The following is a 71,138-nucleotide window of genomic DNA, read 5'->3' on the forward strand; positions in this document are numbered from 1 at the left end:
TAGGCGCCACGACTAAAATAAACGCCATACCGTCGAAAAGGCCCTCCATGCCTGCCATTGTCTTTCCTTCCTGCTTGCTTTGGGGAGGCGTCCCACCTCCCCCACCCCCCAAGTGGTTTAAAGCAGAGTGAAAATAAGTGGAGATTGCGTTCACACGGCTGGCTTCGCCCCTAATGAGTCCGGATTCAAACCGTATTTCTAACGCACCCTTCTCGCTCCTTCTACCATCAGCTTTATTTTCCCTCTCCCTCCCCAGCCCCACAAAAATCCAATCCCCGGGACGTTTTAATGAAGTAATTCATTGCTGAGTCAATGCAGACATTTATATATTCTTTTAGCTCAAGTGGTTAAGCGCCGGTTGCTTCGCGGTGATGATAAAACCACCGGAATACACGAGGTAGTGGGGCAGGTTTTAATTTATATGCAAATCAATGGGTCCGTTTGGAGGGAGGGAAACTCTCTGCTCTCCCCCTCCCCCTTCACTATTTTTTGTATTGGCACCGTTGGAATCAAGATGAGCGAAGTGGAAACAAAATCTGAGGCAGGCCAAATAAAAGGGGTTGGGGGACGAATCGAGAAGCCAGCGAATCAATAAGGTAGGAGGGGAGTTGTTCACACACTCACAAGAATATAATTGGGGAGAAATTTGAAAATAATAATTCAGGACTGATTATCACTGCTCAGCAAAGCCTTCTGAAGAGGATTAATTAGGTGTTCACCTGTTTTCAGGGCCAGCGATGGAGAAACTGGAGTCTGGACACTGGGTTATTTTTCTCGTTATTGGTGTCCCCACCCACACCCTTCCCACAAAGACTCACGAGTAAGACATCTCAACTAAAATGGAATAATTACCAGATGAATGGACCTCTTTCTATTATTATCCCCAATGTCAGCTCTCTCATTAGACTAGGTGGATGGGAATCATATCTTCGTCGTCGTCGTCATCCATCAAGGCTTGCCGAAAATTGTAAACGTGCTGCCTGATCTTAAGACTAATGTTTACTCAGAAGTAAGTCCCCTAGAATCCATTGGATCTGACTCTCTCTAAAACGCACTTAGGACTGCAAGATTTGCAGTACAGTCCTTAGCATGTTTTCTCGGTAAATAACCAAGCTTACTCCTTTGTAAGTGCGTTTAGGGTTGCATTCCCAGGCCCGCATAACTTTCGATTGACTTTGCGCGTTCTTATGAGGAACAGGAAACTCTCTTGCCTTCTAAGATAGAACAACAACTTTTCCCAGTTCGTTCCCAAACTAAAAACTGTTTGGTACACTCGTTTTCCTGAAAGTGATTGACTTAACATAGAATTAATTTCTAGGTTAGAGATTTAGACTGCAATCCTAACCCCATTTACCTGGGAGTAAGTCCCATTGAATACAGTAGGACTTACTTTTCGGTATACTTGTTAGGACTGTGCAATCCTATGCTCCCTCACTCAGAAGTAGTTCCTATTAGGTTATTTACTTCTGGGTAAGAAAGTATAGGATTGCAGCCTTAGGTTGCAATGCCATAAATATGTATTTAGGGAAAGTGCCATTGAACTTAAACAAATTTACTTCTGTCTAAACGTCTGTAAGATATGGCTGTTTGTTTGCAATCCCAATCATCACTGAAAGTCAGTCCAACTGAAATGAATTGGAATTACTTCCGAGGAAACACGGTTAGGATCAAAGTGTTAGGCTCCCAGAATATGGGTGCATAGTGATCCAGGAGAAATTTGCATTAACTCCAACAGGTTGTGTCTGTCCTCCAAGAAAATAATGTCCTGAATCAGATCAACAAATCACAATAAACTTTGCACCCGTTTATTTGCGAGAGCCAGGGGTGTAATTCTTATTTAGCCTGTTTTGATTCACAACTGTAAAACCTCTGGAGAAATGAGGAGCTCTTTCAATAACTGCCACAGCCGATTAAAGATTGAGTTAGTCTATCTGAGTTGCAACCAGACGATTAAACAAAACTGCAGCCGGGTCTCTTAATACACATGCTATTTAAAGAAACCAGCTATTTGGTTTAGCTTTGTTGTTTTTGCTAAATGAGACAGATAAACAATGAGTTGAAAATTCTGGTGAACACATTGCCTTCATCAAGAGGTGCGCCTAAGGTGGTCACAACGAAGTCTTCAGCTTGTGAAGGGAGGGAAACCCTGCCATTCAGTCAGTTCCTCGGCTAGAATCCTGCCTCTTCTCATCTCTCCATTCATGGAAATCAATGCCTAGAGGAACCTGCCTAACTGACGACCGATGGAAGGATCGCAGGCCAGACTTGGAGGAGCCGAATCATGCTCTTCTCCATTAATCGAATGAATCTATTACTTGGCTGAGGTTTTCAGAATGATCTAAAGTGCGGGGGGGGCGACAAAATAATATTTTTAAAAAAAATCTTTGCATTTGGGGAGGGAAAATGTATTGTTATCCGGCAAAGTCATTGCTTCAGACAAAGATTAAAATAAAAGGTAAACTTCTAGGAACCCAAGTAGTGAAAACTAGTCAAGCCAAATATTTTGTTTACGTCTGCCCATCTGTTTAAAGTTGCTGGTGTTGCTGTCTGGGAGGAAAACTGGAATCTAAACAGGCGAAAGGGCCTTTACCTAGCTTAGGATTCTATTTCATTTATTGAGAGAAGGAGAAAGTGTGCTGTGGGGGGAGGCGGGGAGAAGGGAGAGAGAGAAATTGAAATCCGTGTATTAAAGCAGCTCCATCGTTTCCAGACACCCTAGAACCCCTGTTCCGCGGCAGCATGTCTAATGTATTCCCCCGTGGTTCTGGGCATTAATTAGTTGTTTAATAGGAGTATGACTAAAAATGTAAAAGAAGGATTAGGAGCGTGAAACGTATGTCCAGATCCTTCCACACACTCGAGGAGGGAATGAAAATCACTCTGTATCTTATGTTTCTCTACAAGCCATTTGCATTTCCCACCAGCTGCTCACTTCAGCTGCACCGGCGATGGAAGTGCCCGGCTTCGAGTCGTGATCCGGGGCCGAAGCCCCCCCAGTATTGACGGCGGGCGGGGGGCGGAGGCGGCAGCAAGGGAGGAAGAGCGGGTCGTCGGGCAGAGGAGTGCGGAGTAGCAGCAGCAACTGCACGCTGGCTGGCTGGCCCGCAAAGCTCAGACAGAGAGGGAGAGGGAGAGAGAAAGGGGTTGGGGGAGGGAGGTCTGTGGCAGATCCTAATTTAAAGTCTCTGGAACAGGCAAGTGGTGAGGAACAGGAGAGGCTCTTTGCATGTGTCTCTCTGGACGGAGGCGCGCGGGGCGGGGGGGACGAGCCTCCCTCGCATTCTTCAGACGGGTTCAAAGCAAAAGCAGCCACAACACAGCGGATCTGTTTACCTTTGTTATTTTACCCGGTACTGTCCATACATTAATTAGGTACACGGAAGCATGAATTTATTTCAGGAGACGAAGGGGTGTCTGGAAGCTGCTGACGGCCAAACAAAAGGATTTCTGACCCCCTCCACACACATACACAAATAGAGTTTAAGGTTAACCCTGCTGGATTATTTTTTTTCCGCCATGGGACGGGGGTTGTCCTGGCTTTCTTTAATGAGCTAGGAAAACTCGATTAAATGTACTGTAACCTGTTTCGCTCGTCAGTAGGATGGAAAGAAAGAGCTATTGCCTTGGACCGTTTTCGCACACTTCTATGGTGTTTTGTCTTCCTGCTAGAAATGCGTGTCTGTCCGCCCCGTCCAACATTACGCACATAATCTCACACACCCAGAGATTTCCGGCGCAAAATAAGATGTGGGTAGAGCCACGATCGCCCCTTCTCCAAGTAGACCGCCTTCGCTTGACGTAGTCCCACCCTAGGACGTTTTGCGTTGACGTTTTCACTTTTTGGCAATGTTGTAAATAAGCGGCGATGGAAGAACCGTGATTCTACCAACGCGATTATTAGCGAGTTTACAACCCAATCGTGCCCTGGTGTACTTTGAAACCTCTGATTTCAATGCGATATATTCTCAAGGAAGTGTGCCGAGGATTGTAGACAAGTTATAGGAATGTGTTCATCCTCAACAAAATTAGAGAGAGAAAATTATATTAGAGCCTGATCCATACTACAGTACCAGTACTCAAAAGTAAATCACGTGTCCCTGGGACGCTTTAACGGCAGAAGCGACCAAAATGACGTCCACTTATTTGCATCACCAATTTGGTTAAATTTTCCACCACTTCCCAAGTAACGTAATGGCAATGGCAATAACGTCTAGCCTAAAACAGCTTGTTTTCTTTGTGCGTACGTAACATTTGTTTGTTTAGTATAGATTTTAGTTTTACTAATTTCTGAAATGCAGAAAATGCAATAAAATAGAATTAAGCTGTTAATGATAGGAAACTAAAACTCCTTTTTACAATGGAAAGGCTGGTGGTTTTTTGTTTTGTTTTTTACAGTTGAACTAATTTTATTGTGAGTAATAAATACAAGTAACATTTTTAAAAACGGCAACCCAGTTTTGGCAGTGTTTGTATCTAGTATGTGCAGTTTAACTTTTGTCAAGAATATCCGCCATCGTCTTCCATCGAGCTTTCCTAGTGTTTCTGTTTAACACATGCAAAATATTAATGAGCAAGGTAATAAATCGACTTGATAAACTTTTTTGGGGGGATGAACATATGCACTCTTAGTAGGGAAGAAGATGGAGTCATCGACCTTCCCTCGGACATAAATCCTACTGAGCTCAAAAAGGCTTACTCCGGAGTCGTGAGTAGGCCACAGATCCACTCCTGCAGACGCGACTCCAAACGCTGCTGAGCTTTGAAGCATCGCATCTTCCGCCTTCCACTCCTCTCTCTCTCTCTCTCTCTTTCCTCCCCACCCCACCCCCAAACGTAACCTCGTCATTTTAAAAAATGAGTTATCAGTGACCCCACGTGAACTTGATGGGTGCCCATACAGCAAAGGAAATTCTACACTTAAATGCGCATCTGGGGCTTGTACGTCGCAATCCATTCCTTTAAAAGTGGCCAGAAACTCTTCTCTTTCCCCTCCCTCAACTTTCCCAGCTGCGAACTGTAACGTGGACATGTTTTGTTTTTTCCCCTTCCCGCTCCCTCTTTTTAGCTAGAAATGACTTTGAACTCTTGCGAGCGTCCTCGGCGGAGTGACCCGGCCTCTCTTCGCGCTGGCTCGCAGCCCCACGCAGCCGTGCATTTCCTTCCCACTTTCCTTGCGCCGCTTCCTTTCCCTTTCGGGTCTTGATCTTTACCTTCTCCTTGGCCTCTTTTGTTCCTTTCACTACCAACTTTCCCTCTGGGGATCCACACACACACTCTTTCCCTTTCGCCTTGCTACGGCTCGGTCTCCTTTCGCCTCCTTGTCAAAGAAATCCCGGCCACTTGCGCGTAACAGGGCAACGTGTTTGGGCAGTGGGGGGACATAAACCTTTCAAGATCTTTACATCGCTCCCCGAAACCTTCCTGGAAAGCGCCTCTCCCACTTTCATGCACCCCCCGCGCTCCTAACGCAGCTCCTTCGCCTTTCTGCTTTCCCTTTGTGGTGGGCTGTCGGGGGTGGGGGGTTGGCTTTGTCACGTCCATATTCCTGGGACCATCGGTTTCTCCCTCGACCCAGAGATCTCATCTCCTTTTGTTTCTTAGGCCATCCACCACCTCGATTCCACCTAGCGCTATTTCAGTGTCTACCTGGATTTCGGGGAATGTAGGCTAGGATCGGGGCCTTTCCTTGCACAGGGCGCTTCCACGAGGCTTACTCTCTCAAGGCAGCGCGGAGAGCATCGCCGCCTCGGTCTACTGATGGTTTGACTCCCTGCTCTCCGCCCAGCCTTCAGGTCGATCCGTCTGTCCATCTATCCATCCTCCTCCTTCTCTCTCTCTCTCTCTCTCTCTCTCTCTCTCTCTCTCTCTCTCTCTCAGGTCTTCTCCCAACTGCGCCCCCTGCACTTCGCTCCCCCCCCCGCCCCGTCGTCTCTCTGCTCCGCAGCGGAGTTGAGTTTGGTGGAATCTCTGCTGACGTCACGCGGCTCCCTGGCCAGGCAGAGGGAGGCGAGAGGAGCCCGAGGAGAGGCGAAGAAAGGCAGAGAGACACAGGCAGCGTGTCCGCCCCGGGAAAGCACAGCGGTCCCGCAGCGAAGCCGCCAGGAGCCTGCCTTCCTGCCAGCCAGCCTGCTTGCCAGCCTGCCTGCCTGCCGTCGAGCCGCGGCCAACAGCTCCCTCCCGCCGTGGCCCCCTCGACGGAACGCCGCGCGCCTGCCGGCCAGCCTTCCTTTCTCCTTGGGGATCCTTGCCTTGCTCCGGCTTCCTCGCCGTCCCAGGCTGGCCGTAGTGCTGCTGCTGCTGCTGCTGCGCTTGCTGGAGGAGGCGGAGGAGGCGTCTGTGGGCGACTCGAGTCGTCCACCAACTCTCATCTCGAGCCTGGGATTTGCTAAAAGCTTCGGCCCAGAAGACGAAGACGAAGAAGGCGGCGGCGATCAGGGAGGGCGAAGGGGGAAAAAACAGAGAGCGACGCTCGCTTGCAAAGGGAGCCGGTAAGCAGAGCCAGGGAGGCCCGTCGCTGCCTTTGGCCCGGCGGTGTGAGATAATGTGAATCGGCCAATTGGTTCCACTTCGCCAGTCTCGCCCCGAAGGGTGATTTGTGGCGTTTGGGGGGCGAGCGGAGGGGGCCGTCTGGGCTGGCCGCAGACCTTGGGGTGTGTGTGTGTTTGCAGTTATAAATGCGGTGTGTGGGCTGGGGGGCTTTGGGGAGGGTTGGCTGTGGGCTTGCCAAAAGCAGTGCCCCCCACCCCACCCCTTTTCGCGCGCTCGCAGTTTAAACCAAGGACTCCAGCTTAAACCAGACGTCTTGGGGGACCGGCCTCCTGCCCCCAGGGGGATGTTGAAAGAAAAGAGGAGGCGAAGGACCTGCTGCAGGCCTTTCTGATTTGGGGCCGTTTGTAGACCCAATTGGCTACCTTTCCTTTCGCGAGCCGTCGGTTTGGAAAGGCTGGGCTCTCGCTAGGCTTGGAAGAGTCAGCCAACGCTGATCGCCAAGGAAAGACAATAAATTACCCTTGTCTTCTAATTGGCGTAACAACAGTAAACATAATAGTCATCTCCATCAGTACCACTATGATGAGGGGTGCTGCAGCTACTCCCACGACTATTTGCACCAGAAAGCTACTAACGCGCTACCAGTTAAGTATTCCAGCTGCAGGTTACTAGTTAGAATATATTAGGATTTAACACAAACACCCACCGGGCTACCTCCAAAGGTTCGTGGCCAGTTTCACTCCCTACGCCTAAAGGTTAATTCACTGCTTCTTCAAATGCAAAATGAATCATTTTTCTTTACACCCACACACCCTCCCTATTCCCCCCCTCTTTCTTTTTAAAAGGCATCAGAAAAAGAAGTTTAATAAATTAACAAAGGGGTTGCACTGGCAAGAAGAAAGTGCTGCTTTCCTAGGAAATTTGCCTAGTTTTGCAAAAGTTTCTTCTCAGCGCGCGCCTAAGTAAACGGTATTCCTCTGCAGGGAAACGTCATATATGTTGCAGTTTCTCTCTGTGTGTCGGTCTGTCTCGCATTTAAGGTTTGCAGATCCTTAAAGTAACGGAAATAAATACAGGCGATGCCTTATGCATATGCCGCTTGTATATTTTTGTTCTCCTTTTGGTCCGGGCCTTGTTTCAGTTACAAAATAAGGCCCGATTTAGCTTTTTTTTTTTTTTTTTAAAAAGAGTTTAAAGTGACTTATGTGTGTACAAAATCGGTCAGGGTTCTGCTTCTGTCTGCAGTCAGCCACCAATTCAATTTCCTCACTTCCTAGAAAGACAGAAAAGAAGCCCCTCCAAATTCTGGTTTCTAATCTGCCATCAATAATATTTTATTTTATTTTTCTCTAGGTAATTATCATTTAATTGTATGCCTCGCTGCATGTTGCTGATAAAAATATCTGAGAACAGCTTAAAGACGCGAATTTTGCTAAACCATTTTTAAAAGTATGGGGGAGGGTATCTTTCTTATTATTTAATTGTGATTCGCGTTGCTTGCTTGTAAAATAGTTAACAGCGTCTTAAATAGTGCAAATTTTGCCACACGCCTAAAATAGTATTTTAAATCATAATAATACAACAAAATTAAATAAGGGACGAGCAAAAGTGGGTTAAAGATCGGAATTGCAAATGAACAAGAATCTAGTTTTCGTTCTGATCACCCTATTACCCTCCCCCAAATAATTTTGTAATAAGCCGCATTCATTTAATCAATGGGATTCCTTCCACGTAAATCAGTTTAGCATAGGAAGCTAATATTAGTAATATGGCGGAAAGCTTGTGGAGTTACTCGTGAAAAGTTCCTACAGATCCCATGTAATCGGCCTGAATTACTCACCTCCCCCCGTTTTTGTGATGTAGATATATGGAGAAACAAATTGTTATGTAGTTATGGATATAATTAGGACCTGGGTCTTTCAGAATCGATTTAACGTGACAATTTATTTACAGCGCTAAATTGTGCCCCCCACCTCCGCAACACACACTGCAATCTGACAATCGGTGGTGACTCCCCCCCCCCAATAAATGTGCTTAGGTTTGTGCTGCAAAACTGTTTATTTCTTAAGAGCCCTGGAAACCCTGTAATAAAATAAATATTAATATACATATGAATGGCAGAAGGATTTTTTAAAAAGTGTGGATAATTATAACTGTTGACATTCCAGGTGGTTATATGTCTGTCTTTGCAGGATATAATCTTGTCCAGATTTTGGAAGAAGGTTGGAGGGGGGGGAGGAGACTTAAAAACATAGAAAAATAAATTGCGCGTCTCAGGTGGTTAGATAAATTAGCCATCAAGGTAGGCGTTGAAACAGGGCGACCAAATTTGTCATGCGAGGCTTGTCTTGACAGAACCGGTTTAAGGATCATCAGAGAGGAATTAGGGGGGTTTCTTAATTGCCTTCCTTAACAATTTCACCACAGCTCACATACTAGGCCTCTTTATTGGAAAGGGCGTTTCATACACTCAGCGAGCCATCCTCTTTCGGCTCCCTGGAGCTGGGAATATAAATGGCTCGGCCCTATTAGAATTCTGAGAGTTGTCTCAAGAAATAAACATTCACTGACCTTTCGGGTGCCCCGATCCTCTGCATATTTACCTGGAATGATGTCTCATTTATTTCAGTGGGACCCACTTGGGTATTAAGCTTAGGATCTGGCCCTTAGTTGAAAAGAAGGCCCATCGGCTTCGAAATAAGGCTGCGATCCTAAATCCACGTGCAGCCTGATCCTGAGCGCCTGGTCAGAAGTAAGTCCCAGGGAACTGAGTGAGACTTCTCCCTTAAGTAAGAACCCACGGATTGCACCCTTCAATTGGGGGGGGGGGGAAATAAGTTGCATTGCAACTGGAAGCGTTTGCAAATAAACGCGCTGAGGATATGGGTGATGCTATTAGGATATTCGATTATGGATCGTATTCGCAATCTTCAAAAAAAAATATGCTGTCGATGGCGGTTTCCCCCTCTAAAATTTTAACCCGCTTCTTAGTCATATTTATTTATCCGATCCAGATTTCTAAAGGAGGATAAGCACAGGCTAATAGAGGAGCACCACTGAAATGGGGGAGGGGGGTTTCAAAGGGGGAAATTACCCAAACGATGATGACATGCAAATTTTTCACCCAAATTATCATAAGTAAACATCTGAAGCCTGGACTAATAAAATCCCATCTGTGTTACTTCATATCGAGTTAGTAGAGAGCGCTGATAATGATTTTTGTAATATCTCCCGAACAGACATCTCAATCAGGCACTAATCCTGAGATTTTCCCCACCTTTAAAGAAGGGGGGGCCCTCAGAATTACTAAAACCCGCAGCTTCCAAATGTGGCACCCCAGAGCTCTTCCGAAGGAGGCCTCCTGAGGGTGCCCTCCGTGTAAACCAAGCGGGGTGGGAGCCCTGGCTAGGCGGTGGTCTGCGATGGGGGACTCTCTTTTCCTCTCGCTCCGCGGGTCATCAGCCAATTCCCCTGAAGGTGTTTAGAACGGTCTTCGAAATCCCTTCTACAAGAATTGGACCGGGAGGTTCTGTATACCTACCTGGGTGAAATGAGTCAGCGAGCTTATCCTGGTCAATTTCTCCATGGCTACAGAGGGCCCAAACTCACGATGTATTGCACAAGCTCCGTCTCTGATCGGGGTGAACTCAGCCCTCATTTTAAGGGAATCTCCTTCTTAAATTCGGGGGCACCAAAATTTCCGCAGAATGAAAGTCCCTGGACTGCCCGGCCCAGTTATTCACGAGAATGTCTTCTTTCTTTTTGATTTTGTGTATTTTTCTCTCACTGGGGGGCAGGAGGTAAATATGCACACACACACACACCCCAATGTCCCTGAAAATAAACCCGGCCACTTTGCATCCCGGCTATTTTTCTAGATTAGTTCTATAGTGAGAGCGACAGATATCCAAATTCCTTCTCCTCCTTTACTTAAATGGTGGCAACTTTTTAAAAGTCGGACAAAAGAGGAAAGACCGCGCAGGCTTTAATTTTCAATTCAGGGAAGCAGCTGGTTGCATTATTTGAATGGGTTTAGGCACGCCTAGCTCAGCATAGGATCGGGCTGCGCCTCATTAATTAGCTGCCAGCCCGATCCTAGCCCTGCATTTACTGGGAATTAAGTCGCGGGAAGTTTAGTACGACTTGCTCCCAGGTAAGTGTGCAACCTTATGCGCCCGATCCTCCTATTTTCTCCTCGATGTGTAGGAAGTGTCTGGGATAGGAGCACCGGAAGTGCATCCTATTGAGTTTCACTCGGTCCTACTTCTGCAACAAAGAATTAAAGGGTCAGGATTCTACATCACCAGGGTAGGCCAGTCCCATTGACAGCAGCGCGTCGCTTCAAATTTGGCTAGTGAAGGTCCCCTTGGTAGGTTAGTGAAACTGAACGAAGCTTTTTATAGAGGAAGAAGGATAAATTCCATTCAAAGACATTTTCATTAGACAAGCTGAGCAAAGCTATTTTCTCTCTCTGTCATCCCAGCAAGGCACAGAGTGGGTAGCGCCTGACTACAGCCACAGGTTGTTGTTTTTTTACAAACCTAAGGGAAGTCCAATCCCAACACCCCTCCCCACAATAATAATTCTTTCAAGTGTTTCTGAATTGAGACGGTTATGTCAAGTGAGAAATATCCCTAGAGGCGATGGGCATTACTCAGATTCCACGCGTCAAATGATGCACATTAATTTACATTAGTTTTGCATTGGTGAGGATGAGGATAATTGTGTATTACTATTACTACTACTATTTTCTGCCTTGTATCTTCCGTAGTGGGTCTTTACAACACCAAAACTGAGACACGAGGAAGGGGGAAAGTTGAATGTCCAGGTACCACATTAATTTTCTCCAAAACCAAAAAGCCCGAACCGCACTACTCAGTCAAGCCGACCTCTTTGAATTCCAGGAGATGTGGTTCAATCGATTTTAAACAAACAAACAAACAAACCTCGATTTTCCTGGACTGGGAGTCGGGACTAAAAAAAAATCGCGTAGGGATCTCCGCCCTCCCCTTCCTCTTGCCTTTAAATGCCCAAAGAGGAACGGAACCAGCAACACAAGCCTAACCATACTCCCCTCTCCGCCCACGAACTTAAGTCCCACCGAATGTGTTTAGGATTGCAGGCACCTCCCTCCAACCAAACATCTGCCGTCCCCCACTTTTCACCTCCTTTCTTCTCCAGACCGGGGGAAAAAAACCGATGGTAAACTAGGCAACTGTTACTTGTTTTGTTTTTCTTTCCTTTGCTTAAGACACCTTTTAAGAGGCGCTCGGCGTCCTCCGTTCGCCCAGCCGAGCTGTCAGGTTGGTGGCTTCATTCTGTGTGTCTTCTTAACGCCCATATGCATCTAATGTTTTGCAGATAACGGGTTATGGAGTCCAACTGTCGTAAACTTGTATCGGCTTGCGTTCAGTTAGGTAAGAGAGATATTTCCCATCGATTTACACTTCGCAAGAATGATGTCGACGTGCGGTGTGCATTTGTTTTGATTTGTGGGTGGGTTGTGTTTTTTAAAGTCTGTTAAAGCACCTGGGTGATGGGCGCGCGGGTGTATGCATAATATCTATCTGTCCTGGCAAAGAGGACCACCCCCAGTGGCCACTTCCATCCCCATCCCATTTGCAGCCCGATCCCTAATCCAGTTGAGGGGGTGTCCTGTGGCCTTTTGGCTGTTTGCTGGAGCCCAGCTCCCATCAGCCAAAGGCCAGGGGAGATAAAAGTTAACCGATTTCCGAAGAGCCAAAGGTTGCGTAATTTATTTATTTATTTTTATCACAGTATTGCAATGCTTCTGTGTTGAGAGTAGGAATCGAGGGGTGAAGATTCACTGAAGGGATCGGGACTAGCCTGGCTTTCAGTCTTCGAACTCCGGCTTAGCTGGACTGTGGTTCCAGCGCCCTTCAGTTTCCTATCCTGGCACCTCGATTCGAGGCGTCCTGCTAGATCCAGTGTTTTGATCTCTGCTGCAGAGCTCTGTGTAAAGTCCAGGGTGCCCATTGGCCTGGCTAAGGCAGGCTGCTGGGGTGGCTGCTCCGGGTCCAAAGCAGAGAAAGCGGAGGAGCGGGGAGTCCCAGGGTTGGGTTGGGGGGTATGAGACGGGACGGCCCTTTCCACAAACGTGTCCTAAGCGTGCTTGCTTTCCAAACGCACTTTCCCTAACTCGCTGTCTCTCTCTCTTTGTCCCCCTTCCGTCGCTCTCTCTGCCTGCTTGCCTGGCCTTTCCTTCTCCCGATCCACGACCCTCTTTTTCTTTCTCTTTCTCTTCCTCCCTCTCCCTCTCTCTCAGGGGTACAACCTTCTGCTGTTGAATGTCTTTTCTCCAAAGACTCTGATATTAAAAAAGGAGAATTCAATGATTCTCCAGAGAGCAGGAAGGAAGCTTCTAGCAGCAAACTGTTCGGAAGGCAACACCCCAGCGCCAATGGTGAGTCTGCCCACCCCTTTCTGGTCAGCCTCGCACTTGAATCTAGTCTCCCCTATCCCCTCCCCCTCCATATTCCCATCGGTGTCTCCTAGGAAAGGCTGATAGGTGCGATCTTGTATCACTGCGCCCAGTCGAACGAGATTCAAGTTGCAACTACAATGTATAGCGTATTGTGTGTGGGCCAGGAAAGCGGTGCGCGGGTGGGGCGGGGCACTTCTATTGCTTCTGCCTTTTAAAGCTTTCTTTAGCAGCTGTTGGATTCTACGCGGCCGCCCTGGTGATGTTTGTGCGCCTCCCTGGCCCAATCTCCCCTCTTTCTCTTTTAATCGCCAGCGCTGTGCCTCGACCTAAAGGAAGTGCAACAGCGCCCTCTGCTGCTCAGGTCCATGGGAACTGCGGGCAGCGCGGTCTGTGTGCGGGGGGTGTGTGGGGGGAGCGGGTAAATTCTGGACGAAAAGGCTTGTTTGCCAAAGTTAATTTGGTTCGGGATTTTCCGCGTGAAGGGTGTAACAATTGTACTGAGCTTGTCTCTATGGTCCCGAGGTGTTCTCAGTAACCATCAATCCTCTCCCGAAGCAGGGGGCGATTCCCCCAACCCCAAACAGCAGCCGCCTCAACCAAACTCCCATACAAACTTTCACTAAATTCAAGGCAGGGGCGTCTTCGCCTTAGACGTGTGGTGTTTGCAAAAGAGCAACATGGCAACGTCAGAGAGCTGGGAAGGGCCGGAGGCATCCGCGAAGGCGCAGTCAGGTACCCTTCGCTTGCTGCCTGACATCATTAGAAAAGCTGGCATGTTCCTTTCCGGAACAGGAATCGAGGCAGCTCAATCCTTCTGAATGTTTACGTGGAATATATATATATGGAACAAATCCCACCCCACTTAAAAGAATGAGCACCCACCCACCCAAAAAAGACCACAAGCATAACTAGTAGCTTCTCAGTTAAGAACCAAAGACCTGAATGGGTTAAATAAAATGTTTTTGACGTTAAAAAAGCCATCATAGGCTCCAGGCCTACAGATGAGGTGCCACCACTGGAGAGGCCCCATACAAAATGCTTACAAAATAATAGACCTTAGCTCACCACAACTCTCTGACACAAAGTGAGCTCTGCTTGATTTTACTTGGAGCTGCTTAGAGCGTACGAGTTACACAGTATCTCCCAGGCTAGAAAACAAAGACATTGCGGTGCCATGATTTCTGCCTTATATGATGCCAACCTAATTTTGCTGGCATAAGATATAGTAATCTAAATTAATATTAAAGGAGAAGAGACTGTGTTAAGAATGTAACTTCTGTGATAAACAGTGGCATGAAGTAACATAGACTCTCTCTCTAACGCACACCCACTCAATGGTCAATTGTTTTCAGTCGACATCCACTGATTTCCTAGACTCCGATTGGATACCAGTTCTTTTTACATAGAAAACTGAAAGCCTTGTATAATTTTAAAAGCTGGGGGGGGGAGAGGTTAGTTTTAAACTTTCCTCTTGATGACCGGTAGGTATATCCCGTCAGAAACACGCATTTTTCCACAATTTAAAATAAAATACAAAACAGAATCCTTGATATGTCTACTCAGAAGTAAATCCTATTGACTTCATTGGGGCTTATTCCGAGGTAAGTGGCATAGAGTGGCCGCATTGCTTTAAGCTCTGTGTAATAGATCAAGATACGCTGATACTACCAGGCTTACTATACCATACATACCACACCCAGTTCTTATACCAACATTACAAAAGCATCGCATTTTCTGCAGTGAGGGGTGGGGTGGGAGAGAGCTACTTTAGAGTAAGGATTCGATGCTTTACATCCTACTATTGAAATCAAGGTGTTAAAATCCCGGTTTTGATCGTGATTGAAAGATAAGACAAAGGCCCTCCTAGTGCACTTTTACTTGGAAGCAGGTCGGTTTTATCTGGTGGTGAAAGACCCATCAATGAGTGAAAAGTCATTTCTTCAATTCAAGTAACAGGTGATTACAGTGGTACCTCAGGTTAAGTACTTAATTCGTTCCGGAGGTCCGTTCTTAACCTGAAACTGTTCTTAACCTGAAGCACCACTTTAGCTAATGGGGCCTCCTGCTGCTGCCGCGCCGCCGGAACAAGATTTCTGTTCTCATCGTGAAGCAAAGTTCTTAACCTGAAGCACTATTTCTGGGTTAGCGGAGTCTGCAACCTGAAGCGTATGTAACCCGAGGTACCACTGTATTATAGCGTCCGTCTATCAAGGGAAATGAGAGTCTTAACGTTGGAGGTCACTTTTTAGGCTGCACTTGCACTTTGTTGTTGTTTAGTCGTTTAGTCGTGTCCGACTCTTCGTGACCCCATGGACCAGAGCACGCCAGGCACTTCTGTCTTCCACTGCCTCCCGCAGTTTGCTCAAACTCATGCTGGTAGCCTCGAGAACACTATCCAACCATCTCGTCCTCTGTCGTCCCCTTCTCCTTGTGCCCTCCAGTTTCCCAACATCAGGGTCTTTTCCAGTGCACTTGCACTTACCTGAGAGTAACCCCCATTGAGCCCAATTTGCCTTACTTATGAGGAGACATGCGTAGGATCGTGGTGTTGAGCGTGATGTGATTTGAGCTACACACTTGCTTGGGAGCGAACCCTATTGAATTCTGTGGGACGTTCTTCTGAGACATTCTTCTGAGACATCAGACTTAGAGGGTTGTGTCATATATGGTGTCGTAGATCGATCGGAGCCCCACTGAAAAGGAGGACTCTGTTCTGTTTAATATATTCAGATGCCCAGATGTGCTCCTCAGCGCCCATATTCGTGCCACCTTCAGAATAGAATCTTTGATTGCTGACTAATTAATATAGACTCTGCTAATTGGCCGCATTTACGAACTGAGATGAGGACCTTCTAATTCCACGTGGAAACACCCGCTGAAAGAGATCTTCCTGCGCTATTCAGCCAGTCTGAAGGAGGATCATGTAGTCCGCCTTAAGTAATTCCGGGATGCTCCATCAAACGCCAGTTGCACTGACATCAAGCAATCCGACTTCTGAGCGAGAGCTTAGATTTGGAACCATTTCCAAATGCTTGGTGACCTTTTCACTCTTCTCGCTGAGAAACAAGTGGCTATTTTTCTAACCGTTCATTAAGAGCCTGGGGTTTTGTATCTACATGTTACATTTCCTGCCCTGCACAATGATCCGTGAGTCTGTTTTTCACCCTCTGAAATCAGAAGGGAAATTGCTATGTAAACATATAAAGACCATTGGTGGGGGGTGTTGTTGTTAAAACACACCGACAAGCAAGTTTAGCCTACGAATTCGATTCAACGGCTGCCATCGGATACACGCTTACCTGGAAATAAGTCCCAACTCAATGGCACTTCCGAGTAGACATCCACAGGATTGCACTGTAGGTTGATTAGTTGCAGTGGAAAGAGTGGCACGAAACCGGCTTCAGACAAGATATTTCGGCTGAAGTAAGTTTCGGGCTGTTCTGTCCTACCTAAGGAATCCATTGGGCTTCACGGTATAATAGTAATGCTATCCATTAGCCTTTGGTACAAGGTGACCACCTTCATAGCGGAAGGGACTGGCCAATGTGTGGAGATGACAGAACTAAACTGAGCAGCCAGACATGGTTAGGCAAAGGGTAGATCAGGCTCAACTGGTAGATCTCTGGGCGACTTGCAGTAGATCCCAAGGATTTCTGAATTAAGGATAACAACAGATTCTGGTGCTGGTGGGGGTTATTGTTTTCAAAATTAGGCTGGTGGGGGTAAGGAAGTTTGGGAAGAAAACCTGGAATGGATTTGTGTGTCTATGGATGGGGACCTCAGTTCTGACACTGAAAACAAAGTCCTTGGCTGAGATGCACCCTGGGTGCCCTGTTCCTTAATCCTTTGTGACCATAGCACCTCTCGTTCTGGTTTGGGAAGAGAGAAAGGAGCTCCCACAAACCTGAAGTGAGAAAGTTTGACGCAAATGTTTAGCTTTGATTGCCTTTTTAAATAAGTGAGATTTAAGTGTTTCCTTTTCACCTGCCACACCAGCCATGCTTAAGAGCAGACACGATCCCCAAACGCTCTTTCCCAGAGAAAAGTCCCACTGATTGAGGATTGGAAAGGCTTGGCCAGCGTATTAAATCCTTACTCCAAAGTAAACGATTTTCAGAAGGGTAGCTGTGTCACTCTGTTAAAGGGAAAACTAGCTTAGTCTTGTGGCACTTCGAAGATGTCCTCAAATGTATTCATAGATTTTCTAACTCTAGACGCGTTGGGCTTCAACTACAAAAGGGCGGGATCTGCCAGGAAGGTCTCCTGCTCAAGCCCCATTGAAATGAACGGGGGCTCCACCAGTTCAGGATGGCCTGGCTTAACAACTTCTTTTTCTTCTTTGGCATCACTCATGGCCGAGTAAGATTGTCTTCCATGAACATGGAAGTGAGTCCGTAAGTGACTGTGGAAGCCAATTCTGGATCCACACGTCCTTCTACAGTCGGGAAATAGGGGTTTGTTTTTTTGGGGGGGTTGATAACGGTGAGGGTTTGCCAAACGTGCCTTTCTCTTGGCACGTTTCTCCCTTTCGTTCTGAGTTCCAGCATCTTCAATGTCCATGACACCTTTGGTAAAAAGACTGTTCTCCAATCGGAGCGCTCACAAGGCCAGCGTTTCCCAGTTGTCTGTATTTATGCTACATTTTTTTAGGTTTGCCTTGAGAGAGTCTTTAAACCTCTTTTGTTGGCCGCCAGCATTATGCTTTCCATTTTTAGGTTCGGAATAGAGTACAGTAGTTGCTTTGGCAGACGATAACCAGGCATCCGAACAACATGACCAGTCCAACGAAGTTGATGTTGAAGGATCACTGCTTCGACACTAGTGATCTTTGCTTCTTCCAGTACACTGGTATTAGTTCGCCTGTCTTCCCAAGTTGCTTAGTTGCCACGTTGTCTAGTGCAATGGGACTTGGATGTGACTGGTCTTCTTGCCAGGTGGGGTAGTCTCCGTTCATTTCAACCTTGCTTCCCGGCTGATTTTGGAAAGAAGGAATGAGTGGAGATTATCTGGATCGGGTTTTGAGTCCCTCAGGAAAGAGGAGTGAATTGTCAGTCGCCTGGATGTCTCTTTTCAGTTCTCTTCTTGAAACTTCCTCTGCAAGGTAGTTTTGTTAAAGCCAACACAACCCTTGGCACTGCAGATTAGGGCGTTGAAAATGCGAGTATTTCTTTATATTTTAACCCACAAGTCCTCGATGGTTGATGAAAAGCAAGAAGTATTTTGGGGGTAGGTGCTTTAAAAAAACAACGAAAATGCCTGCATAAACTTCCCGTTAAAAGTTTGTAGCATTTCCCAGGTAACAGTAACATATCAAGTTCATATATTGACTTTCCGAAATGAGGGCAACATTGTAGGGTTTTTTTGTTTTGTTTTGTTTTTTGTTTTAAAAAGGATGTGGTCATTGGTTAAATCCTATACATATCTACTCAGAAGTAAGTTCCCCTGAGTTCAATAAGATTTACTTCCAGGTAAGTAGGTACAGTATGCTAGCCTGTTCCTGGTTAATTCATGCGTGATAGGCTAATTTAATTCAATTATTTGTTTACTGAAGTGGGGGTGTTGAATTAGATACATATGCGAAATCCAATTAAACTGAAGTAGATCCGGGTTTCATTTAGTTTAACCCCAACACCTCGGCTGCGATCCTGAAAGTCGGTTCTTGCATAATAATAGATCAGTATGTCAGATAAATAATAGCCTCTTTCAGGCGTGTAAGATGCACTTCTATGTGAACATTCGTAGTAGGGGAAAGCAAGTTCGACTGGCTACAGTGGGTCTATTTTCCGATTAAAGGTGTAGAGGATCTGGGGCCCCTGTGTAGTTTTTCGATCCCATAGGAACAGCCCTGTCTGTCCACATCTCGCTGCAGGAAGACTATGTGGCATTTCCGTCACCCGCTTCCTAGGAAGCAAGCAGCACTTTGCTTAAATATGAGCCCGGCAGAAGCTTCATCAAACCTTTCAGGGCCAAGTCGAGGAAGGGCCGTAGTTCAGTGGTAATACTTTTGCCTTGCATGCATAAGGTCCCAGGTTCAGTCCCCGGCACCTCCAGGTTAGGGCTGGGGATGACCCTTGTCTGAAAGCTTGGAACCTCCCTGTCAGTGAATGTGGACAATGCCGAGCTAAACGGACCGGTGGTCTAAGGTAGCTCTATCCCTAGGGCTAGACAGATGAGCTGGAGGAGGGAGTATAGCAGGGCTGATCCCTGAAAAGCGGCATATAAGTCTCAGAAAAAAACAAATGCATACCTTCAAAGTTTAGCTAAGGCCAAATACTTAGTTAACAGCAACAGCAACAACATTAAATGGGGCCGCAGTGTTATTATTTAGGCAAGAATCTGACAGATTAATCGAGTTTTAGACACTAAAAATATGCCCTTAATTAATAGACCTCCTTTTTAAAACTTTATCGTTATTTTAAATACAAGTATCAGCACCGTCTTAAGGGAGGCACTGTGTTCCTTGTGAGAGAGAGTCTATTCTTCACATGGGTCCATCATTTAAAAAAGCCAAAATCGTTGCTTTTTTAATGTAAAGCCATTGGCTCCCAGTACGTTTCCGAGCACAATTCAAAGTGTTGGTGCTGACCTTTAAAGCCCTAAACGGCCTCGGTCCAGTATACCTGAAGGAGCGTCTCCACCCCCATCATTCTGCCCGGACGCTGAGGTCCAGCGCCGAGGGCCTTCTGGCGGTTCCCTCATTGCGAGAAGCAAAGCTACAGGGAACCAGGCAGAGGGCCTTCTCGGTAGTGGCGCCCGCCCTGTGGAACGCCCTCCCATCAGATGTCAAAGCGATAAATAACTACCTGACATTCAGAAGACATCTTAAGGCAGCCCTGTTCAGGGAAGTTTTTAACGTGTGATATTTTACTGTATTTTTGGTTTTTATGGAAGCCGCCCAGAGTGGCTGGGGAGGCCCAGCCAGATGGGCGGGGTATAAATAAATTATTATTATTATTATTATTATTATTATTATTATTATTATTATTCCCGTATGAAGATTCAATGGTTGCATTAGTCGCTTAGTTGACTGAAAACATGTGAGCAATCGATTAGGATTTGCTTGATAAGTGCTACCTGTTGTTCACCAATTTTTAAAGTCAATCACAGCCAACGTTGTACCCCTTTCCAAGGCTGTAGTCCTAATGCACGAATACCTCGGAGTCATTGTCCTGCATGTTCCATTGATTTCAGTGGGAAAAACTTATTCTGTGTCCATCCAACTCAATGCTGTCTACACTGAAGGGAGCCAGTGGTGCAATGGGTCTGTGTGGGTCTGACTTGTAACCAGAAGGTTGCTGGTTTGAGCCCACCCAGGGACGGCTGTGGGCAGGATTCCTGTGTTGCAGGGGGTTGGACTCGATGACCCCCCCAAAAAAAATCCCTGCCAATTCTACAGTTTTATGATTCTATGAGTCCCCAGGGCTTCAGACAGGGGACATCGCCAGTCCTACCTGGAGATGTCGGGCACTGTATCTGGGACCTTCTGCAAGACTGAAGGCTCTTCCTTCCACATTCGTGGTGGCATATGCTGAATATTTCTTCCACTTAAATCTGTGTGGGGTCTGCCACCTAACCATATCCATGCCTACTAGGAAGTTAGTCCCACTGAGATCAATGGCGCTGGTTCCAGTTCTTCTATCGAGGACTTAGAAGGGCTAAATTCTGTCTCAAGGGTACCCATTCAAGGGGGGGGGGACACTTAGATCAAGAATACCATCAAATCAATATTGCTGTGAAGCTCGGGGCAGGTTTACAATCCAAATAACGCCTGACCTGTGGAACCTTTTTCGGATCTAGTGAACAGGAAAGAACACGAGTCAAGCCCTTTTCCAGGGAGCAAGTTCCATTCAACTCGGTGGGACCTAATCCTGAAAAAAAAGGCGTGTTGAGGATTGCTCTGTCAGCTAAATCGTTTTCTTGAGGACTCGGAACCCATCGAGTCAACATTTCGTTTATTTCTTAAAATAAATTCGATGTTGCTATTCATTCCCGGAAGAGTTTCAAAGTGGTTCACATTCCACAACGCAACAAACTCCAGCGTCGTGGGAAAGCACGTCCTCGTTATGTGTGAACCCTGCTTCCCACGCAAAGTTGGTTTACAAAGCGGCTTCCAATTAAAAATCCAAAGTGATAGTATAAGTGTGTGAGAGTGTGTGTGTGTGTGTGTGTGTGTGTGTGTGAGAGAGAGAGAGAGAGAGAGAGAGAGAGAGAGAGAGAGAGAGATCAAAAATAAATCCCGTTGAGTCCAGTGGGACTTGATCCCAGGTAAGTGTACACAGGATTGCGGCTGCTCTCTATGCGTGCGTGCCTGGGAGAGGAGGAGAGGGGGGGAATCCTTGCAGCTCCTTGTCCTAGCTCTGTTTTGTTGTTTGTCTACCGGGTTGCTCTGGCTGCACTTCTGAACCCCCTCGCTTGGACATCCATCCCACTGAACCCAGGGGGACTCGCTTCCAAAGCGCCGGATGAGGCTATGTATCTTATAGTGCAGTTTCAAAAGGACTGAGGAGGTACAGGCAACCATAGCATAACTAGGTTGCTTCAGATACGAGCGTCTTCAGGTTGCTCTGTACTGTACACAGTGTTTACTCGAATAAAAGACCTCTAAGAATTTTGCCATAGTTTGCTAGAAGATGCTCTCTCATTCATTTCATTGTTACGTCTTACCTCCAGCGAGCTCTCTAGGTGGCCGACATGGTACTTCCCTTGCCCGTTTTATCCTCACAACAACCCTGTGAGGCAGGCCAGGCCAACTGGCTTCTTCCCAAGGAATGGGAGAGGAGCGAAATGTATTGGGCTGACTCCACAAAAGTACATAGATTAATGTGATTCATCAAACTGGAGTTTTAAGCCTGAATAGCGGCCGAACTGCTGAGTCTGAACCGGGGAACCGAGTTTAATTATCTGCTACGTTAATACTTCCCTAGTTATGGCACGCTTTGACATATTACGTAAATAGGGAAGCGATGCCTGTCCAAACTACATCTCCCAGCATCCCTGATTATTGGCCAACCTGGGTGAAGCTGATGGGAATTGGAGTCTAATATCTTGAGGTTCACATGTTCCCGTGATTGGCAGTGGCCAATCAGATGCCTCTCAAAAGCTCAAAATAAAGTTGAGAAGCCATCGCTTGTTGGGTTTTCTCAAACCCACCTGTTGACCAGTGATATACTGCACCTGACCATGGAGTTTCCACCTCGCACCGACTTACAAGGCTGTTGTGAGGGGGCGGGGAAATCAGTTGACAGAACGAAGCATTTTTGTACGCATGAAAAGTGCCTCGGATAATACTGCTGATAAGATGACGGTGGTGATGAAAAAGCCCAATTTCATCTTCTTTCTTTGGAATTTATTTAAGGAACCGTTGTGCAGGGAGGAAAAGCCGTACACCTGACGCTAAGAAGAGTGGAGCGTAAGAGACTAGATTTATTTTACTTTATTTTCGGCTTGAGAGGGATCTTCCGAGAGCAAAGCTCCTGGAGGATTTGCAGACGAGGCAGGGAGGGGAAGTCAGGAAGAGAATGGGGGGAAGAGAGGGGCGGGTGCTCCTATTTCTAACTCGAAACCTGTCCGCTGTGCTAAATAACACGGAGACTTGCCCACATATCCGTCCCCAGCCGGGAGAGCCTGATCCCATCTCCCCAGGCCAGCTGTTCCGAAATCGAGTCCAATGTCGCCTTCCAATACTACTCCAAATGGAGATAACAAGTTACCTTTGCTTTCTCTCTCTCTCTCTCTCTCTCTCTCTCTCTCTCTCTCTCTCTCTCACACACACACACACACACACACACACACACACACACGTCGCCGTCGCCGGACCCTAATATATGCAGCAGTTGCCAGATCGACTGCGGGTGGAGGGAAGGAGCAATGTATAACGAAAGCTTTAGCCGTGCGCAGGAATATACTAATGGCACAATCTGATGCCTCGTTAATCCTATGTAAAAAGCTTTGTCGCCTTCCCAATATTGACTGAATGGGTAATTAATGGCTCTTCATCTAGGCGAATAGTCCTGTAATCCGAGGCAGGCGAAAGACAACAAGCCAATGGGTTTTAAAAAGAGAAAGAAAGACAACGACAACAGGTCTATCCAGAGGCTCTGCCCGAGCGCCAAGCGAGTCATTTTGCAGAAGTGCAGACCCGGGCGCTTTAGTGAGATGGTAATTGGTGCGAAGCTCACCTGCTCCAGCTAAAAAGATTATTATTTTTTATTTCTCCCAACCAGTTACCTCAGGATAAAATGGCTGGAATTTGTTTTTTAGATTTTGTTTTCTCTCTACAGCGGTTTCAAGAGAAAACTGGTTTTTCCCGGGTGTAGAATGGGGGGGGGCTGTAAACATAGAGAAACGGAGTCCCTATTTATTCCAGATTGATTAGTGGCCGCCGGAGGGAATTTAAGGAACATCCACTATGGGATGCTAAAAAGCCTGTTGATCTAGAAGGTGCAGATTTTGTTATTGCAAAATTCTAGATCTTGACAAATTAAAATTTGACTGAATGAATCTGACTGAATCTGAGTAGTAGCTCGCCCCATTTGCTCTCCCTTGGGTCCGTTGCCGGATCAAGGATGGACAACCTTGACCCGGGACCATAGTAAATGTATCCGGCCAGAGCAGACGCTACCAGATTTTAACCAAGGTGAGATTAAAGAAAGAAAGAAAGTGGGGGACCTCGTTCAAGTTGTAAGAAACCTGAATACTATTACATATTTTAGGTGCTGGATTCAATGGCCTGAGGCTGAGTGAGCAGGTGTGCTCCTGATTTCTACATCTCCATTTCAAAACATCTGAGATGAACTCAGTTGTTGGGGCGGGGTTCCCCACGACTTGCTTACCGAAGGTTCATCTTGATTTGTTTGCGGGAAGGTTAGACGACGTTGCCTATTTAGCAAGCATCCACAGTGATTTATATGAGAGAAGATTAGACAACGTTGCATCAATTTACTATTATTTATTTCTTGCATTTATAGTCCACCTTTACTCCAAGGGGTTCGAGGTGGCTTCCCTTTCCCTATATAACCCTCACAACAACCATGCGAAGTAAGTCAGACTGAGAGGCAGTGGCTGAGCCAAGGTCACCCTAGTAAGTTTCATGGCTAGTTGGGGGTTTGAACACTGGCCTCCCAGCTCCTAGTTCGAGACTCTAACCACTACTTCACGCTGCCTGTCCCACACTCTCCAGTGCATTTCTCCGTCGCTTCCTTTGGAAGTCCCGTCTTTTTTGGGGGTGGGGAGTTTGGGTCCAACTCTAATTGCGCAACGAGATTTTGCCGGTATGCGATTGAACTCCATTCGAAAATACCGACAGCGCCCTCCGTGTGTTAAGGTTGGACCCTATGCTGGACAGTAGATGTGAGCCGTCTCTTGCAGACTGAAGAGGAAGTCCGCAAGTCCCACCAGGTTGGTGCACACACGTTCCAGGAGGAAGTCAATGGACTCCGTTTAGGGTTCAGATGCTCAGGGCTAGATCCACCAATCTGTGAATAACTTTTCTGAGCGCAAAGAGCGGGATATTGGCATCCTGAGAGTGGCAGAGGGGAACATGCCTGCGGACACGTAAGGCTTCTTCTTAAACAGACTGTGGGGCGAGAAAAGCAGGAAACCAGGCGGGGAGGAACTCCAGTTACCAATGCCTCCGAGACCCACTGTGTGTGGCTAAGGTTGCAGCGAGACAGTGGAGATGCAGGTTATCGGGCAACTCTGAGCCAATCGGTCCGATCTACCTGACAAGGCTGTTGTGAGATAAAAAGGCCGTTTGGAAACGCGTGGGTGGGATGACCACTAAATATCAAGGTAATGATAACCTTTTATTGATCCAAGATATTTCAACTTAATAATAATAATAATAATAATAATAATAATAATAATAATAATAATAAAACTAACACCAAGTGGTTGTCGTCGTCGTAACAGTAGCAACGGTAGTAGCGGCATTTATTCTATTTAATAATTTTTCTCATTGGTGGCAGTGGCCTCCCTTGGTCAGAAGGGCGAGATATAAATGTAACAAACAAACAAATCGCATTCCATTTCAGTTTTATCCTTAAGAATATTTATTCCATTTGTTTGTTTATGATGTTGTTCTAGTAGTAGCAGCAGCAGTTCCAGTAGCAGTGATAGTATGAATGGACCAAGGAAACGAGGGGTGAGAGAAAGAAAGGAGAACGAAGTACCGTCTTGCGCTTCCTTCGCTACAGTCTTTTCAGATTTCAAGTGGGCTTTACCGACGCAGAGCGGGGTGGGTGGGTGGGGCAATTGTAGACAATTTTGAATCGCTCTGGAAGCGTTTAGGCCCCGTGGCGTCAAAGATTCTGGCAGATTCTTCCTGGTATTCTGGTATTCTCTTCACTCTTGTTTCTTCAAAGGCGCGTGCAAACGTTGCGTTCGTCTCCAACCTGTTGAAGTGATGCCTGCTGCTAGTCGCTATGGCTAAATGATATCTCACCTCCAGGAAAAGACGGCTGGGAAGAACAGCGTTTAATGGAGGGCTCTGGCGCTCAGGTCCTGCTTAGGCGCTCTCTATAAACACCCAGCTGGCCGCTGAGGGATAGAGAATGGTGGTCTGAGCAGGCCTTTGTTCTGATCCAACGGGGCTCCTCTTGTATCTTCTTATACCTTGATTCCATAACTCTATTCCTAATTGGTTAATCAATTAAGAACTACAACAACTCAGAATCCTGATACTGGGACCTTTGCTTACTGATTTCTGGCGATCTTCGTTCGTAAAGTATAGGGAAACCCATAGGAATTATTTCAGGACAATTCTATTGTCTATTAGAGAACTCAACCCACAAACCGGTTAAGACGTAGTATTAGACTTTAAGCCGAATCAATGGAACTAATCCGGTTTAAATCCTAACACTTCAGTTTAGCTATGCATCCCTTTATGGCCAAATGCTTGCCTTACTGGAGCGTAGCTTCTGCTTCAAATGATCGGCTGATTCTGGGGGGCTAAGTCTCTCGTATACCTGAATTTACTCTGGATTTTTAAATTGGCTTTTTGCTTCTTTAAAACATAGGGGACGTTGTCTCTTGTGCGGTTTATTAACCACAGTCGCTTAAGAATATCATTGGTTATCACTTAGCTATGGTTATAAGTATCCTAGAAAATCGAAGTGTCATTGAAATATCACTGAAAGTATGAGATTTGTTTCCAAGATACAACGCGGTTCCCAAAATGCAGCGCTTGGAAGAGGGTGCGAGACAGACCCCTTGATTATCAACCGGTGGTTAGGGAATATTTAATATAATAAGGCAAAGATTGTCACCAGATGAAGAGGTGAGATCTAAACAGACTCGCGTTTCGAGTTCAGCGTTTGAATGGTCATTTGGATGGATGGATGGATGTGAGTCTTCGCTGGCCACAAAGCAAGGAACGCACCCTGGTTTCCCCAAATTTATTTAAAACTGTCAGCGTTGTACTTGGCAAGAAGTAGTCATTTCCTTCTTGCTGTTAAAGAGTCAAGGATTCAGTCGGGGATGGCAGTCAATGATGAAGGCGGGTTGGAACAGTAGAAACGAGGGTAAACTTATAGAACTGGATGGATCATTTGCTAAGCGCAACGTGCAACTGCTGGACATTGTTGCATCCAAGGCCACAAGATGTTCCTACTTTAAAGAAACTCACCCTATATTTGTTGACTCAAAAGGGTAAGAATGTTTAGGATTGCAGCCGACGCAACGGCCATCGGGAAATTATCCTGAACTCTGCTCATTGCCAGGAATGGGACTTGAGCAATGTCTGGTGGGTCTTGTGCAAGAAAGTCCTAGTTTATGGAGGGGGCTGGTGGTAGCGCAAGAAAACGCCGCCTTGTTCCTGCCTTAGGTTGCAATCTTACGCACATTCACCAGGAAAAAGTTCTAGCGAATATTGGACTGCCTCCCCCGCCCCCGCCTTCACGTCCTGCTCAGGAATAGAGCGATAAACAACTCAGAGTGCAAGGAATGGTGTGGGACTCGGGAGAGGGCAGATTTTGTTGGGTTGGTCGGATGAACAAAGCAGTTTAAGAAATCAGAACAGCTTCGCTGTTTCTAGCGTAAGAGTGGTCTCCTTTCTCTTTCCAAAACCAAAGGTTGGCTTTGGCCAGTCTGAACTGCAAAACAAAACTCTGCCGACCGACAGGCCCTGAGCTAGCATTGGATAAAAGGAAAGTGGTCCCTCACACCTCTCGCGAAAAACACACTTTTCTGTCCCAGAAGCCTCCCCTACGGAAGCACGATGTCGCCTATAAGCCCCTGCAGATCTTGTCCTGATTCCTTATCTAGAGAGAGCGGCCCACAAGTTGTAGTGATGGCCACCAGCTTGGATGGCTTTAAACGGCTATCAATTCACGGAGGATGAAGTTGCCAGTGGCTATGAGCCACAATGGTCATCTTCTGCCTCCTCTGGCGGAGGCAGGATGGTTGTGAATACCAGCTGCTGGGAACTTCCTGTTGCGCTCAGGTCCTGCTTGCAGACTTCCAGCAGGCATCTGGTTGGCCTGAACAAGCCACCCTACTAGATGGGCCAGTGGTCTGATCCACCAGGAATTTTCTCATGTTCCTTTTGGAGGTAGCACTTTAGATCTTGCCCACAGCTGGGGATGGACCATGCCTCAATGGCAGAGTATTGCTTACGTGAAGAAAGTCCCAGGTTTCAGGTAGCATGTGGTGTGAAAGCCTGAAACCCTAGAAAGTAAACAGTCCTGGACTGGATGGAGCAATGATCTGACTCAGCATAAGACATCTTTGTTTGCGTCTATGACAGGTACATTCTCGGAGAGGGTAATTCACCTTGGTCGGTGGGTGGTTTGTGAGTCATGCAAACGCTATGACACATATTTTTTACAGTCTTTATGTTTAATTTTGTTTCAGTTTAATATTGTTACTTATGAATTCCCTATCGATTCACACACCCCATTTATTTTCTCGGTCTTTTCCAGAACACCGCCCCCCCCCAAAGGCTTTTGAGTAGAGCTAGCATCTAAGGCCCAGCATGGAAGAATCTCCCAGATAAGTCCCGGAGAAGGTGCATCCCTAACTATCCCAGCAAGACGAAACCTGGGCAGTTTTCATTTAGGGAAACGCCCAGATAGTCACACAACAGCCCACATGTTCCTTGCAATCTGCCTAGGTCTCATTCGGTAGTTTACTTATCAGAACAGTTAATCCCGCTTTGACCCATTTTAAACACATTGACTTGGAAGTTCCCATTGATTGCACTTGAAGGTTCTTGGAAGGCAGTTCCATCGAAATCAATGGGATTTGCTTCCTAACAATTTTGTTTAGGGTTGGGTTGTTGTTTTTATGCGGCCAATCATTGTCTTCTACATTACACAAAAATACACGCACTTCTCTTCGCTTTAGCTCCGAGCACACAAATTCTCCTTTGACCTCCCTTGCCAAGCAAAGGTGTTTAGGGTGGTATACGAAATTGCAACGGATAGAAAAGATACCCCAAACACCTGAGCATATCCTAATCGCCATCCTATGGACCTTTGAGGTCCATTAGCCAAACTCTTCGCTTGGGTTTTTATATCTTTATGATTTCTGGAGTCCAGGAGCAAGGTGCATATTTTTTGCTTCCTTAAAACGCGGGTGAATGGTTGCTTAACGCATTTTTTTAACTGCGCATCTACACACGGAACCTATTTTCGGGTTAAGAGGCTGCAGTCCTATAGCAACTCTTCCTGAGAGTAAGCCCCACTTACTGACAGGTAGACATGGATAGCATACTGCACTTGAAATGGATCTTGTCGAGAGAGGAAGGAGGGGCTGTAATCCGCTTTGGGGGGGTAGCATTCCGAATTTCTTGAAACGGGATCAAAGTGCTGATCTTGTCTATATGGGAACAGACATTCCAGGCCATCGTCCATTTCCTTCCTCTCTCTCCCCAATCCCGTCCAGCTTGCTTTGCAGCGAAGGTGGAGGAAGCTTCCGCCCTGTCTCCCAGGGTGGGTCTCTCGTTCCCATCCTCGCTCGCCGCGCCTGGAGTGGCTGGTTGCCTCCTGCAACGGCTTCCATTGATTCAGAAGGGCCTCAGGGGATTTGCGTGGAGTGTGAACCCCCCAGTCGCCCCCGGGAGGTTAAGCAGAAACCGGGATATGATTAGTAAACAAATTGTGCAGAAAGGCGCTGGATTCTTATTGACTTACTTATAGGTCATCTGCTGCCGGTGCTGTGGGAAAAACTATTTACTTTACACATATACTTTATGATCTTGGGGGAATTAGAGGAAATTCAATAAGAAAACGGCTAGAATCGTTTAAAAACCCCTATTTAAAAGACTTAAGGAAATTAGAGTCTTATCAGATTAAAATCCACTACAAATGTAAGAATATTGTCTCCATCGAAACGCAGTGGGGTCTAAGGAAAGCGGTGGAGGGGAGAGACAGAGAGGGAGCGCCTTTGTCAAATCGCAGGGATAAACCACGTCATTTAAACACCGGGATAATGAGCAGAATGTAAATTAATTTGACCTTCTTTACCAACAGACTGCTAAAACAATACGCAGACTAGTTTAGCGGTCTCGAAGCGAAATGAGGAGGGATGAGATAGAGGCAGAGAATCCAGAGGACCACCATTAGTCTGGAGGAGGGTGGTGGTGATATTGGGAATGGTTTGCAGAGTCCCCCTCTCAGCCAAGCTGGGTGCTTTTTATCTCCACAACTTGGAGAATGGAGGCATTTGGACCAACTGCGCCTTAGCTTGTCCAAAAGCCTTCTGAGATGAGCTAAGGCGGGTTTTAGCGATACCATATGGAAGCTTCAACCTCGCCGTGGCCCTCTGGAAAATTAAACCATGGCAAAGGAGTACTTCTACTCGGGAGTAATCAGATTGATAACTGCGAATATGGAGTCAAGAGAGGTAGTTATTTCGTATTAACGAATGTGGGAGCGCAAGATTGTGATCTGTTGTATGTGTGCAGTGCTTAGATGATTCTTGGGGCTAGGGAGAAATTTGGCGAAGTGCGTAACACTGAGGGATCCACTAGATCGGATGTGTTTTCTATCATCTTCTAACTATTGGGGTTAATTCTCTCTTCCTGTGTCGGTATAACAGCGTCCGTCCTCTCTCGGGAATCTCTAATCTAAATGGGCATTCTGGCCAAGCAAAGTATCCACCATCATGGTTAACAAAAATTCTGTTTCCAACATTCTGTTTTCGTTCCAGCAAAGATTGTACTATATTGTCACACTTTAAAAAAACCAAACCCAAAGAATATTAGCAAATCCTGCATGCAGAGCGCGATAGGGAGCTCATATAAGGGCATTGTTTGGATTGAATTGTCTTAATTAACCTAACTTTCTCTCTCGCTCTAATGCAGATAAATGGATGGACATATATTCTTGTGCGTAAGAATATATCAAAGTCCTTTTATCGTCATGGCAAAAATGTGACATTGTGCGTGTGGGGAAAATAATTCCGGGAGAAAGAAGGAACGGAAATTTTCTTTATTGGGGATGCGATAGTAAAGAACGAATTCTGAAGACATTTATTGGGAAGGGGCTCCCACGGTTTTAAATAACGCTTACCTGGGGTTACGTTCCAAAGGAATCCATCGTGAGACTTGTGGTGGGGTTGTGTTAGTGCCTGAAATCAGAGTTTAAACAAGGATCAAATTTATCCTAGCATATCGATCGTATAGTCTATTTATATGGTTTTCACTTAATATAATTTACATTGTTTAAATTATATATATATAGGGTCCTCTTCTCCAGTCCGCCCCCCCCAATAGCGTTTGAAGAAATGTATGGATGACATTATATTGGCATATTAAAATAACCGGAGGATAAATTAATTTGGGGGGTTATTTTAACTGAAAATAAAGAAAATGATGGGACTGACCGCGCGATGTTATTGCACGTTTATTTCAAAGCAAACCTTTTGGACTTCCCACGGGACTTTCCCCCAATAATTGGTTTGCAAATTAATATTTTTAGGACTGAGTTACAAAATATGAAATAGAAATATGGTTTAATGGGTTCTTTGATTTTTTTTAAAAAAAATAGTATTGAATTTGAATGAACATTTTGCATTCATGTATATATTTTTATTACGTTTATATATCGCCCTTTCAAATTCTGTAGGTAGTATGTATAGACAATTGAAAAACTGGCCGTCTCTCTCGATATATCTTACTTTGGACTGGTAGTAATTCACGTTTTCCAAAATGGCAATTTTAAACGATCGTGTTTTGTGTCAGTGAACATGGCATATTTCCCGAGTACTTTTTCATTCGCGACTGCCAGCCGTTCAGACACTTGCCGTCTTAGGAGATGTGCTTTCCTCACGCTTCCAGCCGGTAAGTCTGCTTTTAAGGCTTGCCACTGGCTCGGTGGCGCATTTATTTTTTAAATTTTCTCCTTAAAGTGCGATTTATTTTCTGAGTCATTGAAACGAAGCTTCCGAGGCAGGAGAAAGAGTCTTCTCGATGCAGCAAAAACTGTCTCTCCCGGAGAGTTAAGTGTAGGTTTCCTAGTCATTTTATCAAAGTTATTTGTGGGGCACATCTAGCTGTCTCCTGATGTTTTTAAAAAGTAAGAGTTGGAAAGCGTTCTGCAAATTGCAAACGCCATCAGAATAAAATTGTGTTTGTGAATAATCATAATAATATTGCTTCTATCGGAGACGACTTTCCCCGTTCTTATTTTCTAACACCCCACTTTGCTCCTTTGCAATGCAAGCCTTTGAGAGCAGACCTGACTGGAAGAGCGGTGGGGGGGGGGGGAGACAAGAGAGCAAGACTTTTAATTTAGCCCTGCCCTAAGTTTCTGATAGGGTGGTCTTATTATAGCCTTCGCCGGGGCGTAGCGCCTCCTGATTGGCCGCGGCGCGCGTCACTCCGAGTCTCAGCGGCGAGTCTAGGACGCGGGGGAGGCAGGAGGGAGGGCAGAAAAGGGGGCCGGGTGATATCATCGCCCCGGGAAGGCCGCCTCTGGGTTTAAGTTGTTAGGCAAACAGGGAAGCTGCTGAGCTGCTCAGGGTCCGTCGCTCGCCTGGGCTGGGTAGACCGGAGCGAGGGGAGACGTGCAGCGACCGAGAGGGGCTTGCGCAGCTAGGCGAAGCTGACCGTCGAGGCTCCTGCTCTTGCAGCAGCCGCCCACGCCTTGGATCTAATACAGTCGACCTGCGCCTGTCACTCTGGCCCTGCCCGCGAGTCCGTCGGCAGCCTGGTGATTTATTCATGGTCAGCACGGTCCGCCGCGGGAGTCTACGGCGGAGGGTGCCTTCGCTCTTCTTCGGGGTTTCTCCTGCTTTCACCCGCAGAGGCTCATGCGACGGGGCGGCCGCCCGTCGGGAGGAGGTGGAGGAGGAGGGCAGCGACGGCGGGGGGGCAGCAGCGTCGCCTTGAGAGCCGAGCAGGACTGCCTGCTGCGGGAGAAGTGAAACTGACACAGTGAAACTGACAAGGAGGCGGCGGAGGAGCTTCTCCGGCCGCGTCTCCCGCGCCGAGGGCTGCGCCTCTGTCCACACACGTAGCGCGCACATCCACACCCAGTGTGCAGCCCCCGGCAGCTCGGGCTGGCTCCCGCAGCCCGATGAACTGCCTGAAAGAGCCGCTGAGACTGGAGCGGCTGGTAGCCGGGAATAAACTGTGCTGCTCCACCTCCCCTTCCTCCGCTTCCTCCACCTCCTCCTCCGCCTCTTCCTCCTCCTCCTGCCACCACCACCACCACCACCACCAGCCGGCCCTGGTCATGGCTTCAGCCCTGACCCCCGGCCAGCCGCGCTCGGCCTTGGATTCTGCCAAGCACCGGCTGGAGGTGCACACCATCTCCGACACCTCTAGCCCCGAGGCCGCAGGTAAGGGTTCTCCGCCGGCTCCACGCTGCTTCGCTTTCCCTCGGCACACCATCTCATTATTCTGATTATCAATACAGAGGCTTGGGGGATTAAACCGGTGTCCCAGTCCTGTGCTGGGGACGCATAGTGAGGGATTAGAAGGAGAAGGGAATGGAACTATAATTGCAGATGGCACTGCCTTTGTAGCTAGATTCTGGGAGACATTTGGTTTCTCCTTTTCTGTCGGGAAACAGCGGGTGCGCGGGGAGGTAGAAGAGTTGCACACACGCCCGGCAAATCCAGGCATTTGCCACTGAGAGATAGAAACCTAGCAGGAAAGGCAGTAGGACCCGGGCTTGTAACTGGAATGAAGTCTCCGTCGTGATTTAGCCAGACCATCTCAGTAAAAGAGCGGTGATTGACCCTGTCACTCTGAAATGTATTTAAAAACAAACAAGCGGGCTCTCTATATAACAGCACTTACTGCATCTAGTACAAATGTAGTCGAAGCTCTAGGTGAAATTTAATTCCAATAAAGGTACTGTATAGGAACCCTGAGGATCCTGGGGGGAAAGAGCTCAGATTTGCCCGTGGATTTCCATCTATCCCTGGTGGTTTCCTTCCAGTGAGTCTAATTTAATGTAGTAGGATTGGATTCCGATGAAATGTGCATAGGATCGTGGTGTCAAAGGATCCTTTACACGCTTGCTTGGGAGTAAGTTCGACTCGAGTCAATGGGAGTTACTTCTGAGTAAACGTGCATGGGCTGTTAAACTGCTTCTTTAGGGGCGCACTTCAACCAGCCAGTCCTAGTTGAATACACTGGGACTTGCTTCTGAGTAAGCGTGTTTAGGATTGGGCTGTTTGATTGCAATCCGAAGTACACCTACCTAGGACTGTTCCATTAAACTGAGTGGAGCCTGGAGGATCGGCTACTTCAATTTAAGTGTTGACCGAGGATGCAATGACATATATCTTCATCCAACCCGATCCTACCCATGGTTACTTGGAAGTAAACATGTCCGATTAAAATAAATGATATTTGTCTTAATGAGAACATGCCCAGGAATTGCAGTCGTATGTGCTACAGAGACTGCAACTATCACCATGAGCGAGAATGTAGGGGTCTTCACTGGACTTAACGGGGGCCATCCCAACAACTTTGAGATAAACACCTTTACTTCTGAAAATATGTTCCATCTTTAAAGACACTTCACACTCTCATTAACTTCCATGGGTGGCATTAAACTAAGTTTTACTGCGGGCAGACCCACTTTAATGAATGAACATGCCTTTGTTTGGGCCATGGATTTCAATAGATCTACTCAGAGTAAAACTTGGCCGAATGCCATGCAATGTAAGTGGAAGTTAGACCGACTCACCGATTTAGGACACATTATTGTAGCATAATTTCTGGATGCTTGATCCGTGAATCAGCACCACAGTGGCCTTGTCTAGATACAGGAGAACGATGTAGCATAGTACACCAGTATTGCTGCAATCTTTGTAGGTATTTCGGAGGAGAGCCTCAGTAAATGCAGAGCCGTGTTCGATTTTAAAGATGTGCATGTGCACACAGCTGTATTGATACAGATGCAATATACACGAAGTCTGCAGCTGCACAGCGTGTACTGTCAGTGCAAGAGGTATTTATACCTGTTACATATAACGATTGCATCTAGGTGTAACGCTCAATTGGAATTAATTTAGGGCAATCCTGAATCACAGTCCCATACTTCTTGTGATGTGAGGGGGGAAAGCTTTCCGTGACATCACGGAAGGACTTCCGTGTGCGTAAGAAGGTGGCCTTCAGATTTGCTGCATTAATCTCGTATTGGTGCACACTTTTAAAAGGAAGCACTTGGATTGAACCTAACTCCTGGGATATAAGTGGCAACGTTTTTAATAGCGCTGAAGGACAGACACAGCCTGACTTTTCAGTCCGAAGCACAGTTACTTTTCAATTTATGGCCTTGGGTTTTCCTATTTATCTGGTGTGTGTGTGTGTGTGTGTGTTTCATTCGGATCCTAAGCGCGTTTATTTCAGCGCAAACCTCATTGCTTCCAAAGAAACTACTTCCGTATCCTTTATTTGTATTACAGTTTTAGGAGAGCAGCTTTTGGATTGGGCTTGTTCACCCCTCGATCTTTAAATAAAATCTATGGAAGTAGATACCCTGCGTTCCGATTAGGCCGACTGGCTTCAAAACAAGTGCGCTTAGAACCGCATGTTTCTCCGCTGGTTCGCAACGACCCGTCCTCCCCCCCCACGGCTACTTCGGCTCAACCGCCTTGGGAAGAGCGCCGACTGCGGGCCGCGGGCCGGTTCAGCGGGGCCGCGGAGCGCTTGGGCTGATCCCCTTCTCCCTCCGCCCGCCCTTTTTCTCCCCGCCCCCCGAATCCCAATCCGCGCCAGCCAGTTGACCCGCGACTGCCTTTTCCTTTGCAGAAAAAGACAAAAGCCAGCCCAGCAAGAATGAGGACGCGGGCGCCGAGGATCCGTCCAAGAAGAAGCGGCAGCGGCGGCAGCGGACGCACTTCACCAGCCAGCAGCTCCAGGAGTTAGAGGCCACTTTCCAAAGGAACCGCTACCCGGACATGTCGACTCGGGAGGAGATCGCCGTCTGGACCAACCTCACCGAGGCCAGAGTCAGGGTAAGGGGAGCCCCGAGAGATCTGCTTTGTTCTCTGTGTGTGAATATGGGTGTGTTGGGGCCCTTTGAAAGAGGCAGCAGCCGAGGCGAACGAACCTGAGTAGCTTGGCTGGCGCAGGGAAGGCGCCGCTTTCGATTTGGCCTCCTTTTCGAGGCGGGCTTTGGCCCCGGCGCAGCGCCTCTCTGCTTCCCTCTCAGGCCGAGGCAGGCTGCCATCTTCTCCGAATATGATGGATGGCTGCGCGGCGTGTTCTGAACTGGATGTGTACTTTATGGGAAGCGTCGCCAAGAAAGCTTCCCGGGGCAGGCTCCGACGTGTGCGCAGCAGCCGGAGATGCGCAACACACGAGGCCTCTGACTCCATCGAAGGCACCCAAAACTTGCCCTTCCTTGCATTCTTCCTTCTTTCTCCCCACCCCTCGCTCGCCCCAAGCACCCTCAGGTTTCACAACAACGGTGGCTTTCTCCCCACCCACGCCACCCCTTTCTTGCCAAGATTGATGGATCGATCAGAGTGCTAAAACGCAGCAGAATCGTGCAGTCCCATCTCCGGGAAATCAAAGTGGGGGGAAACCCAGATCACAGCCCCAAGTCTGTATATATGGAAGAAAGTCCCATGAAAAGGGAGGCAGTGATGGTGTCCTCATACAAGCTTCGCTCTGTAGGGATAGCAAGTTGCAACGCGGTGAGCCTTTAAAACGTTTCGAGTTTGGCCTATTCCCCTCCTAGCCGGCTTGCAAAGAGCTTTAGAACTGGGCTGTTGCAATTCGTGGCTAAATTACTTTAGAGTAATCCCATTAGGATTGCTATGAGGTCAGGAGATTTGAGGATTAAAGAAAGTCCCAGCGCAATCGATGCTGTTCAGCGTGTCACTTACTCTCTTTAAAAACAACAACGAATAAATACATAAAACAGAAAATAAGGCCTCCTCCTCCTCAAATGTAAACCATGTTTGTTTTGGTTAGAAGTGTGGAAGTCTTCCCAAACAAATGTTACCTGGAATAACGACATTTGTAGTCAACAAGACTTACTCCCAAGAAAGTGTGTAGGGAATCAGAGCTTTTTTACAAAATAAAAAAAAGCCCGGTACCTAAGTTAGTGTAGATCCCGTTCATATCTCTGTTTCTTATTCCCAAGTAAATGCGATTAGGACTTGGGTGTAAACAGCGCAAAAATAATAATAATGCTTTAATATATATATATTTAAACTGCAATTTAAATTGGGGTCTTGGATTAGACCAATACGAAATGCGTGTGTTGCATTCATTGGAGGAATCAGTTTTTGCTACAATGCTTTGGAAATAAACAAATCCCAGAAATTTTAATTAAAAAATATGGGAGTCTGTAGAGTTTGGGCTCAGCTGCTTAGTGGAAATAAACAAGGAGTAATTAAAAAAAAATCTAAAGGGACACAGAGGAATCTGGTTGTGTTGGCTGTTGACTCAATTCAGGCTGGGTGTCTATTCAATAGCCGCGCATTTAAACGAAAATGTCTAGATTTAAGCCGACGGAGCCTCCTGCCCTATCTTTTAGAGTCCCCCCCCCCCTCTCGAAAACAAAAGGAGCTTAATTTTATTGAAATCTGCCGCACATACTTCTAAGCAAGTAAGCGCACTCACGACTTTGTGACTTTTTGGTTAGGCCTAATTAAGGTTTTTACCATACCGTGGCTTTGAGATTTATTGATTTTTTTTGTAATAAATCAACAAAGCTACCTACATGGTGTGTGTGTGGGGGGGTGTTCTAAGTAACTGAGCGGGCAAAGCAGTTGGGTTTAGTGGGGTTTGCAATTCTCTACAAACCGTGGTTTTACTGGGGAAGAACTCGCAGTGTCCTGCTGGGGTGGCCTGCTCCCCAGTGAGGATGCATAGGAGAGCAGGACTCTAAGGGGGAAGAGATGCAACTAGGTCAGTTTATGTGGAAATGCGATTGTAGAAAAACTGGCTCTTTTTCTATAAGAAGCTTGCGCTTTTGTGTTTGGGGAGGGGAGTGTCAGCTTGCCCTCAAGTCCCTCCTGCAAATGTGCTGGCCTGTAACGTTTTAAAAATATGACTTTGAAAACGCTGGCAGTGGAGAGGTGAACAATTCCCCTCCCCCATTTACAGGTTTATTTTCCCCACTTCTTTGAAACCTGGAGACGGCCGTGCATGTGCTTTGGGGAATGTAGCGTGTTATGTTTGGGGGAAAGTGGTGGTATTCGCGGGCGCTGGGTATTGGGTTTTATTAGGCGTCTGCGAGCGAACGGTGAAGTCGAAAGGGAGATTTGCAACGTAAAACACGGGCTGTGTAAACAGAACGGCAATTGCCCCGCGACGGTTCGAATCCACATAATAACTTTGCAGGCGGCCAACTGGCAAATCAGGCGGCGGGATGTGGATTGGAGCGAGACACACGCCTTCGCCATTGTCTGCGCGGCGGAGGCTGTTGCCCTTTAGCACGTAGTGAAAAGGGCAACTTTGCCAAACGAGCAGAGGACAAGATGGGGCGGACGTGGTTTGGCTTTACTGGCGATTAGCACATGAAAGGGACTGGTCCCTTTAACAAGCTGTTGAGGTAAAGATTTATGACGGCTTGACCAGTTATTTTTATTTCAAAAATATTATTATTGTTCCTACGTCTTATTTATAGAGAGGAGATATCGATGGGATTAAAATGCATTCTGTTCCTCGGTTTGGGAAAGAGGGCTGAGGTGGTTAAAAGTTGGATTCTCGGTGCAAACTCAGTGTTTTCTTTCTTTGTCGGAAATCGAGGGAGGGGAAAACTGAAAGGCGGAGGAGGGGGAAGGAGCCCATCCCCTTTGTTCGCGATCTCCCTGAACAACAAAATGAATGGAGTGCGAACCGAATGAAGGATTCCACCTACAAGCGAGCAGAAACCAAAGCGGCAGATAGATAATATATAGGACGTTTCCTTGGCCGGGTGTCAAAGCCTGTGATGAATGACACGAGCATTTGCACTACAAGAGATATTTTGTCATATATAGGTGGAGATATTCAAAAGCAGCTTCAGCCAGGGCCCAGTTAAGCGTTTTTCGTCCCTCTGAAAGGAATGAGGCCGGCGCTCCAAGGAGAAACAACGGGGATCTATTGCGTAGCTCCAGTGCATGCGGGATCAAATATGCTCCCACCGCCACTGTAAATTGCTTTATCAGGCTGTAAAACGCGCTAAGAAAGAACGGGGGGGGGGGCAATGCTCTTATGACCGGCTTCTGCTTTACTCGGGAGTTAGTATCGCCGATTTAAGCGGGACCCAAGCAAGAATGTAGACCTGAGGATCCTGTGCACGTTTTCTGGGCGCAAGCCCCTCTGAGGGGCTCTGGGTTCCAGCCGTAGACCCCGATGCGATGCACGTTGACCGGAAAGTAAGTGGCACCGAGGGTCAATAGAGATGATTCCCAAGCCAATAAACTTGGACTGGCAGCCACAAGGTCGGCCCCTATACGTGTTTTCTGGGAACTGGGAAGCAATTCCCAGTGTCTTCCAACTAATCTCTGAGTACAGAAGAAGCCATAGGATCGTAAACGAGGCTCCAATGATTTGCAGTGGCAGCACCAGGAAGGGGGGAAAACATGGGGCGGGGCAGGTTGAGACGTAAGTGCATTTTGTGGGTGCTTCCTCCCCCATGTTAGATTTCTGGAAGAAAACATAGGCATCTTCTGCAGGCTCCCATCCTCAAAGTATTTTCTCCGCCCAAATTGTGTCTGATGGCGTTATTACTTTTCAAGGCAGCAGGCTTAGAGGATTTGCAGCCTCGTTTCAAAACCGTCCCGTTTATGGCTCAGTGCGAGTTTGTACGTGGAAAGTGCTTCACGACTTCACGACTCCCCAGTAGTAGTGGGGGGGTGTGTTAAGAGCCAACTGTGCGTGGTGGAAGGACGCTGTGAGAACAGCAGGCCCTTCTTGGGTTCTAGACTTCCCTCTACCCTTCATGCCGTACCCCAAAGTTGCCGGAGCCCCAGGGCTCCAGGAGGAGGACATTATTGGTGTCCTCCTCAAAGTTCTGGAGATGCTTGCGCGGGTCTGCTTTGCCTTCTCTTCAGTGACCGGCTTTCTCCCCCCACCCCCACCCATCCTTCTCCTTGTTTTGTTGCCCCCATCTTCCCGTTCACCCGTCGCTCCCCTCCATTGCAGGTTTGGTTCAAGAACCGCCGGGCCAAGTGGCGGAAACGCGAGCGGAATCAGCAGGCGGAGCTGTGCAAGAACGGCTTCGGGCCGCAGTTCAACGGGCTGATGCAGCCTTACGACGACATGTACCCGGGCTATTCCTACAACAACTGGGCCGCCAAGGGCCTGACGTCGGCGTCGCTCTCCACCAAGAGCTTCCCCTTCTTCAACTCCATGAACGTCAACCCGCTCTCGTCGCAGAGCATGTTCTCGCCGCCCAACTCCATCTCGTCCATGAGCATGTCTTCCAGCATGGTGCCCTCGGCGGTCACCGGCGTGCCCGGCTCCGGCCTCAACAGCCTGAACAACTTGAACAACCTGAGCAACCCCTCCCTCAACTCGGCCGTGCCCACACCCGCCTGCCCCTACGCCCCGCCGACCCCTCCTTACGTTTACCGGGACACGTGTAACTCTAGCCTGGCTAGCCTGAGACTCAAAGCCAAACAGCACTCCAGCTTCGGCTACGCCAGCGTCCAGAACCCGGCCTCCAATCTGAGCGCCTGCCAGTACGCCGTGGACAGGCCCGTGTGAGAGAGAGGCAGGGAGGCCTGCCGCCTTTCGTCCCTTGTTTTGTTGTTGTTGTGGTTGCGTTCAGAAAACAAAACAACTCCCCCCCACCCATTTTAAAAAAACAAAACCCAGAGACACAGGAACGAGCAGGCGCACAATTCTGAATGGACGAGGGAGGAGGCCTCGCTTCCGCAATCAAAGGACTTGAACGTTCGAATCCAAAGTAAATGGGCACTAATGGAACAGGAGATGGAAACAGCGGAGTGACTTCGGAATTGAGACAAAATGTAAACCAGAAAGAGAAGGGTTAGGGAGAGGCACAAGAGATACCACTGAAACTAGCGAGTCCCTTTGTTTTCAAAGGATATTCTCCTGCTACCTTTCACTGAAGAAGAAAAAAGTATTTCCAACATCTACAAGGACATATATTATAAATATATATAAAATACGGACAAACGTTTGAATCGCTATACTATGACATTTTAATGTTCCTATAAGCTTGTTATTTTTTATGTTTAGCATTGTTAACATTAAAATAAAAAAATGACGGGAAAGGATGTATATATATATCGAAATGTCAAATTAATTTTATAAAAGCAGTTCTTAGTAAATATCCACAGTGTTTTTAAAAGTTAGGCTTTAAAATAAAGCATGTTACACAAGACATTAGGGATTTCTTTTCTTTTTCTTTTTTTCCGCTTGCGAGCAAGGGAATGTATATACTAAATGCGAGACTGTATGTTTCTAACATATTATTAATTATTATTATTAAAAGAGAAGAAGAAGAAGTCCCATTGTGTGAATATCGGTTTTAGAATAGTACCTCTGGTGGATGCAATGGCGACGCTGAAACTGCAATGTAAACATACCCTGTGTATAACATTTCGTATAATAGTGTTTTCCTTTTCTGACAACATTGGAAAAAAATGTGTTTTCTTTCATGGGAGTAAAATATACTGCATACAGTTTGGTCTGGATTTTTTTTTAATCCGTTCAAGCGCATAGAGGGATATCCCCACATATTGTCCGGCTGCTGATCTCCAGTCTCCCTTCTGGTGTGTGCGGAGGAAACCTTCCTGCTCACCTCGCCCGTATACAACCACAAAAGTCCATTGTTATTAGCAAATACGTCTTCTACGCCTTTCATTTTTAGTCTTGTTGGTGCAGTCCTATGTATGTCTACTCAGACGGAAGCCCAGCTGAGTTAAATAGAGCTGTGCACAGGATTGCAGCCCAAATATGTCGATGGCGGTGTAAAAGAAGGTAGGAAGGGGGTGGGGAGTTCAATCTCTACAAGGGTCGACCCCATAAGGTGATCGTTCTCCTCCCAAGGAGTTGGGTTCTGCTGTTATTGCCCTAACCTAACCCACCTCTGTTCAGAGTCCTGTTGACTTAAGGACATACGTAGGTGGCTGCCGAATACTGAGACAGACCATTGCTCTACCTCCCTCAGCAGCGCCAGTACTGGCCGGCAACTGCTCTTCAGAGCTTCTCCTGGAGAGTTCTAAACGACGCTCTTAAATCCAAGTGAAATCACTGGGACTTAAACTTGTTTAACTTTGCCTTATTTGTGCCGAATAATAACAACTGAATCAATAAAACGGCCAGGGTATCTTCTTATCTGTCTCTCCATTGTCTGCTCCTACCGCTCTCTCTCTCATCTGTTCCTTTCTGAGGGTTAAAAAACAAAACAAAAACCAACTGAAATTCTTTCCTTAAACCTGTACGGATCACCCCCACCCCTCCAGCAGAAACCGAGAAACCAGAGCCTGCTGTGTCTAAATGCACCTCCGCGCCTCGCGTCCAGCTCCGCCAGAGGAATCCGGGAGAGGGTCGCTGGTTCTGGAGCACCTCCTTTCAGAAGGCTTGTCCGGCAATCTGTAGCCGAGGGGGAAAGGTCGCGCTCTTTGTGTTGGGCGCGTAGAGATATTGACCCATTCATTCTCAAACTGCTTGTTCGCCAAACGATACGGGATTATAGTTTTGCAAGTCTGTGGGTGGGGGGTAAGCAAATCAAGATGAATTACGGCGCGCGCCCGGAGCGGGCAGCAGCAGTAGAGAGGCAGAGGAGAGATGGTTTAAAAAGAGTGGAAAGGGTTCCTTAGGTGCGCATCGTAGGAGTTAAGCTACTGGCCACCCTCTTCCCTCTCCCACTAGTTCCCCAAGTCTCTGTCTCTCTTCCTCTCCCGCCCCCCCCCCCGCCCTGCTGTAACCTTACCAATAGGTAGAACACACAAATGCGCCTTTGTGTTCCCGGTTTCAAAACATAGATACCAGATAATGCGTTTAATTTATGGTTGCCAGGAGCTGCACATTAACTTTCCCCCTCTTTCCGTCCCTCCCCCTTTTCTCCTTTTGGGGGGCAGAGGGCGTTACACTAGATCCCTCAAGTCTACAAAAGGCCCCCACCCCGTGGAGACTGCAGAGAAGAGAGAGGGAAGGGAAGGGCGAAGAGGACTCGGAAGAGCCTGTGCACCTGAATTGCGCACTTACAGAATCATAGAGCGTAGAGTTGGAAGGGACTCCAAGGGTCATCTAGTCTAACCCTCTGCAATGCAGGAATCTCAACTAAAGCATCCAAGGCAAAATGAACATATATTCATTTTGCCTTATTCATTCAAATAGCACCTTCTTCTCAAGCAGCTCAAGGTGGAGTTCCTGGTTCTCCCTCACCTCCATTGTATCCTCACAAAGACCCTATGAGGTAGGTTAGGGTGAGAAGGAGTGACTGCCCCGAGGTCACCCTGTGAACTTCATGGCAGCGTGGGGACAAGATTCAAGCACTCTTTCCACTGCACCACCAGGCTGGTTGACTTGGAAGTTCAGTTCCACTGAAACCCAGCAGAAGTAGAGGGTGGTAGCCAACTAAGTTTTTCTCAGAGTAGACCCATGACTAAATTAGGCATATTCATTTCGATGGGTTTAATCCGAGTAAGATTTAGCTGGAGACCACCCAAATTATCTGCCATCCTCTAAACCACACTGGGGTCTTAGTAATCTGTTTTCATGTCCCCCCCCAAAAAGGGGGGTCGAGGAAGGGAATGGATTCGTCTCGGTCTCCTTACTTCTTGGGAATGGGTAGTTAGAGAGAGACGCCCAAGGAGTCCCTCAAAATAAGGAATTTCCTGCAAGGCCCAAGGAACCCCCGTTCCCTCCTTTGCGAGGGCCTTTCGAACATGCCGAGGTCCTTGACCCAAGGCCAGGTTTTTCAATCGATCGTCCTTCTCCTCGGGTCAACACTTCCGACCGGAGCGTGAGAGGAGCCTGGCGGCATTTCTCCGTGTGTATCTGTGCGTGCTTGTGCGCCTTTGTGTTTAAACGAATGGTAATTATTAAGCCAATTGTTCTCAACGACTACCAGCTTGCATTTGATAACAGACTGAGATCTCGCCCTTTCTTAGCCCATGGATTCCGTCCATGCATTCAAAAATATTTTCGTGACCACAGACTTCGTATCTCATTTCCGGGCGGGCCGATTGACGATGAAAATCGGGTCATCTCTGGAGCTACGAACGGAACTACTCGGAAGTAAGTTCCTTTTAATTGGTTCTGCTTTGGGAGTGTGTGGGGGGGGAGGAGAGAAGGGGACTCTGCATACGTTTACTTCGAAGTAAGCCCCATTGAATCCCCAGGTAAGCTTGGCGAGAACCGCACCAGACTTATTTTCTGCCCCCCTCACTTTCCCGCCCCCCCCCACTGTTAGGCAGAAAGGGAAAATGCCCTCGTTCTCCACAACACCCTTTACTGTGGTTATTTCCCACCAAAAAAACCACATCACGCATTAAGCGACATCTCCTCTCCCAGGAGCCTCTGGCGCTCCTCAGCTCAGCCAGAAATCGGGGGAGAAAGTACCTCTTGCCCATCCCAGAAAACCCCTGAATTAAATCCCTCCCCAAGAGGGAGTGGAATTTCTTCTCTTCCTTCTGCCCCGTCTAATAAGATAAAAGCCCGAGGGAAAGCGGGGAGGGGGCTCATTTTTTCCTGAGAAAGGAAAATAATAATAATGAGATTATATTTGGAGTAGGCAGTAAATCACAGGGGGGCCTTAGACGTCCGGGGGTTGTGTTTCTGACGTTTCAAAGCAAAAGAAACACACAAAAACACATGGTATCGCGGCTCTCCTTGGAAGGTAAGACCGAGAAACGACGTGGTGTGTGTGTGTGTGTGTGTGTGTGTGTGTGTGAGAGAGAGAGAGAGAGAGAGAGAGAGAGAGAATGCAAGGCCAGAGAAGAAAGCTGGCTCAAAAGAAGAAAACATCGCTTTCCCAAGTTGCAGGTCTTAAAGCCCCAAAGCCATAAATTAACCGGCTGGACTTGTGGCATCTCTCTCTCTCTCTTGAGGACTCTATTAGAAATGCCGGCGAGAGATTCGAGCGGCTGACCCCAAAGGCGGGTGCGAGCAAACAGGGCTGTCTGGCTAGGAATCCACATCGCAATCCACAAAAAAGGCAGCCCGACTCCTTTCCCCGCCCTTCCCGTCGAAGGGCGTCACTTTCCGCGCTGCTCCCCGCTCCGCCCCCCCCCGCCTGGTTTCCCTGTAAAGTAGGCAGGCAGCGTTTGAAGGGAGATCTTGGCACGCCCCCCCCCCCGCGTGCGTGTGTGGATAGACAGAAGTGGGCCTGTAAGAAGAGCGGATGTTTTGAAAGTTTTATGAATATAGACGGGCTATTGATTGCCTTCAGGAGCTCGGCTCGGCTGAACCCAGCACGTTTCGTCGGGGAAGGAATTAAAAGCTGGAAGGAGAAAAAAGCCAAGAGACTTGGGCGGCTTCTTGATGTTTCTGCAGCGGCAAACGGCGAGCGGCTGCCTATTCCTCCATTTTCGCGGGCATTCGCCTGCTCCTGACGACGGAAAGAAAGGAAGATCGCCGCCTCTCCTTCTAGGATTACTGGATCAATAAACTAAGATCGCTATATTTAAAGCTTGTATGTACACACACTTGGGGGGGGGGTTAGCTTCGTTGAACACGGGGGGGGGGCGCTTATCTCCGAGGAAACGCGTTTAGGATCGGGGCACACTTCAGGCATCCAAAAGCACGACGAGAATTCAGTTTTGGGTCTCTCTTTGTCCCTTGCCCGTAAAACTGTTAGGATTACGTTCCTGGAAATACACTTCACAATTTAGCGGTGTTATTGTTTGCTGTTGTTTTACAGCTTCGGTTCTTCTGCACTTAAGGGAAGGTAAAACGTCCAAGTGAGCTGGAAGAGCTGACAGATAATAAAGGGAAGAAAAACCAGAGGAACAGAGTCCGCGAATGCCAGGGAATTTATTTCAGGAAGGACAAAACGTACTTGCGAGGATTAGGGGAGGGACGAGGAGAACTTTTCATTGGGTTGTTAAATGGATTAAAAATGTAAATTGCGCATTGCATTCCCACTAGCACGATATACACACCCACCCGCTGGGGGTTTCACCAGGGCAACAACTTTAACCATATTTTATTCAGCTCTATCTACAAGACTTCCAAACTTTGGACACGGGAAATGAAGTACGTATATAATCTCTCAATTGTTCCCAAATTGTGTTATCTCATTGACGGTCAATGAATATCGCTGAAGAAGTGTGTGCGGTTTTTGTGAGTGTTTTATTACCTTTTCACACCAGCTTTAACGGTGCATGGCACACACAATATCTACACACAGACATACAGGGTGCATACCTTAATATCTCTCGAAATACAAATCTTAGCAGAATCCTCCCACCCCAGTTTGAAATATATGTCGGGAGAAATGTGTCCAATCTTTAATCCAATTTCTATTCACAACTGTGCAAACTGACTTTAAAGGTGCATTTAATGCAGTGATAGTTAAATATTTTAAGGGCATATGATTTGGCTTGCTAAATGCCTCGTTTGATACGCAGACTAGACAGATGTAACTCTCAATAGTGGCCCCCGGTAGGCCGGGACAGTTAATCTTCCACGAATCAGGAAAGATTTACGCTTTTCAAGATCCGTACGAAGACTCGGCTAATTAGATTGCTGAACCTCCTCACCCTCCCACAGGGTGAGCAAGAACACTTACCGAACACACACGCACCATTCCTGTCCCAAACAGTGGGTCTCAAAACACACACACAGAGAGAGAGAGGGAGAGAGAGAGGGAGGGAGAGAGATTTAAAGCGAACTGAGATTCCTTAAAGTGAAAACACACAAATCAACTTAGATAAGGGTTACCTATTCTCACATCGGAGCCTTCTGTCCCAAGCCAGTCGCGTTGAACTCGGCTGGTCTTGTTACTAAGTAAACAGGCGCACGATCGGATTGTCCTACGCTTTTGTCTACAATGCATTTCACGCGCCGGCCACTGTGTGGGATCCACCGAACAACCCCACTTCAGCCGATGGAGGTGGACTGGTGGTTTAGCTCTGAGAGACTTCAAGCGGATGACTTGAATCGATCGACTATGAATCGGCAATGCCCCATCATTGCAAACACTCACCTCCCCAGTCCACAAATTAAGTGCAGCAGATTTTAAATCGTAGGTTGACAATCACTGCCCAATGCCAATAAGTATGTTCTTTTCCTACAAAAATTGCAAACCTCTAGCCTCACCCCTCTCCCAATTTAATCCAAGTAGAGCTATACCCCACCCACCACATCTTCCTTCAATGAAATTTATTTCCAGGTTTACTGGAGATAAGTCCCGCTGACCACTCACGTCAAGGCGTAGCAGGTAGGTAATAAAGGAGATACCAGAGAGGAAGCTACTTAGGCTAGCTGCCTTGCAGCCCAATCCTATGCCCGTTTACCTGCAGGTAAGTACCACTGATAAGCCAATTTAGTATCAAATAAGTGAACAAAGGGGGTCAGCCGCCCAGCCCCCCAGGCATGAGTGCTTACTCGGAAGTAATAATGATTTCTGTCAACTTCCTCCCAGATTCATGGGATTGCAACTTTTAACAGTCTTACTTTGATGATGTAAGCCCCCTTAGAACTCATGGCACTTTCAAGTTAAAGAAAGGTTAAGAATGAGGTACCACCCATGGGATCTAGGGCGGCCCCTCGCTATTAGTGCTTTTCCATGTGAGTCTATTCTGCAACATACCATTAATGCAGGAATAGTATAGTAATGGAGGATCTTGACTGGATTGTCCACACTCCATCCCATTGATGTCTTTGTTCTGCTATGCTTTCCCTATCCTATCTGATTATTGCGTTATAATACAGCAAAAGTGGAAAACACCCCCCCCCTCCAACAACAACAAACACCACAGAACATATGTGGCACGAAAAGTTGCAGGATTTCATTTAGAAGTTGTGGGTATGCAACAACTGGAAACTCACCATCATGAGCACAAATGAACGGGCAATAAAAAGGACACCTGGAATGAAATCAAATCGAGTTAAATCCAAATATTTGACTGCCACTGTGAATGGAACTGTAAGGCTGTGGGACTAAGGTAGCCAGGTGTAAAAATGAACAGGGCTCCTGCACCCGATGTAGTGATGGAGAAGAGAGACTACCAGCTTGCAACAAAATACAGAAAGAGGCAGGAGCCCTTTCCTCTTTTGCATATGCCCTGCCTATGTGACATTTTGGTCCCATGGAAATAAAGGAGCTTTAAGTACATGTATCTGAAAGGCCCTAGGCAGAAGGTAGATTGGAATCTACTGGTAGTCTGTGATTTGAAGTAGAAAAGCAAGGAGGAGCAGCAACAAATCACCTCTCTCCACCAAATCAGATGGCTGAGATGAAAAAGGTTGGGGTGAGGAGAACCAGGAGTGGATTTTTGAGTAACAAGACTGGGAGTTCTCAGTTTTGGAAACTGATTCTGAGCACTGAGTTCCTTAATTCTAAAATTATGTTGGCCCCTCTCCTAAGCTACTGTTTGCACTAATGTGTATGGACTGTAGCTTAAGAGTTAGTGGATCACTGGTGTGTGTGTGTTTAAAGTAGTTTCCACAAGCCTGAAGTCTGCCTGGCCCTGATCCCCATCAGAAAATCTACCGTGATAACTGAATCAGAAAAACTTGATGCCTACTCCCTCCCCTCTTTCTCCTTGCTATTGTTCTCCCTAGTTGCTTTTCCTTGCCAGGAGGAGACCTTTGCCCTACATGGTGTAAAGAACATTGTCCTGTGGCCCCTTGATCGCTTAGGCCCTCTGATGTGGTGTACAAACAAGAAGATGTTTCTTCCTGGGTTCAATTGTACAAATGATGAGCATATCGCTGAGTAACCAGTAGATAGAGTCTCCTTTGGCTAACCTGGAGCCAAAGGGCAGAACAATGACCCTGTAAACAAATCAGTGATCTTGTTTATTGAAATAGGGTTTTGTAGAGTAAGTGGTGAGCTGAAGGGTGAAATGTTGAGTTCGGAGGAAGTAGGGATATTCAGGAACAATTCTGGATGGAATAGGAAACACCTAAGCCATTTCTTGGGACATGGGTGGCGCTGTGGGTTAAACCACAGAGCCTAGGGCTTGCCGATCAGAAGGTCGGCGGTTCGAGTCTTACTCTGGGTAAGCAAGTATAGACTACAGCTTTAAACATGCTTAGAAGCATAACATTTGGGTAGCCAACACAGTGTCTTTTAGATACTGTTAGAATCCAACTCCTATCAACCCGTCAGCATAGCCAGTGGTCAAAGATGATGGGAAGTGGAGTCCAATAACATATGGAGGGCACCATGTTGACTATCCTGCTATAACAAATAGCAAGCACTCCACCTCTCCTTTACCTTTACCTTTTTACCTGAGGTCCTCTTGTAACCTCCCTCCCTCCATAAATTTCTCCCAAATTCCTCCCACTGCCATGCTTCCTTGCCCTCTTTTCACCCATGGGTATCTGTCCCCGAGACTTCAGTCATAAGAACAGAAGAACCCTGCTAGATCAGGCCAAAGGCTTGTCTAATCCACCATCCTGTCCTCACAGTGGCCAACCAGATGCCTATGGGAAACCATCAAGCAGAACCATGAGCACAACAGTGCTCCTCCCTTGTGATTCCCAGCTCCTTAACTCATATGTCAAGAGTATCCTCTTCTTTTCCACTAATACATCTGTGTCTGTTTTCTGCTCTAAGTTCTCAGGAGCAATCCCTTGAAGAAAGACTTTCCTGAACAACTTCTGTATCACATCTCTCTGCAGACCACAAACTTATACATACTAGGTTTATGCCACATTGAGGAAGATCCTTGTATACTATGGTTTGATGAAAGTTTGGAGACTTCTCTGTTCCCTTACCATCCCCTCTTATAGAGCTATAGTTTCCATGATCACTTCTGGGCAGTGTTATGTCTATAGGTCCTAATTTCCTCTGCCCCACGCTCCATTCACCTACTCCTGAGCACCCTTCAGTCTCTTATCTTAAACCTCAGAGCAAGGACCATGGCATTTCTGCTGTCTACAGCAACCACCTAGCACCCAGGTGGTGCAATCCTACTACCCCTTGCCTGGGAGTAAGTTCTACTGAATTCAGTGGGACTTCCTTCTGCATAGAAATGTAAAAGATTGCATTGTTGCTGATGAGTTTGGTGCATACTATATGGCAGGGGCATGGAATCCACTGGCTGCATTGCCTCATGCTTGGGAGGAGGTACCTGCCAGCAGTGGGTGGGGCCAGAGGCAAAGTGGGTGGGGCAACAGATGTGCCTTTGTACAACAGACTACATTCCAGCCACGCAAAAGTATCTCTCTCTCTCTCTCTCTCTCTCTCTCTCTCTCTCTCTCTCTCTCTGTGTGTGTGTGTGTTTTACAAACACCTCTCTCCATCCAAGTAAACAAGAGGCTTTATCACAGTTCAAGGACACATTCCAGCCAGGCCAAAACACTCAAGGAGCCTTCCAGCAGGGCTGTCTCTGCTGCTGGTGAGGTGCAGCAGGGAAAAACAAGTGTGACCCGAACAGCGGGTGTGGCCTGAGAAGTGTCCAGAGGGCTGGCTAGAGAGGCTTGGAGGCTGATATTTAGCCAAAAGCCTGAGGTTGTCTGCTTCCAGTCCTGAGACTGGAGGGCTTTTACCAAGAAATCCCGTTGCTATATGGTGTGCTCTCCTATGCATTGCATCACATATCTACTCTGAAGCAGGCCCTACTGCGCGTGCATAGGATTGCAGCTCAAGTCCCCCCAAATGTGATGTCTACACTTGGTTCTCTTGCCCAGTAGAATTTAGAGGAAAGCCTTTGAAGAGAGAAAGAGACCCCGAGCTAGAGCTTGTTGCCTAAGCTGAAAGGAAGGGGGTGCCTAGCATTTGAAGCCTGTCTTGTGCAGAATTGCCCTAGTCTTGACAGCAGTCAGGTCGTCTTTCTTCCGCCAGAATCAAAACACCGAGTCCCATAGCAGAGATGACTTTTTGCCTCGATCTCTTGACCGCCCAAGAGGCGCCTCTGCGTTCCCGCCCTCCTCCTCTTCCAAACTGACAGGGAGATGTGGTTTTTTGGGGGGTGATTTTTTTAAAAGTTTCCAGAGGAGCAAGACAGCTTATCAGCCGAATTCCCAATGCATGAGTCACAGCCAGCAATCCTAAATGCACTTACCAAAGCGTAAAACTACTGTCCTATCCACAGGCAGTCTCGTCGTACTCAGCAGGACTTAATTCTGAGTAGCTATGCATAGGATTGCGACGTAAGTCTCCAGGGAGTTACTGGAATTTACTACGCAGTTAAGTTGCAATCCTACGGTGTTTTGTTTGAACTTGCAAGTTGATGTTTCCATTGAGATCAACGTCCCCTGGATCTCACAAGTTCGGGATGTGATTCCGGAAGAATTGAACTCGATTGCAATACATTGACTTAAACGTGCCCCGCACCACCCCTTTTTCTACCGGGTTTGCTATATGTGTACGGACCAGCTGCGCCTTTTCATGGGGAAGGGAATCCATTAGAGCGGCGGAGATTTAAATGTTTGTATCGGGAGGCAAATGGGACTTCGGGTTTCCAACGCTCTGTCTGGAATAAATTAAAACTTTCCACATTATTTCTGTCTTCAGCCAGGGAAGCGGTGGACGCCACGTGCTGTCTAGCTGGCTAGTCCGCGAACAGGATGCTGGACTAGATGGGCCATTGGCCCCATCCAGCAGGCTTTTCGTATGTGTGAACTTCTTGGGCAGTTCACGTGGACTTCAACGGGCCTTGCGCAGGAGACCTTCCCCGCAGGTTATGCGCTATGTAGTTGCTCCATAGCCATAGCAGCGGAATATAATGTTACTTCAGAGTTGTCTGACTTTGCCTAGGCTACGATTTTATTCCAGAAAATCCATGCCTTACGTGCTCCAATAGTAGTAGCGGGAGTCTAAGGTTACTTTCTTCTGAACATTGTTTCCTGAGTGCATCTGGAGAGAAACGTTCGGCCATATTTCTGTCATTTTTCTCGGGAGATGTAAATCTTTCCACCCCATTTCCGTCGCCTGAGACAGGAAAGGTACGCAGTCCTATCGAAGCCCTAAGAACCAAATGAATCTAACGCACTGATTTTGCTTGGTTAACCTAAGGTAGCGATTGTACGGACATTTGCCTATAAGTAAGTCTCGTCGAACACAATGGGGTTTCTTCCTGAGTACTCATGCATAGGATTGCGCAGGCTGCAAACCTACCTAAGGTGTCTTATAAAGCAGTCCCGGAGTATTTATTGGAACTTACTTCCGAGTAAACATAGGATCGGGTTGAGTTGGGCAAGTAACTCCTAATGAAAATAACGAGGCTGGTTTCTGATTAGATAAATGTTTGGGCTTACCTGGAAGTAAGCCTCACTGAACGCAGCGGGACTTACTTCCAAGTAAACGTGCACTTGGAATCATATGATACAACGGGGTGGTTTAATAATCTGGCGTCCGGCGCCCCCAACTGGGATTTTAATGGATGCTGATTCTATGGCAAATCCAGAGTATTTAATGGGACAGTCTCAAGAATGCACGCCAAGGATGGCGTTTCCCAATTAAGCTCGATCATAATCTGTTTACCCCCCACATTGGTTTCAAAGAGGAGTCGCTTAAGGTGGTTGGCAGCCGTCAGACCAATCCAGCCTTCAGAAGTTAAGCCCCAGAGAATTCAGTGGGACTGACGCCCTAGCACCTACGGAACTGGGTGGAGAGACTGACCTCTCATTTTGTACCCTGGCCGTGTTTCCTTGGGACGAAGCCACTTTAATTTCACTGGAACTTACTTTCGAAGTCAGTTTATGTTACTAAGCGCCCTAACTTCGAAGTGCCCCTGCCTCCAATTCGACTTGAACCCCCGCAGAAGGGCACTCATAGCCGCTCCTTTGAGTGTCTACTCGGAAGTAAGCCCACTTGCGCTCACTACGGCTTACAACAGGCCTTGAAAACCTATGCATGTCTACTCAAAAGTAAGTCCTATTGAATTCAATGAGTAAACACGCAACGGCTGAAGCTGCAAAAAAACGCGTGTCCCGTTAATTTCACATTGCCGCGCAATGAGATCCTAGACTTCTATATTTATTAGGAAGGAAATCTTCAGAGCCCAGTGGAACTCCCCTTTCCTCCCTTGTGCGCAGGGACTGCAGCCTTAGGATCAGCCTTCAGGCTTACAGGTGGAAACTATTTTCTTTTTCATAATTCCTCTTTGAGGGGACCCGCCAGCCATGTAAACACAGGGGGAGGAAAAGAAAAACACAGTCTTGCTAACCCCTTAACCCTTTCCTGGAGTCCGATAGCTGAAATGGTTTCCAAGGCGAAATAAAAGCCGACCTGTAAAAAAAGAAAAGAAAAAGTGTGTGTGTGTCGGAGCTCCTCTCCTGCCCCCAAACTCTGTTGAACATTAACAGCCTGGGAGCTGCATTGCGGTGTAAAATGTTACATATAAAAATGAATCATCTCTAAGTTTCTCGTAAAAGGTCCCATAAAAGTAGCTCTATAAATCTTGGTATGCACTTAATCCTTTCGACTTGACTTCTTACGTTTCCACTAAATATTTGCACCCGAAAAGCAAGAAAGCTGCTGTTGCTGCTCGCTATTAAACGACTGTCTGAGGTTGTTTTGTCCCACTATAAGGCCACAATAGCTGAATGACACCATCAGTATTACCACTGCTAACACCACCACAGCTCCGTTTAGACGCACAAAAGTCTTACGGAGGCTTCTCAACAGTCAATAAGCTGGAAATGAAATTTAAAACCCCGAAGGACCATAGCGATGCTGACGGAAAATTGCACTGAAGTGGATTATGGGCTAGAGAGGATCTTGGGGCTACTCTAGAGTAGGCAGACAGGGCAGTCCACATCTGACTACTCACCACCACCTTAGAAGGAGAGTGTCCTTCCTTTCCTCCAGTCCGCTCCCCTGGAGTAGTAGTAGTGGCTTCAGTTCTAGACAACTGCACCATAAGGTGTCAAATATTTCATTGTCTGCCCCCCACTCCTTTTGGAAAGTTCTGTCTGCTAACCCCCATCCCTTTGGTTTCGGGGTACTTCCATAAAATCCCGTACTCGCAATCCGGATGAACTGTGAACGCTTGTAACTGTTTGCTCAGAAGCAAGTCCCACTCCGCTGATTGTGGCTTGCACTCCCGCAAGTGTGCATAACTCTGCCCGGTTTATTGCGCTGAATTAGGGGGAAACTTTTATTCGGAATAAACCCGCACAGAATTGCCTTTCGCCTAACTCAGAAGAATTACTGCTGATTCGTCTGCAGGGACCTGGGCGGGGGGAGGGAATCATTCCTTCATCTTCTGTGAATGAACGTAAAAAGCTTGGATTCAAATTATTGGTTCTCCTAGAGTAGCTAAACTGACTTTTGTTAAGACTGCTCACATCGGAATATGGAGTTGAAGAACTACATATTCCAAATGATTCCTGCGTGGAGCCAAAGCTTGGACTTTCTGATCTCCCACAGGCTCTTCCATCTCTAAAAACTTGTGCTTCTAATCAGGCAGTTAGGGAATGGGGTCTTGCTGCAACCCACTCGCATCCTGTGAATGCTTGCTCTGCATTCGGGATTACTCCCAAATCAGTGTGCATAGGATTGCAAACGGACACCAAGGATGCGCTCCTGTGCAGATGTAAGTACCTGGTAGTAAGTTCCATTCAAAACCATGAGGATTATTTTTGAGTTGCATAGGATTGCGTTGCGCGGAGGAATTCGGTTTTACTGCCAGGGCTCAGAAATCTGCTTTGCTCGCATCCTTTCCCTAAAAATGACCCACTCACGCCGAGGACCGCAATCCTATGCACACTTTAGTTGGACAAAACGAGATTTACTGCACGACACTCAGCGGCAAAATTCCTCCCAGCTGTTTTCTCCCATCGCATCTGAGAAAAACAAGCCTCTAACAAGCCCAAGGTTAGTTAGGGATGTAATCGGCGCTGACACGTTTGAAAAAGACGTTCATGAATTACAGGCTTTTAAGGGCGCCATCCGATCCGAAACATGCCTACTCGAAAGTAAGTCCTGCGGATTTCCGGCAGAGCTTATTCCCGAGTAAGTGGATATGGGGCTGTAGCCTAAGCAGGCAAAGGACAAAGCTGATTTCTCCAGAGATCCTGTCTGGCTGGAGCGCCAATCAGCTGAACTTGGAAGGGCAGTTCCATTTCCTTAAGAGACGGGAAAAGTTTCCTCTGCTCGCGCTGACTGCCGGGCGGCGCGTTCTTTTCATCATCCTTATTAATTATCCCCAGCGTTCTATTATGAACTTGCCCACCTATTCATGAAAAGGGGAACTCTGCGCCGGCGCGCGCGCGCACGCACACGCGGCGAAAAAAGTTGCAGCGCGAAACCGGCGGAAGATGGGGGAACTTCTCCCTCTCTTTGCATCAGCTCGGACCGATCTTCCCTAAAATTGCTGGGATTACGAAAGTCTCCCTCCTCCACCCGCCCCCTGCATCTGCAAGGCCTGATCCTTCCCCGGGATCTCTCGACTAAACCTTTCCGCTAAGAATCTAGCTTGGTTCAAGGTAAGAGTTATCCGCGTGGTTGGTTCCTCCGTGGAACTTGTCTTCATTTCTTAACCATGGACGGGTTCGCTCGCTCCTTCCTTCCTTCTTATTTGTATGCATACCCACATCATCATTCTTTTCCCAGAAGAAGCATCTTCTGCAGATGACCCAATCACCAATACGGTGATAAAGGAATAGCAAGAAATACAAACCTACCTCCTCTTATTACTTATTCCCCCCTTCAGTGAATAAATCTGGTTACATTCAACGCAAAAAACCGGAATTAGATTATTGGCCTGCCCGACTCGGCAGCATCTTCGCTGACTGGCAGCAGCTGGGGGGGGGGGTTCGAGTAGGGGACTTTCTTTACCCTACCCGGAGTGTAGATCTGGAGGGATTAAATATGGGATCTTTGAAATGCAAGACATATGCTCTGCCACAGAGCTACACTACCTGACGCTCAGCACTCTTGCTACTAGCAAATTAATAATGGTCTTAACAAAGAATAGTGAGGATAACACAGAAATCTGCATGTGCGCATCCCTCTGTCAGGGCTCTCCTGCCTTTAAATAGGTGTTCAATAGTTAGATGATGGGAGACAGCTACCTGATTGCATGCCATTCTTGCTTTTCCTGAGTTGTCCCAATTTTAGTAGATGTATTGTAGAAGCCAGAACAATTTCATCCATTTGTGTGTCATTTCTACCTGCCACAGAGCTTTTAGAGGCATAAACTCTTCATGGAAAGAAAAACAGATTGTGACAGCCTTGCCTCCTCTTACAGGAATGAAATCAAAGAGGTGGAATTCACATTAGCAGCATTGGCTTGCATATTACCAACAATATAATAATTTCATTAATTGGTATGTATATTTACCAACAGTTTATTAATTTAGAGTTCCTCCCCTCTATATCTCATCATTCATCCAGATGATCCCACAGTGGTTAGTAATGAAATAACCCCCCAATAAATAAAATAAAAACAAAACAATGTCAAAATGAAAAGAAAGGTATTATATAATCCCCCATGAACAAGGGGTTGATTCGCTCACTGAAACCAATGACGTATATAAGAAACAGTAGTATTTTTTTAACAGACTATAATGGCTATGAATGAGTGCAGAGCTTGGTTGTATAAACATTCCTGACAGGAGAGTATAGAATCTAATTAGTGGTTACTACCTGTGTTATAACTACAGACAATTGGTGTGTTTATTAGGTCTGGATGTACGGTCCTGGCTCTCTCTGGCATCCACCCCTGCTTTGGAATAAGCAGCAGTCATGTGGTGATGACCACCCACAGGTAGGAAAACCAGGAGGAGTTGTTTTGCTAGGAAGAGTAGGAATAAGAGCACTCTTTGTCCTCTTCCTTATAGAAAAGAGCATTTCTCCAGCAGCTGTTGTGAAAGAGGCTCTTATTTTGACCCCAAGCAAGCAAGCAAACAAGCAGATTTTGCTTTTAAAGAACCCAAACAAATACCGGCTTCCTCCTCTGTATTTATATGGTCCAGTTTGAGTTACAGCCTCCATTGCTTTCCCGCTCTAGGATTATTTTGAGCAAAGGTTAGGAGCTTAACTTTCTGAGCTCAGGAGGTTAATTAGCTCTGGTAGGTTAAGTAATGCCTATTTAATGCACATTTTAAGTTAATAATTAGAGGGTTTGTCTATAGGGAAGGTTTGTCCACCACGACGAATAATTAAGCTATGTTTAGCTAATCTAGGTTAGCTAGCCCATTTTAAGGCTATTCAGACCGTTTTAGCACTGATCAAAAGTAATGTGAACATACTGCATTTGACTCTTATTCAAACAAGGTTAAGACTGGCTCAACCCAAAACAGGCTCTCTTAATCCATATTAAGTATATTTTACTTGACACCCTAGTAAGGGCTGATTAACCCTACAGATGAAAACTCCACGACGCAGGTCAGTAGCCAGCATGGACTATCGAAATGCATTCTATGCATAACACTTTAGCCACACAGCACACAGAAGTCCTCTTCAGTAGTTTTATTCTTTGTTGTTAGAGTATACAGTGCCTAAAATGGTCTGAGATTTAAACAAACAATGCTACTGCAACCTTTCTGCAAAAGCAAACACGCTTTAGAAGGTATGTAGCCAGCATATGAAAAGAAAAGAATGGGTTGTTTTTATAAGTACTGTATAATGACAGCTTGAATGGAACTGCCCTGCGATCCTTTACCCTTGCCTGGGTGTAAGCCCCTTCATGCTGGGTGGGGCTTTCTTCAGAGCAGATATGCATCAGAAGTGAATAAGTTTTGCATCCCACTGATTTACAGCAGCTATAGTCAGCTTATGCTGGCACTTTGCAATACTCCGGGCTCAGGAATACACATGTTGGCAGCTCACTAATGCTCATCCCAAATATGTGGCTAGGGTTATAGACCCAAACGTTCTTCTCCAACTCAGCTATGAATCAGCCTTTCCACTCAACCACCTTTCTTCCTCTCATATGCCCACGTTGCTTCATTGCTACTTTCTTTTGTGTATCTTGAATTTTGCAGCATTCGGCTTCATTGAATGTCCACAACTTTTAATGTTAGTATGATATAATTTTGCTGTAAAGAAGTGAAAAGAGCAAGCACAAGTATTGGCGAGGCGACAACCAGACTGCCAGTTTGTGAACCCGTTGAGGTTTCCAAACAGAGGCAAGCCTACGCATAACACATTGCAGTCATCAAGCCTGGATGTTACCAAAGCACAAAGGCCAGATAATTATTTTCACCCATACAGGAGGCTGGATGCACTGTGAGGGTTATGCACATTTTGTAATGGGAACAGGACTGGGATATGTTTGCACACATAGAATCATCAACATGCACAAACAGAGAAAGTGAATACCTTCTGCTGTGGCCATGGTCCAGCACTTGAGCTCCATCCATGCAAGCTGGATTTCCTCATTGTCAGGAGCAGTGGAAATGGACTTAATAGCATCTGTGGGAATGGTTATTAGTAGAGGCCCACTCCCCTAGCAATAAAAGTCCCATATGCACATGGACTAATGAATGAGACCCAGAAGTTCCCATGGAAATATATGGGATTGAAATGCTCAATGTTAAAGATAATAATGTTATCTGGATTGTGCCTATTATGTGGCAATAAATCCTACTGGTAGAACTGATAGCTTGGACTCATATTGGCACTGGCAGTAGTGCCATGGTCCGCAGTTCTAAAGGCGTTGCAATATGAATCAATGGAGTGCCGTGCAAAATACTTTCTCAGGTCTATAGCCAGAAATGTATGGCAGGACTTCTAAATGGTTCCGAGGGGTTTGTTGTTGGGACCAACCATATGAGATAGGTGCCACTTCCTTGTCACTTTGTTTGGAGGGGGACATGCAAGGGTTCACTGCTGACGAAACCACAGTCCATAAAATGGGGAAAAGCACAGCAATTTTGAATAGGAAAGAGTGAAACTGCTTGCTTTTGGCAGCATTCCCAAAAGACTCTTCCAAAACAACTGATCGCTCTCACACCAAAGGAGTCCATTTACGTGATCTTACAGTGAAGTACGATGCATTTGGGCACAACAATGAGTTATATTCACCAAATGCAGGCTTGTGTTTTCAGTTGTTCCTTCATGACTGGAACGTGCCTTTCTCCATAATTTATGTTGTAAGTTGTATGTCCTTACTGATTAGTACCTCATCCAAGTCATAATTCAGATCTATCTGACATAAATATCATGCACAACATGATGGTTTGGTTTCCCCCAGAAAGCAGAAACTTCTTTTAGAGGCTCTTTGCTCAGAATAAAGATTTGATTCATTGGAAAAATATGTGGTTTCTAAATCCATTATTTTGAAATGTTATTTTTGAACATAGTCTCTTGCCACTTAGTTATGGGAAAGAGTGATTGTGCGGGGGGTATTGAATGATGTCAATAAATTGCACTTCTGAATTCTAATACGTATTGGGAAATCACAGCCCCTCTACCATAGCTTGCTAAAAAGCAGCTATATTTTCCTCAACTTCCTTGTGTGGGAAAGGTTGATAAAAGGAGCAACTGTCTCTATCCACCCCATTTAAGTATGCTGGGAAGCCATGAATTTCCCAGTGTCCCTTCAGTCCAGCTTTTGTTCTGGGATTGATCTTGTGGTCTTGGTTGGTCAATCTCCATCCAGAGATTGAACGAGTGGTATTGTGCTCTGTTGATCCTATTATCTGCATGCTTTTATGTTCCAAAATGGGAAATTTAGGGGCCAATCTTATGAAGAGATCTTCTGGGATGAGTAGCTTTGGATGCAGCAGATCTGTGGCTCAGCTGGTGTTAAGCCCCTAACCAGTGGTGGCCTTTGGGCTTTAGAATTTCTGTGGCACCTTGTGTGATGCCAAAATTCAGCGCACCCCTGCCTCTCACCTTTCGTTGTTCATCATTGTTGCAGTGCCCTTGTTGGCTGGGCACCCAGTGCAGGTGAACCACTCACACTCCCTTAAATTTGCCTCTGTCCTAACTCTGGCTCAGCCCAAGATACTTGCTCAGCTGAGCTTCAACTGGCTGAGTCGAAGCCAGTGGAAGTCCTCCAAAATGGGCATTCTGGGGGTGTGGCATGGGTGCGACCAGAGTGGGGGTACTTAGGCTAGATCCTAAACCCATTCAGCTTGATATTGTAACCTGGCAAACTGTCATAAGACTATTTTAAAGGCTTGTTTTCCCTCTGCCAGGTTTGGGTAGAATAGCAGCAGCTCTGCTGCTGAGCAGGGTTTGGATCTGGACGTAGCTTTAGCTTCATTTACACCAGCTTCTGGTGCATCACATTGCTCCCTTTATTTGGGAGAGCGTAAATTGTAAGTTTTAGCATATAAAGCCTTTTGTATGCTTCTTATAGCTCACCAATCAATCGTGTACGTTAAGGTTTTCTACTGATTTTGCTGTCAAAACATTTGGTTGAAATGTAGCAAGTTTTTGTGTTTTCCAATAAAATCTTACCTTCTCCAGCGTATGGGTGAAATCTCACATTACATGACTAGACTTCTGCTGGCTCAATGGGACCTCCCCTTCCTTTCCTTCCCCCTTTGGCTCCCTATCCTGCAACCTGCTCTGGAGTAGCCCGAGGAGTAGATTTTGAGGGCATGTGAGAAGCAGAGGGAAAGAAGGGAAACTCCCATTGAATGCGCCATCATTTAAAGTTTTAAACAAACGAACAAAAAAGTGAGGTGGTATGCAGTATGATCACATCTAGAACACATGTCTTTAAGCCTCCTTTGGGTTGCATTGTCATTACTCATCTTTTTAATGGAGGGTTTATTTCTTTCTGACCAGCAAAAGACTCCAAAATTGAAACAAAGCATGGCATTTATGGCTCGCTTAGCATATGGCCTTCTAGTCTTTTTTGTAGATAAATATTACAGAAGGGACTTGCTAGAGATCAGATCTCACTTTCATGCCCAGATTTTGCATCTCTGCCCATTTGGAGCCCCTGCTAATAAGTACAAAAGATAGAACAGTGGCCTAGATTATGAACTTTAGCAAAATGTTAGTAAGTTAAAACTGTTTTCCCTCCCCTCTGCATGCTCTTCATGGAAAATAAGTTTTTTTCAAGCAGACTGCAAATCCACTGAAGCAGTGAAGCAGATAGCCCAGTTTTAACTTGAAGGTTTGGGCATCCCTTGAAATAACTTTGGTTCACATTCATATGCTTTCAACCAACCTTAGAAACTTCAGCAGCTGCTGATAGTCCTCCCTAAATGTTCCTCAATGGAGAAAAATGGGTTATTTATTTATTTGCTACTGCTGTCCATAAAAAACCCCCGAGCAGGCTATAAATGTAACACATAACACATAAAAATAATGAACATAACAAATAAAAATGAAAATTTAATTAAAGTATTTTTATCTGCTCTAATCTGGTGTTATTGTCATCTGGCTTCCTTGTTTGTGAATTAAAACCCACAAGTTTAAAAAAAAGGAAAGAAAAGAGCACAAACAAGGCTGCAAGATGACAATGAAACCAGAAAAGAGCAGATAAAAATAGCAGCTAGATAAAAACACAATTAAAATCAAATTAGAATGCAGAGTAGCAGAACAACAACAACAATCCATTAGGCCAAAATGCCTGTTTAAATAAAAGGGTTTTTTCTTGAGTAGTCTCCAAAAATGCATCTGATGCTGACAGGAGAGATAGTTAGATAGGTAAATGGGCCTCTCCTTAAGGTCTCAACACCTGGGCAGATTCAGATGGAAGTAGTTCTTCAGATGGCCCAATCCTAAACCTAGATTTCCACAATTGTAGTCTGTAGACTGCCAGATGTCCATGAGTTTTGTGGAGGTGGTCTGCAGAATGTACCCATTAAATAGACAAATTCAATTTTAATTGTAATTTCACTGCTTCTTTTATTTCTTATATTGTACTATAATTAGGATTTTATGAAATGCAGACTGTTATCAATAAAATACAATATAAGAAAAAAAAGCAGCAATTAAAATACAGTTAAAAATTGTACAGGATCTAGCACATTCCAGCTGGCTTTTTGGGGGCCACGATCTTGCACAGCATCCTAAAATGCACATTTTTGGGTGCTGTGAGAGCACAGCCCTGAAAAAGCGTGTCTTTTGGGCTCTGTGACCTCACATGGGTCATGTGACTTGCACAGGAGCATGGACAGGAAGACACATATTCCAAAATTGGATCTCAACAGGTTGGAAGGTCATCGTAAAACAGTGCTGAGCGTGATGAACCACTGGTCTGACTCAGTATGAAGCAGCAAGCTTCCTATGTTCCTGCATCTGACTATGAGCTAATTCTAGGAGGCCACACAGGGTGGCATAAGAGGCTTAATGCCAACATTGTAAAGAATATTTTCCAGGGATGGTCCTGGAATTACAGAAGCCATCCTGGTTTCTGATTTGAACCTGGAATGTCCCGCTTTTCCTTAGGACGTCCCTATTCTCATCAGTGAAATGTTGGAGGGTATGGAGTTATGCAACCCCTGAGCCAAGGACACATCTGAAGGCAGCCCTGTGCAGGGAAGTTTTTCAATGTTTAATATTTTGTTATGTTTATAAATGTTGGAAGCCGCTCAGAATGGCTGAGGAAACCCAGTCAGATGGGCGGGGTATAAATATGATGATGGTGGAACTGGATGTCCCTATTTTCATCGGAGACATGTTGGAGGGTATGATAGTGCCGTGTGCAATCTACACTGCAGAGCTTTTCCAGATCACATCAACTAGCCAGCCGTTTGCAGTCCTGTTTTTGTTTCCACAGGGAAAGCCCACAGCAGTATTTGGAAGGGCTTCTTAAGAGCAAGCTGCGCTGGCAGAGGTGCCAACCTCAACTTTCATAGTGGGTGGTCCATTGTGAAATCCCCCAAAGGCTTAGGATTTTGAGCTTCCCTGGGCCTCACGGGTAAGATCAAGTGTTTAAAATATTTTACGTGTAATCCAAGACCCAAGTCTCTGTTTTGCAGGGAAAGGCAGGTTGAGATTTAACTCTTCTTAGCTCAGATGTTTTCATGTGAACAATTTAAAGAGCCTTCAGCACCTTTGATTTCCACTGAACTTCATGACCAGTCTTCCGCCACCCCAACAAGTATAAACTTTCATTCAGTCCTTCTCTTCTGTGAGGGGGCCGAAGGAAGGTGGCTGCAGCACTTCCTATTAACCTGTTTTTGTGTGTGCTTGGAGCATAAATGCACAGAAGCTGTCAATTTATTTTCTCATCCTGGCCTTTGGGGTTTTATGAATCATCATCAATATGGTTTCATCTGAATTTATGAAACTGCCTTGCACTGAGTCAAGCTAGTTATGCTGTCTAGACCTGAATTGTCTGGCAACCTCTCATATCCATTGTTTGTGTGAGGTATGCCTTAGTCTGTCCTCTAGGTCAGCCTTAAGGCAAACCTAACTCTGTCCAATGCGATTTCATATGTTTCTGTGCATTGGTATTCATGAGTTTGTCAATTCACAAATTCCATTCAGGAAGCATTTTAGCTATTACTGACTCAAGATCTGGGTGAGGTTATCCAGTTGAAAATATAGAAGGGATAATTTCCTGCGCTTCTTGATTGCACAACTATGAAGATGCATAAGTTGGCATTCATAGAAGATTACTTGATTATACACTCAATATTTTGAATGCATGGATGTGGGTGCATTGTCCATATACGTACATGCTTTCATGTTTCATGCTTTGAATTTCATGTGCATTTGGGGGGAAGTGGGAGACAACGCTGAATGAAAAGTGTCATATATTATGATTATTGTTTAGCCAGTGTGATGTAGTATTGCACTAGGACCTGTGATAGGTAAAGGTAAAGGGACCCCTGACCATTAGGTCCAGTTGTGACTGACTCTGGGGTTGCGGCGCTCATCTCGCTTTATTGGCCGAAGGAGCTGGTGTACAGCTTCTGGGTCATGTGGCCAGCATGACTAAGCCGCTTCTGGTGAACCAGAGCAGTGCACGGAAACGCCGTTTATCTTCCCGCCAGAGCGGTACCTATTTATCTACTTGCACTTTGACGTGCTTTCGAACTGCTAGGTTGGCAGGAGCAGTGACCGAGCAACGGGAGCTCACCCTGTCGCGGGGATTCGAACCGCTGACCTTCTGATCAGCAAGTCCTAGGCTCTGTGGTTTAACCCACAGCGCCACCCACGTCCCTTAGGATCTGTGATATCAGGGTTCAAATCCCCACTTAGTCATGAAGCCCATGGGTGACCTTGGGCCAGTCACTCATTCTCAGCCTAACCTACCTCACAGGGTTGTTGGGAGGACAAAATGAGGAGGAAGAGGAGCCATGTGAACCACCTTGAGCTCCTTGGAGGAAAGATGGGACATAAATGTAATAATAAATAAATAAAATAAAATAAAATATCTATATATGGCTTATTTAATACTAAAATAGTCTCTAAATGGCTTACAAAAATAGCAATTTTTATACAAACACACATATAACCACCACCACCAGCTCATTCATTTTGGAAACTTTAGAAAACTTGCTGTAAACAATAGCCCAATCTGTAATCCGGTTTAATCTGGATTAAAACAATTTAGCCTGGACCGACTTTGATGGCTCTCAATTGCCTCTAAGCCCCCATACTTCACCTGAACTGGATTGTAGACCAGACTATTAGCCTTGAAAATGTTGCCTCAAAACAAGCAGCCATTTAGGGTATTGAACAATAAAACCAACATATTACCTCAGCGGTGGCCTTGCTTCTTAAGAGGCAGTCCTCCTCGAATGTTTACAGTAGTCATAAATGCCTAACATTTGAGCAGAGGTTATAAAGTAAATGTTGACACACTCTCAACCCCATTGTTACTTAAAAGGGGTGGTGGTGGAAATCACTATTTGGGAATTTATTTTGATTTCCAAATGAGTCTTTGAAAAGGCAGGACAACCAAAGCTTAAAATGTCCTTTCAGACAAATTATTTTCTTACAGCAGCATAAGTTGTTGGAAACAAGCACTCCTAAGGAAAATGTTAACAGCAACAATCTAAGGATGGCAGTCAAAGGCTGCATACATACGATACCTCTCCTCCCTAGGAGGTTTTTAAGCAGAGGTTGTGAGTCGAGGACCCCCCCACCCACTTAGGGATAAATAAGAAACAAGGACACATATATTTTAGGTTAATGGGCTAAAGAAGGCCACAACTTTATTGGTTACAGCATGTGAGTGGTATTGGCTTAGGCATTGGATCAAACAATCTATATATGACTCCACCCCGCTCAGCGGGGAATCATCCAAAGGTTAACAACCAGTGGGAGGAGCTTGTTGATGCAAATACAACTGGAAGCTTCCCCTGATGTCACCGGGGGTTGTGCCATGGCCCTAGCCACCCACAGGCATCTGACAGGATCCATGACCACCGGATTCCTTTAACAGAATATCCAACAAGGGGAGGGGTAGGTGATGGTCACAACCTGCCCTCCAACACATGACACATATTCCAATGCCTAACTGCCAATACCCGAAAAGTTGTGACAATTTGCTACCAGGTAGGCGAAAAACCAAGTGGCTGTTGCCAATTTGCCAAATGGATAAAAGTTCCTACCAGGCCCCCTGGGCAACCAGGGCAACCAACCAAACTCCATAGCAAGGTTAAAAGCATAAATATGACCTAAAGGGAGGGTGGGCAGGTGATCTGATGACTCCAGGCCGTAGCATGAGGGCACAGTGCTGCTGTGGCCGCTTGAATGCGGCTAAACCCCGCCCCCAAGCCAGCCCTATTGGCTGGCTGACGGGCATGGCACGGCAGCCGGGAAACTGACACAGGGGGCTGAATATGCCCCCCTGCCAATGCAGGAACTGGCTCCCACTCACAACTCCTCCCCTCTGGTAGGAAGAGAGGCTTTAACAGCCATCTGTCATTGATGCTTTAGTCGAGACTCCCGCATTGTGGGACGTTGAACTAGATGACTCTTGGGTTCCTTCCGGCTCTAAGATTTCATGATTCTACCTTGAAAGCACGTTTGAAGCACCTTCTTTTCCTCAAAGAATTCTGGGTACTGTAGGTTACTGGGAACCATTGAGGGGTGAGCTACAGTGCCCAGGATTGTTTGAGGGAAAGAATGTGTTCCAAATGCACTTTAAAGGTGCAGCGTATACATAGCCAAACTTAGCAAGAATCCTATTTACAACTGATTTTTCTAGAGCCTGGGAGTTTTCAGAAGCTTCTGAATGAATGTCATTATATTTTCCTTTACTGTTGCACTCATCTCCCTCCCTCTCTCCTGCCTCCTCCCGATACTTCATTGTTTGCTTCAGAAATGTCTTCTGAGTTTTGACTCACAAGAGCTTTGACTAAGCACTGAGCTAATATTGACTAATATTTCAAAATAAATTGCTCCTTCTAGTGAGGTCACAACAGAACCGATGCCTGTTAGGTGTGACAGTACCACTCACTTCTGCGTTGTTTTCATGAACCTACAATTCCCCCCTGCACAAATTATATCCAGAGCTCTCTTGTGGGGTTAAGATTTCCATTGGTGTCTAATAGAACATTATCTGCTTCTACTTAAACTTATATCCTGCAGCTGAGATGCAAAGACTCAAGCTCTTTTGAGTCAATGGGCTTTAGGTGAGAATCCCATACTTAGTTGAAAGTAAGCAGCCCTCATTTAATTCAGCAGGACTTACTTGTGAGTAAGCATCCCTAGGATAGTTCCCCAAATAGAATCCTGTATGGCTCATGAGATACTGCTTTGGAAATTGAGGGGAAGGGGATATTGAAAGCAGTGGTGTAGCATGGGTTGCCAGTGCCCAGGGCCACATGGAGGGTGGTGGTGGGAGGGAGGGAGGGAAATGGATGGAGTACAAATGTGCTTTCAACTGCCTAACAGCATCTGCATCACCCAGGAGATCGCAGCCACAGAGATAAGAAAAAAAGAGTCATTCGTTGTCTGGAGAGGTCACTTTCTGGTGCATATGGAGAAGCCGTTTTCAACGGAGCTCAGGCACAGAAGCACACAGCTGTATTGAGGCAGCACCAGGTGTTGAAATGTTGTGTCCCTAACAATTTTGCACCCCGGGCAACCACCCATGTGCCCCCCCACTGTGCCACTGATTCAAAGCAGTTTTTGTATCTAGTATGGGGGCCACAGCAGCCAAGGTTTATAAACAGCGGCTATGCTATTTATTACTGTCTGTATGGGGGTGTGTGGAGGATCTAGCTACTCACAAGCACTTGTGCTAAGACTGATAAAACAGATGTAATGAATCCATAGCCACCTAGAACAACTTTGCTCTTGCTGCAAAATTGTTGAAATAATGCGGGGAGCAATGCAAGCTCTTAAGGTCACCATGGCAGCCTGCCTTTGAAGTATGTAGGCTTGTTGCAGCCAGTGCTGTACAAGTTGCAGATGGGACTTGTTTTCTGCTGTTGGAATCTGGAAGGTGCTATGAAATGATTTTGATGTAAGGCCTATTTCCTGTGACTTTATGGGGATGCAGCCATTGTGCCGTTACCTTTCTGATTTGATCGGGCAGGATTGTCTAACCCTTCTCAGGGCTGCATTCACCCACGAGCCAAAGTGTAAAAGTGCAGATGCCTAATATTAGTAGTGGTAGTATTTTTTAATAAAAAACTGCTCAGTTTTTATGTGTGCATTTGTGTTTTGGAATCACAAAAGCCCTTTGGCATCATGGAATCACAGCAGAAGAACTATGGGTGTAGTCAGTGTGTACTGTATATATGTGTGTGTGACAGAGAGAGTGTAAGTGTGTGTGTATATACTAGAGTTGCCATATTTTGAAGAGCGACAAAGAGGACACACCTGCCAACTTCTACTTTTAACTATGGATCTCTATGATGGCTCTCATCATGAAAAAGAGGACATGTCCTGGGAAAAGAGGACATATGGCAACTCAACTATTATTATTATTTTAGGAAAGTTTTTTTGTGGCGGCAGCCCTTGGATGTCACTGGAAAACCTCTTGACATTATGACGTCACAGCAGGAGACCCATATGATCACTCAGTATTTCTTTTATTTATTTTTAAAATGACAAATTAGGGAGGGATTGGGGGATCACAAAAACCTCTTGGGGGACATATGCGTTGATGAAGGGGGTACATTCTTAGTCATGCTCAATTTGAGACAGCTTTTACCCTCCCCACCGAGAAAAAGCCCTCTTATCTAATTGGGGTTTTTTGTTTGTTTATGTTTTGATGAAGTACAGTGGTACCTCGCGTTAAGAACTTACAGTGATTCGTTCCGGAGGCCCGTTCTTAACCTGAAACTGTTCTTAACCTGAGGTACCACTTTAGCTAATGGGGCCTCCCGCTGCCACTGCACCACCACTGTGCAATTTATGTTCTCATCCTGAAGCAAAGTTCTTAGCCTGAGGTACTATTTTGGGGTTAGCGGAGTCTATAACCTGAAGCACCTGTAACCTGAGGTACCACTGTAATGATGACCTGGTACATCTCTGAGTACTAGCTGCTAAGAATGGGGAGATTTCTATTGTGCTCAGCTCCTTCTCGTGGGCTTCCCATTGGCTGCTGTGAAAACTGAGTGACGGACTAGGTGGGTCTTTTGGCTTGATCCAGCAGGCTCTTATGTCCATTTTCTACTACTGGCTGGTGAGAATAATCATCAGTGCTAGCTGACAGAGATCCTCTGTTAGGAAGCCCACAGGAAAATCAACACTGAGTTTCATCTACCAAAATTCAGCTGCCTTTCCATAATCAAAGCAAGCCATGACTGGTAAGGAAATTGATTACTTCCCTGTGTCAAAGGGTTTCTGTTGTGGGTTGAGACACCAGGCCAAAAGCCCCTTTATTTTTTCAGTTCTAGTGGCATCGCTGATGCCAAATAGATTGGATGAGACCCAGGGAGCAGGTGAACCCTGCTTCATTTAGAGGTGTGACTATTTTGGGGGAATTTGCTGGATTGCAGAGAGTATTGGGCTATGTCTATTTGTCCGTCTTTGCCAATGCTATTTTTGGTGCACTCAGAAATAATAGACACACAGGTCAGAACTTTTAAACAAGTGAACAAACACAGGATTCTTTATTGTCATCAATATATATACAGGCATATATTTAACCAAATGAAGACCTGAAATGGATTAGTTTGATTGGGACATTCTGGAATTCTGGCTAGGATGAAATAATGGATCCACAATAAAACACTGCTGTGCTATGTATCACATTATTTGACTCTGATTAGTGGCTTGTAGAAAATCGGACAACAAATGGCCACAACAGTTCCTAGTGCATAAATAATTATTGAACATTTATCTGTATTGACTTCTCTTTGCCACTAGGGGCTGCTCTTCCTACATCATGATGAAAACAGACTAGACATTATGCATTCTTCACCCATGTTAGTTAATTCCGGCCTTTGTTTACTAATTTGATTTGTACTACTGCTCATTATGGTGTTTTTTTTCCCCCTTCTAGCAAATTTGTGTACACAACATTGGCTTTGGACATTTAGAACCACGAGACAGTTGGTTATAAGAATTAGAAAAATTCTTTTTTCAAGGACCAGCACGATACAGTGGATGGACTATGTGGTCTGGCTGTGAGTGACCCCCTAAGCATAGCTGCCAACTTTCAGATTTGAAAATAAGGGATCAGCAGCCTCACTTGTCCCAGGGACAGTCTACGGGATATCTAACAATCTGGGATAGCGGTAGGGGAGCAGCGGGAAATGGCGCTGGAATAAGGGAATTTTCTGCAAAAAAAGAAGGAAGGTTGACAGCTATGCCCCTAAGGTGCTTCCAAACTAGCTGCTTTTGCATCATTTCCTGAGCCTTAGGTTGGGCAAAAGATTCCAGCACTGCAGGGGGTTGGACTAGATGGCCCTCATGGTCCCGTCCAACTCTATAATTCTATGACTCTCAGTAAGTGGCAGCTATGTGCAGTACTGGGACGCCAGGTGAGCAGCACCCCACTACCTGTGTTTCCCTGCTGGTCGCTACTGTTGCCAGCACCATGGCCAACCATCAGGGGTGATGGGAGACGCAGGCAAAGAACATCTGGAGGGCACAATGTTGGCTTGCCCTGACAATACATAGCAGGCAGTCTATTTTTCCTTCATTACTTAATTGGGTGGGGAAGCCGAATTTTCACTGTGAAGGCAGCATGCAGGAAAGGGAGGTTTTCAGTTCCTGTGCTGGACTGAAAATTTCAGAAATGCTTTCACTATCCTGGTGCCCTCCAGATGTTTGTTTGTTTGTTTGTTTAACAGCTAAATTATAAAATATGCCCTTAAAATTACTGATGTAACCAGATATTGAAAAAAACAAAAAACAACCAGCCTAACATTAAAAAAAATTTAAATGAGCAGTTTTTCAAAGATATACATTAGAAAATAAAATTACATGTTAAAATACATGCCAAATTTACAGTTCTGGATAGGCTCACTTGAGCAAACAAAAGAAAGTTTTTAGCAGGCACTGAAAGCAGTATGGTGAAAATGTTTGCAGGGAGTTCCAACGCATAGGAGCCACCACACTGAAGGATCAACTCCTTGCAGGTGCAGAATGAACAATATGTGACACTTGGGCTCTCTGGACATGGCTGTGTGGGTAGGATTGGAATCACCATAACACAGCGCTTATACTGGCTGGGGCTGGTGGAAGGGCACAAGGTCAGTTAAGGCTGCCTTAGGGGGGAAAATTGCTTTTGGCACCTCAGTCTTGTGGGGAGGGGCAATCTCCATTCTAATCTTAGTAGGTCTGTGCATTAAGGGAGAAGCTACCCCTTGCCACACGCTGCCTTTAGAGGGCTCTCCCACACTTCTAACTAGTTAAGGAAAAACAAGATACATAGCTGTCTGCTATGTAATTTGACTGCATGTTACATTCGGGCCTGAAATTCTTGAATGTGAGACCTTCTGTATGCAGATCAGGTACCCTATGAAGCTATGGCTTCGCCAGGGTCACTTGGGCAACACGCAGATACCACAGTCTGCTTTGCAGTGTCATTTCCCTGCCCTGCTAGCGTTACAAAACACTGCAAATGATTGGAGATAATAGGCTACCTGTATATACAGTGGAGGATAATGTGTCTGAGGATGGTTTTACAAAGCATGAACGTCCTCTGAGGGAGAGAAAGTTTCTCATCTAATTTTCCTCAGGAGAGCCAGAGGCAAAAATTCTAGATTTGGAATGGATCGCTGTTAAGGTACGTTTGGAAGGGTGCCCTGAGTACATGGAATAATGTGGATTTGGGATAAACAAAGGAGTCGTTTTCAAAGGAGTGTGTCTCTATGTGTGGTAAGTACACACACCAGTGATCCTCACAAAGAGGACTAGGATAATCTAATGAGCTATGTGAGCATGATAATTTTTCACTCTATAAGTAGCCCCACTAAAAGGAGAACAAATGTATTAATGGACATTCGATGTTTTGAGGAGCTAGCATTGCCGTGTGGCTTATTTTGAACATACATTTCAATAAATTACTCTATCCCCATGTTGTTTCCTTCCGACAGAACTGGCAGCTTTATCAGGGTCTGAAAGCAGGATTTCTACAAAATCCTCATTTTGCTGTACTTTGAAAGTCCTAAAGATTTGTTTAAGGTACAAAGGACGATCAAGTCTAATTCGGAAACCATGCTGCGATCTCTTCTCGGTATCGCTTTAACCATTCAATGTTGCCCTTCACCGTTTCAATACTCTGAGTCCTGGATGATGCTCCAGCTCCAGCGTTAGGATATTTCTCAAAGAAGTTTTCCATCTTAAGAAAACAACAACAACAACCATGTGCATTCATTTGCATGATAAAACTAGTTTGCTAGAAGATGAATAAATATCTAACTTATCTCGGGTCTGCATATCAGATACATATGAATATACAGCTGCCCTGTGCAATTTGAAACTGGGCT

General features: G+C 46.1%; 2 protein-coding genes and 1 long non-coding RNA gene across 10 annotated transcripts in view; 2 read left to right on the forward strand and 1 right to left on the reverse strand.

Moving 5' to 3' along the window:
• Positions 1–6,392: 6,392 nt before the first annotated feature.
• On the forward strand, positions 6,393–40,987 carry PITX2 (paired like homeodomain 2). 7 transcript variants are annotated; one of them, XM_053403787.1, is made up of 6 exons: positions 6,393–6,488; positions 11,851–11,906; positions 12,776–12,913; positions 22,290–22,343; positions 35,145–35,350; positions 39,480–40,987. In XM_053403787.1, exons 2-6 carry the CDS (start codon positions 11,861–11,863, stop codon positions 40,041–40,043), a joined length of 1,008 nt encoding a protein of 335 aa, XP_053259762.1. In that variant the 5' UTR covers positions 6,393–6,488; positions 11,851–11,860; the 3' UTR covers positions 40,044–40,987. The 7 variants fall into 7 exon arrangements, with proteins under 7 accessions (XP_053259762.1, XP_053259763.1, XP_053259764.1 ...); XM_053403788.1 differs by having other exon boundaries at positions 12,815–12,913; XM_053403789.1 differs by lacking the exon at positions 22,290–22,343.
• Positions 40,988–43,190: 2,203 nt separating this feature from the next.
• LOC128421248 (uncharacterized) lies at positions 43,191–44,981 on the forward strand. The gene is made up of 3 exons (XR_008332272.1): positions 43,191–43,347; positions 43,470–43,550; positions 44,704–44,981. It is a non-coding gene; the product is annotated as an uncharacterized LOC128421248 (long non-coding RNA).
• A 24,756-nt stretch (positions 44,982–69,737) lies between these two features.
• Positions 69,738–71,138, reverse strand: part of ENPEP (glutamyl aminopeptidase) — a 59,765-nt gene continuing 58,364 nt past the window's right edge. For both annotated transcript variants that reach the window (XM_053403784.1, XM_053403785.1), the window contains exon 20: positions 69,738–70,990. In XM_053403784.1, the coding sequence (XP_053259759.1) occupies positions 70,853–70,990 (138 nt within the window). In that variant the 3' untranslated portion in view covers positions 69,738–70,852. The remainder of the gene's footprint in view (positions 70,991–71,138) is intronic.

The sequence above is a fragment of the Podarcis raffonei genome, chromosome 9, assembly GCF_027172205.1.
Source record: "Podarcis raffonei isolate rPodRaf1 chromosome 9, rPodRaf1.pri, whole genome shotgun sequence".
In the NCBI taxonomy this organism is placed as follows: domain Eukaryota; kingdom Metazoa; phylum Chordata; class Lepidosauria; order Squamata; family Lacertidae; genus Podarcis; species Podarcis raffonei.

Coding starts and splice junctions, on each gene's coding strand:
- PITX2 (XM_053403786.1), top strand. CDS start 32,452: ATGAACTGCCTGAAAGAGCCGCTGAGACTGGAGCGGCTGGTAGCCGGG. Junction 32,717..35,144: donor CTCTAGCCCCGAGGCCGCAG/GTAAGGGTTCTC, acceptor TTTCCTTTGCAG/AAAAAGACAAAAGCCAGCCC. Junction 35,351..39,479: donor TCACCGAGGCCAGAGTCAGG/GTAAGGGGAGCC, acceptor CCTCCATTGCAG/GTTTGGTTCAAGAACCGCCG.